The sequence below is a fragment of the Oncorhynchus keta genome, unplaced genomic scaffold, assembly GCF_023373465.1.
Source record: "Oncorhynchus keta strain PuntledgeMale-10-30-2019 unplaced genomic scaffold, Oket_V2 Un_contig_26212_pilon_pilon, whole genome shotgun sequence".
Lineage (NCBI taxonomy): Eukaryota > Metazoa > Chordata > Actinopteri > Salmoniformes > Salmonidae > Oncorhynchus > Oncorhynchus keta.
The window spans coordinates 97953-155000 of record NW_026284845.1 but is presented as its reverse complement, the minus strand read 5'-3'; the positions used below and the strand labels follow the sequence as shown (position 1 = coordinate 155000).

The 57048-nt window shown below is 43.5% G+C and overlaps 2 protein-coding genes and 1 pseudogene across 2 annotated transcripts; all 3 read left to right on the top strand.

The window, feature by feature from the left end:
* The first annotated feature begins 17737 nt into the window (after positions 1-17737).
* Positions 17738-18885, top strand: LOC127922548 (ferredoxin-2, mitochondrial-like). Its single transcript, XM_052506393.1, has 3 exons — positions 17738-17950; positions 18402-18454; positions 18716-18885. The coding sequence occupies exons 1-3, from the start codon at positions 17773-17775 to the stop codon at positions 18830-18832; spliced, it is 348 nt and encodes a 115-aa protein (XP_052362353.1). The 5' UTR covers positions 17738-17772; the 3' UTR covers positions 18833-18885.
* A 5893-nt stretch (positions 18886-24778) lies between these two features.
* On the top strand, positions 24779-27900 carry LOC127922556 (GATA-type zinc finger protein 1-like). The gene is made up of 4 exons (XM_052506400.1): positions 24779-25579; positions 25759-25868; positions 26402-26495; positions 27762-27900. Exons 1-4 carry the CDS (start codon positions 25056-25058, stop codon positions 27895-27897), a joined length of 864 nt encoding a protein of 287 aa, XP_052362360.1. The 5' UTR covers positions 24779-25055; the 3' UTR covers positions 27898-27900.
* Positions 27901-29927: 2027 nt separating this feature from the next.
* Positions 29928-31097, top strand: LOC127922552 (forkhead box protein D1-like; annotated as a pseudogene).
* The last annotated feature ends 25951 nt before the right edge of the window (positions 31098-57048 follow it).

Below are 57048 nucleotides of genomic sequence, written 5' to 3'. Positions count from 1 at the left end.
TAATGTTTTGTACACTCAGTGTAGTTGAACTGAGACTGTGACTGACCAGACAATAAAGTGTCTTCTAATTCTATTCAACATATTACGAATCATTTTTATTTATCTATCTCGTCCTTATTTGATCAGTTGGATTTTAAAATAGCTCATTTGCATGAGATTAGTTTTCAGGACAATTTGGCCCTGATGGGACCACACACACGCACACACACACACACACACACACACACACACACACACACACACACACACACACACACACACACACACACACACACACACACACACACACACACACACACACACACACACACACACACACACACACACACACAAACACTACCGAGACCTTATCCCGAGATCTCAGTACGGGTGGAAAAGTTCCCAAAACCACAGAATCAATGCTTTGTTTAAATTGTTGGTCCTTTCCCTAAATCAAGATAGCTCTTCACAGTGTGTGAAGACAAATGTCTCTCTCCAGGTTTTATGCTGAAGTAAAGCCTGCTGTATATGGGGTCAGAGTGGTAGATCAAATCTGATGAATAGAGGAGTAACATCCCTGCTAGAGAACAGTGGGCTCTTTCAGTGGACCCATGCCGTAATCTGTCTTGGAATCAATTCATGGTTTAGGAAATCATTTCATCTAACTGCCTTTGGAATCATTCACTTTTAGTGAATAATTTCAGTAATATACCAAACAGTTCAATTACTTTTAGGGAATCATGCAACTTATTCACCCAGGAATCTTTTAACTTTTAGGGAATAATTTCACCTACAGTACCAGTCAAAAGTTTGGACACACCTCCTCATTCAAGGGTTTTCCTTCTTTACTTTTTTCTACACTGTAGAATAATAGTGAAGACATCAAAACTATGAAATAACACATATGGAATCATGTAGTAACAACAAATGTAGCAATAAACAAATCAAATTATATTTTATATTTGAGATTCTGTAAAGAAGCCACCCTTTCCCTTGATGACAGCTTTACACACTCTTGGCGTTCTCTCAACCAGCTTCACCTGGAATGCTTTTCCAACAGTCTTGCAGGAGTTTCCACATATGCTGAGCACTTGTTGGTGGCTTTTCCTTTGCTCTGCGGGCCAACTTATCCCAAACCATCTCAATTGGATTGAGGTCGGGTGGTTGTTGAGGCCTGGTCATCTGATGCAGCACTCCATCACTCTCCATGGTCAAATAGCCCTTACACAGCCTGGAGGTGTGTTGGATCATTCTCCTGTTGAAAAACAAATGATAGTCCCACTAAGTGCAAACCAGACGGGATGGCGTATCGCTGCAGAATGTTGTGGTAGCCATGCTGGTTAAGTGTGCCTTCAATTCTAAATAAATCACAGACAGTGTCACCAGCAAAACACCCCCACACCATCACACCTCCTCCTCCATGCTTCACTGTGGAACCACACATGCAGAGATCTTCCGTTCACCTACTCTGCGTCTCAAAAGACACAGAGGTTGGAACCCAAAATTTGGACTCATCAGACCAAAGGACAGATTTCCACCGGTCTAATGTCCATTGCTCGTGTTTCTTGGCCCAAGCAAGTCTCTTCTTCTTATTCGTGTCCTTTAGTAGTGGTTTCTTTTCAGGAAATCGACCATGACCTGATACACACAGTCTCCTCTGAACAGTTGACGTTGAAATGATTCTGTTACTTGAACTCTTTGAACCATTTATTTGGGCTGCAATCTGAGGTGCAGTTAACTCTAATGAACTTGTCCCCTGCAGTAGAGGTAACTCTGGGTCTTCCTTTCCTGTGGCAGTCCTCATGAGAGCCTGTTTCATCATAGGGCTTGATGGTTTTTGCGACTGCACTGAAGTGTTCTGTGTTGACTGACCTTCATGTGTTGTAGTAATGATGGACTGTCGTTTCTCTTTGCTTATTTGTGCTGTTCTTGCCATTCTTGCCTTGCAGTCATGAGTGAACAGACAGTACAGGACGGGACTGAGCACACACCCCTTGAGGGGCCCCCCATGTAGAGGTTCAGCATGACGAATGTGTTGTTACCTACCCTCACCACCTGGGGCGGCCCGTCAGGAAGTCCAGGATCCAGTTGCAGAGGGAGGTGTTTAGTCCCAGGGTCTTTAGCTTAGTGATGAGCTTTGAGGGCACTATGCTGTTGAACGCTGAGCTGTAGTCAATGAATAGCATTCTCACATAGGTGTTCCTTTTGTCCAGGTGTGAAAGGGCAGTGTGGAGTGCAATAGAGATTGCATCATCTGTGGATCTGATGGGACGTAAATGCAAATTGGAGTGGGTCTAGGGTTTCTGGGATAATAGTGTTGATGTGAGCCATGACTCGCCTTTCAAGCGTTTCATGGCTACAGACGTGTGTGCTACGGGTCTGTAGTCATTTAGGCAGGTTACCCCAGTGTTCTTGGGCACAGAGACTATGGTGGTCTGCTTGGAACATGTTGGGATTACAGACTTGGACAGGGAGAGGTTGAAAATGTCAGTGAAGACCCTTGCCAGTTGGTCAGCGCATGCTCGGAGTACACATCCTGGTAATCCATCTGGCCCTGCGGCCTTGTGAATGTTGACCTGTTTAAAGGTCTTACGCAAATTGGCTGTGGAGAGCGTGATCACGCAGTCGCTCGGAACAGGTGATGCTCTCATGCAAGTTTCAGTGTTACTTGCCTCGAAGCGAGCATAGAAGCTATTTAGCTCGTCTGGTAGGCTTGTGTCACTGGACAGCTCTCGGCTCTGCTTCCCTTTGTAGTCTGTAATAGTTTACAAGCCCTGCCACATCCGACGAGCGTCAGAGCCGGTGTTGTACGATTTGATCTTAGTCCTGTTTGATGGTTCGTCGGAGGGCATAGCGGGATTCCCTATAAGTTTCCGGGTTGCTTTGAAGAATCTCAAATATAAAATATATTTTGATTTGTTTACACTTTTTGGTTACTACATGATTCCATGTGTGTTATTTCATAGTTTTGATATCTTCACTATTATTCTACAATGTAGAAAAAAATAAAGAAAACCCTGGAATGAGTAGGTGTGTCCAAACTTCTGACTGGTACTGTATATCTGCCTAGGAATCAACGGTAAGCCTTTAGATTGGGATCTAAGGGCACAAAGGCACTGTTGCGGTAAACCATGGACTCTGTCTCTATCTATAATCCAAATGCAGCCTGGACCCTGCCTGCTGTAGACAGACACATCACAGGCAGGCAGGAAGGCATGCCAAAGATCCTCTCTCTCTTATCATCTCTGTCTGTGTGGTGATAAGACCCTGAGGCTCAGACAATAACTCTGCTGCTCAGGTACGGATGTTACACTCCACACGTTCCACTCCCAGGGAGTCAGAGACAACAGGAGTAGCATTATGGATAGACCTAGGTTCCAATAGTATTGGTTTTCTTTCAAGAATACTTGAAATAGCTGTGTTGAGCTTGCCTGCTGCGATGGATCCGATCAAGCAGGCACCAACTAAATCAAAAGCAGTGCTTGTAGTATTGTTTTGCCTGAAGTTTCTCTGTCCATTTTCTCCGAAATGTGGTAGCATCAGAGCCCAGTCGGCAAAGCTGTATCTCTCCAATTGATTCAAGTTTGTTCTTTGATTCATTTGGGGTTGGATGAGAAGTGAGTGAGTGGGAGTGAAAGAGACACAAAAGGAGAGATGGAGAAGTGAATGATAGGGAGTCTTCTGCCAGTATAAGCACTAGTGATATATTGACTTGGACTCTGTCAACAACTGACCTCAGTTCCAGGCCCGTTGAGACGCTCCTCTTACCCCTTGTTCTGGTCAAAGATGTTAGAAACAGAGATAAGTACAAGAGGCTTCACATTAGAAAGTCATGATGACCGAAGAGCTTTAAAGAAAACAACCACATTGCTACCATAAATGGAGTTTCTTGGTATTTGTTAGATCTTTGTAGCAAAGTTTTCCTCCAATTTAACATAATGGACAATATATGTTCAAGTCACTTATTGGCCAGGACTTCCTGGTTAAATAAATATTTAATAGATAGAAGTGAAATGGTGGACAATGCATAAAGTGAAGAAGTAGCAGTGAAATGCTCCTTTCATTGTTGTGCCTTAAAGCTCCACATCTATGACTGTCAGGAAAACAGAAGACCCAATTGAAAGGTAGGAAGTGAATGTGCTTTTCTTTAGCCTGTCAGTGTCCAGCCTTTACCAATAGTTTCCCTACTGCTGGTTCCTACCATTGAAATAGTATTATTCTTTGTTCCTCTGTCTAGCATGACTGCCCGTTGTTGGAGACGGCAGTAAGGAACATAGCTGTGGTTTGGAGAGGAAGAAACCATAGATCTCTACCAAATGGCACCCTATTCCTACATAGTGCACTTATTTTGACCAGAGCCCCATTAAAAGTAGTGCACTATATATGGAATAGGGCGCCATTTGGGATGAAACCCATAATCCATAATGAGTTGGGCACGCAGATAAAACAATGTCAGAAAAAAAGAGCAAAGAGAGACAGACAGAGCGGACCGCACACGCACTAACGTAACACCAAGGAGCGAGAGAGTCTGTTGTTATGTGAACATGGGAGACTATTGCCAAGTGGGCGAGTGTGCTCAAGCAACCGGGTCCAGTCCAGGCAGTGTGTGTTGGTTTAGCTGTGTGTGTCAATGTTGGATATCCTCCCCTCTCTCTCTTCTGAATGCAATATGTGGTCTGGTGGTTAGGAAAATGTTGGTGGTCAGCTGAAAAATCACACTCTAGTTGGGAGGAATTGTTCTAGTTCGCACTTGCTGGGGCGAACACTTCATTGGGTCAACCAGTTTACAGAAATGAGAGACGATTTACAGCCTGTTTTTCTCCTTTCATTACTCCCCCTCATCAATGTGTGCCAACTTATAAATCAGTTACCTACGCAGCTTTTTAGAGGTTGCTTAAAAACTGGAGTCTTAAAACATTCAATGGTATTACAGGAACCCATACTACCATTATGAACCCATACCACCATTATGAACCCATACTACCATTATGAACCCATACCACCATTATGAACCCATATACTCGTAGAGTACAGCCACATGTGAAGTAAAACAGGACCCAGGTCATCATGGGGTTAACACGTTGTAATCCCTATGGAACTTTCTATCCAATGTCTCACAGGCCTCCAGTCTGAACCTTGACTAGTCAGACTAGGTTAACTGGGGTCACCAAACGTCCCTGCAAACAGATCAAGACATAACCCCCTCACTCCCCATAACTCCCCCAAACTCACCACCTCAACTAGGGGTCACGGAAAGTCCCTGAGACAGATCAAAATATAACCCCCCTTCCTCCCCACCTTAAACTCACCAGCTCACCTGGGGTTACCAAACGTCCCTGAAACAGATCGAGACCAGACCCCCACTCCCTATACACCCCCAAAACCCCAACTCATCACCCCTCCAACTCCACTAAGTTATCATCCCCCCCACCTATCAACATTACAAAGATATCCGGTCCCCAAGCCGCTCCTCTTCACTCCCCAGAGAGACCATCAATCATCCTGCTGTCATGACAACAGGGGAGGGCCCTGGGCTGGCTGATACTCCCAGGGTGTATCTGTGTTCTGTGTGTCAGACTGGGTAAAGTGATTGACAGGTCAGTCTACCATGGCAACTTGGAATGCTGTGATTGGCATGTTGGAATATATTGTAGTAGGATTGTTCAATGGATGCATTTATTGATATAGGTATGTTAATTAGGGTTCATTTAAAGTTCTGTTTAATGATTACACCCGTCTCAGGGAAAGTTATAAGTACTTCAATTGAATCCAACAACATGAAACAAAAAGGTTCATCAATTTGATATTGATTAATATGTTTTTAAATGTGTTTCTCCAAAGATTATAGAAAACAAACACCATCAGGACAGAGCGATGGCTTCCTTGATGTGTTGTGGTCTTTGAAATGATTTGTTATACAACCCTGTCACCCCTCTGTTTCTCTATCTCAGGTTGAAAGGTCAAAAGTTAAGTGTTTCAAAAGGTCAACAGTCATACTGTCAATACTGTCTATTACTTGGCCAGACACTGGTAGCACACCAACGACTCACAAACAACAAACAAACCACAGACAAACCAAGCATAACCCTGACTACTGAAGTCGTGGGTTAGCAGAGCTGTGGTCCATGTGCCTCAGTTGGTAAGAATGTTGCTATAAACTAAATGTAGTTTACATTTATTTATTTATTTGTCATTTGCAGATGCTGTTATCCAGAGTGACTTACAGGAGATATTAGGGTTAAGTGCCTTGCTCAAGGGAACATCAACAGCGGCTCACAGATGTGAGATGTTTCACCTCGGCTCTGGGATTCGAACCAGCAACCTTTTGGTTACTGGCCCGATGTTCTTAACCGATAGGCTACTCACCAAAATCCTCTGTTCCATAATTTTCCGTTTAATTTCACAGGCTTTCAGGGCATAGGGGCACATAGTAACCTGTTCTTTATTACTTACGTAGCTTGGACCGGTTGAGGTTTGTGTGTCATCTGAACGACCTGAAAGAGAAAGGAGTCCCGATACTGCTTGTCTTGCACAAGTCTACATTCACTCAGGCAGACACAGAGCAGCTGCAAACATGAGATAACGATGAGATGAGACGACATGAAATATGGTGTTCAGAAGACGTGTTCTGACCTGCCCTTTAGCCAACACACTCTTGTAGAGGCCATCAAATATCCCAGGATGACAGGATGATGCAAAGTGGTGTGGATGACCATAATATCATTAGAAGATATTTGAATATTCAAATTCTTCGAAAACACATGCACAAACACACACACACACACACAGGCGCGCACGTGCACGCACGCACACACACACCAACCATGATCGAGTGTATAGAGTATCACGTTTCAAGTTGTATTGGTCACGTGTAGAGAAACCCATAGGAAGAGTCACCTAACATATAACTCTGTCCCCGACGGCCTGTCCTGGGTGGAAAGACCTGGGAATATCAGAGTATCAGAACACAGCCATAGGCAGAACTGGAGACTTCTCAGAGGGGAGTTCCAGAGGAGCATGACGACTCCACTAACCTAACATGCCCAGGCCACCGCTGAGGAGGAAAGGTAAACCCAGGCCTGCCTCTGGGGAGAGAGAGGAGGAGAATGTCCACTGGTGTGTGAGCGTGTGTGCGAGTTTGTCTGTGTGTGAGCGTGTGTGCGAGTTTGTCTGTGTGTGAGCGTGTGTGTGTGAGCTTGAAGTAAGACAAGCATGGCTTTCCCATCGGAGGATATTCAACCCAATGCTTAGAAACCAAGGGTAGAGCTGAGATAATATTGACACACTTATGCGCTCACACACACACACACACACACACACACACACACACACACACACACACACACACACACACACACACACACACACACACACACACACACACACACACACACACACACTCAAGTCACCACAAGAATGGCAGAGGGGACAGGCTCGCAGCTAGAGACCATTTCATCTGCAGGTCATGTGTGTAACAGTTTAACAGTCCTCCACCCACCACACCCTTACAGAGCCGCAGCTGACGACCTGAGGGCTCAAGGATGCACCGGGATGGGACACTTCCTGGTCCCTAATGGAATCCACAGGCACACAGGTGAAGACTCCATGGATCCTAACATTAACTGAGAGACAGTTAATGTTCATCCCCCCTCATTTTTACGGTTTACTATTCTTGTAAGGACTTTTGGCACTCACTCAAACACACACACACACAAACACACACAAACTTCAGGACACAGAAACACAGTATTTCACACACACACACACAGCTGCACACACACACACACACACACACACACACACACTAAGTACACACACACACACACACACACACACCCACACACACACACACACAAACACACAAGCCCAACAACACACTTCAGGATCAGACCTGGGTGTATATATAACAATGGGTATATATAGTATTTCAAATATTTCAAATACTTCAGCTGCACATGATTGAGGCTATACAGCAGGTAGGCTTGTGGTCATCTTGTCTGTTTGTCCTTGATCATCTGTGTATGAACATAATGGAAAGTGAGTGTAAATATCTGTGTGTGTTTTTGAGTTTGTCAGCAGAGTCCCATGTCGGCAGTTTGCCACCAGGGGGCCTTACCATGAAATGCTTACTGACAAGCCCTTAACCAACAATGCAGTTCAAGAAATAGACTTTACTAAAGTAAAAATCAAATAAAAAGGAACCATGGTCACAAGAAAATGACATAACAATAACGAGGTTATATACAGGGAGTACCAGTACCGAGTCAAAGTGAGGGGATACAGGTTAGTCGAGGGGGGTTCAATGTAAATAGTCCGGATGGCCATTTGATTCATTGTTCAGCAGTCTTATGCGCTTGGGGGTGGAAGCTGTTAAGGAGCCTTTGGTCCATGACTTGGCAGTCCTCCAGTAAGAGCAGTTGCCGTGCGGGTTCAGCAGAGGTGGTGATCCGTCTATTACTTGGGTGACTGGAGTCTTTGACCATTTCATCAGAAGGGGGAAAGGAGAAGATCTACTTTTGGGCCTGCATAGCAATGATAGTGGTTGAAGGATGAATGAACAGGAAGAGGAACCAAGCTAGCCATCAGAGCTGAAGTCGCCCACCTGGTAGGAGCGCCCCGGCGCACCTTGACTGACTGGAAGGAGACCCTTCCTTAAGACTCATAGAAGGCGAAGAACTAGCTCTATGATATTTTATAGTGACCCGACATTTGGATCACTCACAGTAGAGGAACTCTATACAGCCATATTGGGGCTGTTAAGGAGCCTACTGTATATTACCAGAGGTTTAATACTGACTTGAGGTCTGTACTGTATATTACTCTTGGTTTAAAGGATGAATGACTTGAAGGGCCTGTAATGTATACTTAGGCCCCGTTGAGTTTAAGACTGACTTGGGGTCTGAAGACTGTAAGAACTACTCTTGGTTTAAGACTGACTTGGGGCCTGTAATGTATATTACTCTTGGTTTAATACAGACATTGAGGCCTGTGCTGTATATTACTCTATGTTTAAGACTGACTTGGGGTCTGTGCTGTATATTACTCTAGGTTTAAGACTGACTTGGGGCCTGTGCTGTATATTACTCTAGGTTTAAGACTGACTTGGGGTCTGTGCTGTATATTACTTTTACGTTAAGACTGACTTGGGGCCTGTAATGTATATTACGTGAGGTTTAAGACTGACTTGGGGTCTGTACTGTATATTACTCTTACGTTTAAGACTGACTTGGGGTCTGTAATGTATAATACTCGTGACGTTTAAGACTGACTTGGGGCCTGTAATGTATATTACTCTAGGTTTAAGACTGACTTGGGGCCTGTACTGTATATTACTCTACGTTTAAGACTGACTTGGGGCCTGTAATGTATATTACTCTAGATTTAAGACTGACTTGGGGCCTGTAATGTATATTACTCTACGTTTAAGACTGACTTGGGGCCTGTAATGTATATTACTCTTGGTTTAAGACTGACTTGGGGCCTGTAAAGTATATTACTCTAGGTTTAAGACTGTCTTGGGGCCTGTAATGTATATTACTCTAGGTTTAAGACTGACTTGGGGCCTGTAATGTATATTACTCTAGGTTTAAGACTGACTTGGGGCCTGTAATGTATATTACGTGAGGTTTAAGACTGACTTGGGGCCTGTAATGTATATTACTCTAGGTTTAAGACTGACTTGGGGACTGTAATGTATATTACTCTAGGTTTAAGGCCGTCTTGAGGCCTATGGACAGATCATGATAAAGCACCAGACTTCTTACACTAGAGGAATGACTCGTTTTATGGGGATGTATATCACATCTCACATGTCAACAAGAACGCCCCACTGTGGAGTTTTTACTGCCGTGAAAGCTTTCGTATTTTTTGTTAGTCATGTCTCGAATGGACATTTCAAGGCTGAAGATGTTTACCCCTGAGACTGTTGAATTGACCAGGGGGCAGTAGAGGAGTGAGTGTGTGTGTGTGTGTGTGTGTGTGTGTGTGTGTGTGTGTGTGTGTGTGTGTGTGTGTGTGTGTGTGTGTGTGTGTGTGTGTGTGTGTGTGTGTGTGTGTGTGTGTGTGTGTGTGTGTGTGTGCATTGCGTCCCAGTGTGCAGAAGGAGAGTTTAGGACCCCACCTCTAGACTCCAGTCAAAACATAATCTTTGTCTCTTCATCGTCCAGTGACCTCAGTCAAACACAGTCCCCTCACTGCCTGCCTGGATCAGATAGGCCCTTGCCAGAAATATTAGAGAACGTAGGGAGATAGAAATCCCATTGGGAAATGAATGGAGAGACGTACAACGCCCCACCCAGCAGACTGTCGACCAATCACGTTCACGTTATCATGCTGCGTCACGTGGTTGGTATGCACACATGACTGTAAGTCATCAGCTAAATGGCATATATTATTATTATTATTATTAGTTGGTAAGCTTTCAATCAATGCAATTCCTTCCTCAAAGTCAGGTATGAGTCTATTTTCCTTGAAAGTACATAATATCATGATTCCAAAGCTATACGATATTTCATAGAACAAGTTAATTATCTCACATCTTCTTGTTCACAAAATTCATGCTAATGTTGTTTTTATGAGCTCGCGCCCAATTGACTCCCAGTCACTTTTCTTCTTATTTTTGTATCATGGGTTTGCACATTTTGTTTGTGCATGCCGCCACCTACCGTGGGGTAGTGTGTGGTCGATCACATAGCCTACATTTTGTGATACAAAATTCAAAAAATGCAACACCAACTAACATCTACAGTGGCAAGAAAAAGTATGTGAACCCTTTGGAATTACCTGGACTTCTGCATAAACTGGTCAAAAAATGTGATCTGATCTTCATCTAAGTCACAACAATAGACAAACACAGTCTGCTTAAACTAATAACCCACAAACAATTTGACATTTTCATGTCTTTATTGTACACACCGTGTAAACATTCACAGTGCAGGGTGGGAAAAGTATGTGAACCCTTGGATTTAATAACTGGTTGACCCTCCATGGCAATAATATCCTCAACCAAAACGTTTTCTGTAGTTGCGGATCAGACCTGCACAACGGTCAGGAGGAATTTTGGACCATTCCTCTTTACAAAACTGTTTCAGTTCAGCAATATTCTTGGGATGTCTGGTGTGAAGCGCTCTCTTGATGTCATGCCACAGCATCTCAATCGGGTTGAGGTCAGGACTCTGACTGGGCCACTCCAGAAGGCTTATGTTCTTCTGTTGAAGCCATTCTGTTGTTGATTTACTTCTTTGTTTTGGGTCGTTGTCCTGTTGCATCACCCAGCTTCTGTTGAGTTTCAATTGGAAGACAGATCCACACATTCTCCTGCAAAATGTCTTGATAAACTTGGGAATTCATTTTTCCATTGATGATAGCAAGGTGTCAGGCCCTGAGGCAGCAAAGCAGCCCCAAACCATGATGCTCCCTTCACTATACTTTACAGTTGGGATGAGGTTTGATGTTGGTGTGCTGTACCTTTTTTTCTCCACACATAGTGTTGTGTGTTCCTTCCCTCCAAACAACTCAACTTTAGTTTCATCTGTCCACAAAATATTTTACCAGTAACATTGTGGAACATCCAGATGCTCTTTTGCAAACTTCAGATGTGCAGCAATGTTTTTTTTTTGGAGAGTAGTGGTGTTTTCCGTGGTGTCCTCCCATGAACACCATTCTTGTTTATTGTTAAACGTATCTTAGACTCGTCAACAGAGATGTTACCATGTCCCATTCTTCTTAACCTCAATGAGCATTCTGCTCTGTGCTCTTGCAGTCATCTTCGCAGGACGCCACTCCTAGGGAAGTAGCAACAGTGCTGAACTTTCTCCATTTATAGACAATTTGTCTTATGGTGGACTGATCAAGGCTTTTAGCGATACTTTGTAACCTGTTCCAGCTTTATGCATGTCAACATTTCTTAATCTTGGGTCTTCTGAGATCTCTTTTGTTCAAGGCATGGTTCACATCAGGCAATGTTTCTTGTGAATATCAAGCTCATATTTTGTTAGTGTTTTTAAAGGGCAGGGCAGCTCCAACCAACATCTCCAATCTCGTTGTTTGGACTCCACATTAACTGACTCCTGATTCCAATTAGGTTTCGGAGAAGTCATTAGCCTAGGGGTTCGCATACTTTTCCCAACCTACACTGTGAATGTTTAAACGATGTATTCAATATAGACAAGAAAAATACAGTACTTTGTGTGTTATTAGTGTAGGCACACTGTGTTTGTGATTTAGATGAAGATCAGATCTAATTTTGTAGTAACGCAGTTACTGCGATGCAGTGTCTTAGAATGCTGCGCCACTCGGGAGGATTCATCAACAAAGTTTTAATGCTTATCAATTGCCTTGCACAAAGTATCAAAATTCTAAAATACTACTTAAACAGGACTCTTAAAGAATTGTATTTAAATGTTAATAATTTTTGGATCACAGAAACAATAACAAAATATGGAAAAATAAATAAAGAGAGAGTAGCCCCAATCTGCCGGAGCCCCAAGTAATACATTTGGGCCAGATAACTCTCGCCGGATTCGGCACAAGCCCCAAGTAATACATTTGGGCCAGATAACTCACACCAGAATCGGCCCGAGATCAATTCCCGCAACCTAGCCATAAGTATTACTGTCGAAGGCGGCCCAGACGTCGGCCGAGTCTGACTCTCAGCCGAAATCGTCCCAGATCCACTGTGCTAGCTGGGAAATCATCAGGTTCCATTTCTGAGCCATCAGAGCTATCACAGACAGCAGAATAGGGTTTGTACTTGGTGCCATTCTTCCTCAACACACATCTTCCCACTACACTCGGCTCTTCTCCTTCTTCCTCTCTGTCAAATCTGTTCACCACGCTCATGCCGCTCCTTCATCTGCTGTACTGCTTGCAGAAAGAACACCCACTGATGGCCTTATTCTTCTGTTCCATCTCTGGCCTCGCCATGCTCCCAAAACGTGCCACAGTCGTCAGCCAGGTCTCCTCCTCGTCATCCATTTTAGCAAACAATCCAACTTCACCACCGAGTTTCAGTCACCGGTTGACAGCCTCCTACTCACTGCTTGAAGGAGAGGTCTCCAAACTTCCAGTGCCGATAGAGATGGCCACCTCGCTTCGCGTTCCTAGGAAACGATGCAGTATTTTGTTTTTTTTATGTGTTATTTCTTACATTGTTACCCCAGGAAATCTTAGGTTTTATTACATACAGTCTGGAGGAACTATTGGATATAAGAGAAAAGTCAACTCACCAACATTACGACCAGAAATACGACTTTCCCGAAGCGGATCCTCTGTTTGGCCCACCACCCAGGACAATGGATCAGATCCCAGCCGGCAACCCAAAACAACGGCGCCGTAGAATGGGCAGACGGGGCGGTCTTCTGGTCAGGCTCCGTATACGGGCACATCGCGCACCGCTCCCGAGCATACTACTCGCCAATGTCCAGTCTCTTGACAACAAGGTAGATGAAATCCGGGCAAGAGTTGCCTTCCAGAGAGAAATCAGAGACTGTAACATTCTTTGTTTCACGGCAACAGGGCTCACTCGAGACACGCTATCGGAATCGGTACAGCCAGCTGGTTTCTTCACGCATCTTGCCGACAGAAACAAGCATTTCTTTGGTAAGAAGAAGGGCGGGGGTGTATGCCTTATGATGTGGTGTGATCATAACAACATACAGGAACTCAAGTTCTTTTGTTCACCTGACATTGAATTCCTCACAAATCAAATGCCGACCGCATTATCTACCAAGAGAATTCTCTTCAATCATAATCAAAGTCGCGTATATTCCGCCCCAAGCAGACACATCGACGGCCCTGAAAGAACTTCATTCGACTATGTAAACTGGAAACCATATATCCTGAGGTCGCATTTATTGTAGCTGGGGATTTTAACAGGGCTAATCTGAAAACAAGGCTTCCTAAATTCTAGCAGCATATCAATTGCACAACCCGGGCTGGCAAAACCCTGGATCATTGTTGTTCTAAATTCCACAACGCATATAAGGCCCTCCCCCGCCCTCCTTTCGGAAAAGCTGACCACGACTCCATTTTGTTGCCCCCTGCCTATAGACCGAAACTAAAACAGGAAGCACCCGAGCTCAGGTCAGTTCAACGCTGGTCCGACTAACCACGCTTCCAAGATTGCTTCGATCACGTGGACTGGGATATGTTCCTCATAATGTCGAACAACAACATTGATGAATACGCTGATTCGGTGAGCGAGTTTATTAGCAAGTGCATCGGTGATGTTTTACCCACAGCATCTATTAAAACATTCCCCAACCAGAAACCGTGATTGATGGCAGCATTCGAGCAAATCTGAAAGTGTGAACCACTGCTTTAACCAGGGCAAGGTGACCGGAAACATGACCAAATACAAACAGTGTAGCTATTCCTCCGCAAGGCAATCAAACAAGCTAAGCGTCAGTATAGAGACAAAGTAGAGTTGCAATTCAGCAGGTCAGACACGAGAGGTATGTGGCAGGGTCTACAGTCAATCACGGACTACAAAAAGAAAACCAGCTCAGTCGCGGACCACGATGTCTTGCTCCCAGACAGACTAAACAACTTCTTTGCCCGCTTTGAGGACAATACAGTGCCACTGACACAGCCCGCTACCAAAACCTGTGGGCTCTCTCCTTCACTGCAGCCAACGTGAGTAAAACATTAAAACGTGTTAGCCCTCGCAAGGCTGCAGACCCAGACGGCATCCCCAGCCGCGTCCTCAGAGCATGCGCATACCAGCTGGCTGTTGTGTTTACGGACATATTCAATCAATCCCTATCCCAGTCTGCTATTTCCACATGCTTCAAGAGGGCCACCATTGTTCCTATTCCCAAGAAATCTAAGGTAACTGAGCAAAATGACTACCGCCCGTAGCACTCACTTCCGTCATCATGCAGTGCTTTGAGAGACTAGTCAAGGACCATATCACCTCCACCCTACCTGACACCCAATTTGTTTACTGACCCAATAGGTCCACAGATGACGCAATCGCAATCACACTGCACACTGCCCTAACCCATCTGGACAAGAGGAATACCTATGTAAGAATGCTGTTCATCGACTACAGCTCAGCATTTAACACCATAGTCCCCTCCAAACTCGTCATTAAGCTCGAGACCCTGGGTCTCAACCCCGCCCTGTGCAACTGGGTCCTGGACTTCCTGACGGGCCGCACCCAGGTGGTGATCTCCACCCCGCTGACCCTCAACACTGGGGCCCCACAAGGGTGCGTTCTCAGCCCTCTCCTGTACTCCCTGTTCACCCACGACTGCGTGGCCATGCATGCCTCCAACTCAATCATCAAGTTTGCAGACGACACTACAGTGATGGGCTTGATTACCAACAACGACGAGGCGGCTACAGGGAGGAGGTGAGGGCCCTCGAGTGTGGTGTCAGGAAAATAACCTCACACTCAATGTCAACAAAACAAAGGAGATGATCGTAGACTTCAGGAAACAGCAGAGGGAGCAGCCCCTATCCACATCGACGGGACAGTAGTGGAAAGTTTTAAATTCCTCGGCGTACATCACGGACAAACTGAAATGGTCCACCCACACAGACAACGTGGTGAAGAAGGTGCAGCAGCGCCTCTTCAATCTCAGGAGGCTGAAGAAATGTGGCTTGTCACCAAAAACACTCACAAACTTTTTTACAGATGCACAATCGAGAGCATCCTGTCGACCCCATTTCGTTGCCCCCTGTCTATAGACAGAAACTAAAACAGGAAGCACCCGAGCTCAGGTCTGTTCAACGCTGGTCCGACCAATCGGATTCCACGCTTCCAAGATTGCTTCGATCACTGGTACGATCACTGTATCACCGCCTGGTACGGAAACTGCTCCGCCCATAACCGTAAGGCTCTCCAGAGGTTAGTGAGGTCTACACAACGCATCACCGGGGGCAAACTACCTGCCCTCCAGGACACCTACACCACCCGATATCACATGAAGGCCAAAAAGATCATCAAGGACAACAACCACCCGAGCCACTGCCTGTTCACCCTGCTATCATCCAGAAGGCGAGGTCAGTACAGGTGCATCAAAGCGGGGACCGGGAGACTGAAAACAGCTTCTATCTCAAGACCATCAGACTGTTAAACATCCATCACTAACAATGAGTGGCTGCTGCCAACATACTGACTCAACCTAGCCACTTTAATAATGGAAATATTGATGTAATAACAGTATCACTAGCCACTTTTTTCAATAGTTTTAACCTTTATTTAACTAGGCAAGTCAGTTAAAAACAAATTCTTATTTTCAATGACAGCCTAGGAACAGTGGGTTAACTGCCTGTTCAGGGGCAGAATGACAGATTTGTACCTTGTCAGCTTAGGGATTTGAACTTGCAATCTTCCAGTTACTAGCCCAACACTCTAACCACTAGGCTACCCTGCCACCCCAATGCCACTTTATATAATGTTTACATACCCTACATTACTCATCTCATATGTATATACTGTACTCTATACCATCTACTGCATCTTGCCTATGCCGTTCGGCCATCACTCATTCATATATTTTTATGTACATATTCTTATTGATTCCTTTACACTTGTGTGTATAAGGTAGTTGTTGTGAAATTGTTAGGTTAGATTACTTGTTAGATATTACTGCATGGCCGGAACTAGAAGCACAAGCATTTCGCTACACTCGCATTAACATCTGCTAACCATGTGTGACAAATAAAATTTGATTTGGTTTGATTTCCCTGTCCTAGAATCACCCAGGCAGCCCATTGACGATGTATGGGCACTGTACACAATGGTCGTTAATACGATTCCAATTGAGTTTCCCATCTCCTTAAAAGTGTCAATTCAATTCAAGGGCTTCATTGGCATGGGAAGAATATGTTAACATTGCCAGAGCAAGTGAAATATATAATAAACAAAAGTGAAATAAACAATACAAATGTACAGTTAACATTACACTCACAGAAGTTCCAAAAGAATAAAGACATTTCAAATGTCATATTATCTGTGTATACAGTGTTGTAACGATGTGCAAAATAGTTCAAGAACAAAAGGGAAAATAAATGAACATACACCTGGGTTGTATTTACAATGGTGTTTGTTCTTCACTGGTAGCCCTTTTCTTGTGGTAACAGGTCACAAATATTGCTGCTGTGATGGCACTGTGGTGTTTCCCTGGTAGATATGGGAGTTTATCAAAATGGGGTTTGTTTTCAAATTCTTTGTGGATCTGTGTAATCTGAGGGAAATATGTGTCTCTAATATGTGTCTGTGACCACCCCTACACACGCATGGCTAGGCCTAACTCAACGTATGTTTCATTAAAAAATAAATAATAATATCAAGCTGAACTGAAAAGGACAATGTTGTTTGTACCCATAAAACCCCAACTACATAAAACAATAGAGCTCGAATTTGAGGCTTGCAAGTATTTCATATTTCATTCGTTAACATTAATGAAGGTATCAGTATGTGCACTCCTTGGGGGTACATCCACATAGGATAAAGTAACCTAGTTGTTCTTTGATATTTTTAAAATGTATTTAAAATTATATACAGACATGACAGATATACAGACATTACAGATATACAGACATTGCATACGAGAATTGTTGGTACACAAAGACTGAGATAAAAATATATATATATTTTTTTTTTTTATGTATAGAATTTGTAATAAAGGCATTTTAGACAAGTCAGACTAAAATGGTTTTGTTCGATAAATGTGTGTTGCAACAGCGCGCTCTGCCGCTCAAATAACCGAAGACAGTCCAAACATGCGTATGTCATTGCAACTTTTTATTGGCTGCTTTCGTTCACGTGATCAAAACATAATCATGGCGGTCACCGCTGGAGTTCGGTCGAGCGTGGGGCTGACTTTGAGACTTTCTAGAGTTATACCAGATTGTAGCACATGTCCTTTCAACAGGTTGAATAGTTATTTGAATGGTATAGCTCGTTCGTCGAATGTTGATCGTTTTCGGACGTTGAACCGACACTTGCAGACATCCAAAGGTGAGTTGATCGGTTGCTAACTATCGCAGCTACACTTGGATTGCTATCTAACGTTAGCTAATTGTTCAGCTTCCATGAAACCAAATCATTTATATCAATTTAGTGCTGGACAGCTGCTAACAAGTTAGTTATGTCTACGAACATCGTAACTAGGTACTATTAGTAAGGATCCAGAGTGGCGCAGTGGTCTAGGGCACTGCATTTCGATGCTTGAGGTGTCACTACAGACACCCTGGTTCGATTCCAGGCTGTATCACAACCGGCCGTGACTGGGGATTGGGAGTCCCAAAGGCATCTGTTGCTAAGAATGTTTTGATAAGTTGTGTAACTAACCTCGAAGCTGCAAATTCCCTGTAACTAAGTTGGTCTCAAAGTCGTACTGTAAGTCAGACAACCCGTAAGAGGATATGGAACTGAATGTCAACGATGTCTTTATTTTTTCTTTGTGAAGGTCTGTACCAAAGTGAGGCGGGTGCAAGTGCAGAAGACCCCCAAGAAGAGGTGTAAGTAACTACTTTGCCAGTGCATCATTTAGCTAGCTAATTGATTGTTAGCTATTTATGTATTTGCAATTTTCACTCCATTACAGTACATACATGGTCAGGTTAGTAACCCTAACCCTTATGCAGACAAACTCAAGGGGATATACACATACTTTGGTACTGATTTTCCTTAATGTCATTTGAGTGCATCATGCATTTATCACTTGCATTGTCATTTGTGAACTATGAGTTTTAATATTGTTGTTTTTGGCCTGCCTCTTAGGTGAATGTGGTGTACATAGATAGATCAGGACAGAGGATTCCAGTGAAGGCCAAAGTGGGAGACAATGCAATGTACCTGGCCCATAGGCACAACATTGAACTGGAAGGTGAGTGCTAATAGGGTTTGTGATGACGTCCTGAGAGAATTCAGGTCAAAAGTTGGTGACTGATTTCTCCATTATTGTATTCATGAAAACTATTTTTATTTTATTTAACTAGGCAAGTCAAATTCTTATTTTAGAATGATGGCCTACACCTCGGCAAACCCGGACGGCGCTGGGCCAATTTTTCCAGTACCGCTCTATGGGATTCCCAATCACAGCCGGTTGTGATACAGCCTGATTCAAACCAGGGTGTCTGTGTGACGCTTCTATCACTGAGACGCACTGCATTAGACCGCTGCGCCTGGGAGCCACTTACATCTTTGTTTCTTTCTTCCTGTCCATGTGTGATTTTAAGGAGCTTAGAGGCATCACTAGCTTGCTCAACGTGCCACGTATGTGAACAGAGACCATGTCGACAAGCTGCGCCAGAGCCTGACGAAAGGTATGAGATTGTTTTTATAAGATATGCCATAGTCCATGAGAGCTCATGTCATTGCACGTCTTATGGTTGTACATTGCCCCTGTCAAACATACTATAAAAAACAAAACTTTTAATTGTCAACAAGACTCTTATAATGCAATGCAAATCAATGGCTTCAATTTGATTCTTCTCATCCCCAGAGAGGATGACATGCTGGACATGGCCCCAGCGCTACAGGAGAACTCCAGACTTGGCTGTCAGATCATCCTCACCCAGGAGCTGGAGGGCATCGAGCTTACCCTGCCTAAGGTCACCAGGAACTTCTACGTGGACGGCCATGTTCCCAAACCACACTGAGGATACTACACACTAGCACCCTACTTAGTGTGAAGCAATGTATTGGGCATGGATGCTAAAGTAGTATGGATGTTTACACTCTACACTAGCACCCTACTTAGTGTGAAGCAACGTATTGGGCATGCATTCTAAGTAGTATGCTAGTATGGATGTTGGAAACACGGCCCCTCAGGACTGAGTCGTAAGAGAGAGTCGCTGAAGGTTCCCTCCCAAGTCAAGAATGCTCTTACATATCCACATGACTGTGACCCTGAAGACAACAGCTATATACGAGTCACTGGCTGCATTTAGACAGCGCCCCTGATGGGATTGGTCAAAAGACCAATTAGTGGAAAAAAAATATCAGAATTGGGCTGCCTGTGTAAACGCAGCCTCTGAAGTGTGTTGTATATGGCTCACACTGAAAGTAATGCTGATTGTGGAAGAGTTAGATGGTTTTCAGCATTTATGTATAAATATGTCATGTGTATAGAAGAGTTCTCAGGCCAAGATTGAGATGTCTATCAAAAACCGTACAATGTCACAGACAGTTCTGTTTCATAGTAACCGGAGTCAGCATTTCAGAAAGGCCTGTTGTCATTGCTACGCAAATAACTTTGTGTCCTTGAATAGAACATTCCATGTTACAACTCATTTACAAAGGTCAACATACATCTCAGGTGGAGCTTCCAAATAGTCTTGTCTCTACAATAACAGCACTCGCATACAGCTAATGAACAGGATGTTGTGTGTACGTATACATGGCTTTCACCATTATATCTACTTTGGGACAGTTTCTAGGAATTTTACTGTTGTGGGTGTGTGGTGACTAGTCAAGCCCATCCATAACACTGAAAGCCCTTTCCCTACATCAAGCCTGTCAGGAATCATTAATCATCTCTGATGTAGCACTTTTGCAGTGTGTTTTGTAAGCAGAGGGCAGCTTGAGATCGATTGGAATGGAAAGGGTTGAATCTGTTAGATAACTAATGATGCCAAGGAGATACTTGGACTGCGTTCACACAGGCAGCCTCATTTTGATATTTTTTTCCAATCACAGATCTTTGCACATCAAAGCTGATCTGATTGGTCAAAATGCAGCCTAAACCATTTTAAACTGACAGATTCATTTTGTCCAATTCCAAAGTCATTTCTGTTTCTGTCCATCCATACCCAGTAATGATTTGCCTTGTCAATTCACCGTTAGTCTCATAACTGTCCATCAAAAACACCTGTATCCAGTATTAGTTGGCTCCTTTACGAACCTGGAATGCTTTCACTTGTACTGTAATTAATGTGTCTGTCATACGCACAAGACGTGTAGGTGTATTATGTATATATGGTATATCTCAAATTTGCAAGTATTTTAGATTTGTGCAATAAAAATACCAAAAGTTTGTACTAGTCTGTCTTAAGCCCTATGCTTTTTAAAAACCACACTGAAGGCAATTGAACACCACAAGTGCAGTATTCAACACCAGTCCTTGAGAGCAGTTTAAATCCTCAAAACCCAGGAAATGCAATTGCATAATCGACCAATTAGCAATATCATACAAGGGTCAAGAAAACCACCTCTGGCCCTTTGAGGACTGACTTTGAATACCACTGCTAAAATGGCTGCGTTTAGGCAGCCCAATTCATATCATTGGTCTTTTGACCCATCACCGATCTTTTCCCGAGCTGATCTGATGGGTCAAAACAACAATTAGCGAAAAATGATCAGAATTGAGCTGCCTTTCTAAACAGACAATGTGTCACTGCTAAATACTGATACATTGTATTTGTTTTTATTGTGGAGATCATTTTAAATGGTTCAAAATAAAGCATCGCTAGTCAAACTCAACAGTAGACCTACAATTTATACCAAGAACCTCACTTCGTGTTTTTTAATGGATGACTATTCGTACAAAGCATTACTAGCCTATTTACCTGTATGTAAAAACGTTTTATATATATATACAGAAGAAACCGAGGCGCCACAAGGCCGACAATTCGGGAAACTCCAGAACGCAAATCACTCAACCCACACTTTTATGTGTTTATGCAGGTCAATCAACTTCAATCACAGACATCTGTGGCATCCTGTAGGCCCAACAACAAATGCATTGCGGTAACGTGACTATCAATTTCCTGAAGCTAGTGATCAAATTGAGGGAAATAACTTGTCATCTCTCTCAAGACGGATTCAGTGAGAAAACCAAGGGTCTGCATGTTGGCCCTGGTCGCCTTGGTAAGAGACAACCGGGATCACCAACGTGATCAGGACATTACATAATCAAACGATTGAACTCGATAGTTTCAATAACTATTTAATCCGATCGATCACAGGGATCTCATAATTCGATTTTTTAAATTTAAATACTTGACATTTTCTAAGGTAGGATGTGGAGATATTGTGTGGCAGAAAAGTTCGTATTCAAACGCACGGCCTCAGTGTGCCCTCAGACTGAGCAGTGAGCTCGAGCAAGATGTGTCATCCTCATTCAGGACGTTAATCAAATAGTAGAATGCAGATGATTACGTTTTGAGGAGAAATTCATACAATTTGACAAAGTAAGTGTGCATCAGGCTATATCGTGTTAGATAATGTCATTGTAGGCTTACTCATTATTTGCTAAAGGTTTGTTGGGCAATTAATTCTAGCTCTGCTCACGAAGCTAATTTGATTTTGACAGCTAATTCAGACTGTTCTCGAAGTAAGAGTAGTAGGGTACTAATAGGCTACTTTACAATCTTTTTAGTTTGAATTATTATAGTATAATGAAATCAACTATCATGTGTAATCATTTATTGTAATTTGTAAGTATTTGTTTTTATTTAGTGTGTGTGTGTTTGCACTAAAAAGTTTTAAACACCTAGTCATTCAAGTGTTTATTTTTTACTATTTTCTACATTGTAGAATAAAGTGAAGACATCAAAACTATGAAATGACACTGAATCATGTAGTAACACAAAAGTCTTAAACAAATCAAAATATATTTGAAATTCTTCAAATAGCCACCCTTTGCCTTGATGACAGCTTTGCTCTTGGCATTCTTTCAACCAGAGAGAATGCTTCATGAGGAATGCTTTTCCAACAGTCTTGAAGGAGTTCCCACATATGTTGAGCACTTGTTGGCTGCTTTTCCTTCACTCTGCGGTCCGACTCATCCCAAAACATCTCAATTTGTGGAACTCCATCACTCTACTTCTTGGTCAAATAGCCCTTAAACACCCTGGAGGTGGGTGTCGTTGTCCTGTGGAAAAACAAACAATAGACCCCCTAAGTGCAAACCAGATGGGATGGTGTATCACTGCAGAATGCTGTGGTAGCCATGCTGGTTAAGTGTGCTGTGAATTCTAAATAAATCACAGACAGTGTCACCAGCATAGCACCTATTCCTCCATGCTTCACGTTGGGAACCACACAAGCGGAGATCATCCTTTTAACCTAGTCTATGTCTCAAAGACACGGCAGTTGGAACCAAACAACTCAAATTTGGACTCCTCAGCCCTAAGAACAGATTTCCACCGGTCTAATGTCCATTGCTCGTGTTTCTTGGCCCAAGCAAGTCTTCTTATTATTGGTGGCCTTTAGTAGTGGTTTCTTGGCAGCACACTGACCATGAAAATCTGATTCACGCAGTCTCCTCTGAACAGTTGATGTTGAGATGAGTCTGTGACTTGAATGCTGTGAACCATTTATTTGGTCTGCAATCTGAGGTGCAGTTAACTCTAATGAGCTTATTCTCTGCAGCAGAGGTAACTCTGGGTCTTTCATGTGGCGGTCCTCATGAGAGCCAGTTTCATTATGATGCTTGATGGTTTTGTGACTGCACTTGAAGAAACTTTCAAAGTTCTTGAACATTTCCATATTGGCCTTCATGTCTTCAAGTAATGATGGACTGTCGTTTCTCTTTGCTTATTTTAGCTGTTTTTCTGTAATATGGACTTGGTCTTTTTCCAAATAGGGCAAGCTTCTGTATACCAACCCTACCTTGTCACAACACAACTGATTAGCTCAAAAGCATTAAGAACAAAATAAATTCGAAATTAACTTTTAAGGCACACCTGTTAATTGAAATGCATTCCAGGTGACTACATTGTGAGGCTGGTTGAGAGACTGCCAATAGTGTGCAAAGCTGTCATCAAGGCAAAGGGTGGCTATTTGATGACTCTCAAATATAAAATATATTTTGATATGTTTAACCCTTTGGTTACTACATTATTCCATAGGTGTTATTTCATAGTTTTGATGTTTTCACTATTATTCTACGATGTAGAAAATATTAAAAATCAAGAAAATCCTTGAATGAGTAGGTGTGTCCAAACTTTTGACTGGTACTGTATTCAGCTGATAACTTTAATTATACTTTAACAATAAAACATATTGTATTTACATTCAAACCTGTATTGTCACTTAATAGTATAGGAAACACTTTCCAATTGATTCCTTTCCACAATATGGGCACATCAACATGAACACAGGAGCCATTTACAGACCAGGCAGCCAAGGGACCATGGAAGATCCGGACACCCAGGAGGGCCTGCAGGTGTGTGTGCTGTGCTTGAGGTGGGTCAATATTATCTCAGGGTGTGGTTGAGTCTTCTTTCTTTTATTTTTATTCAGGTGACCCAGTCCACTATCCTCTACCTCATCCAAGAAGCCTCCAAGCTAGCAACTCCCACCCTGTCCACAACCGCTCCATAGACTCAAAGCCTAAGACTTTACCTGTATCAAATGAAAGGTCTAAAAAGAATCAAGTGTCTGATCATAGACCTTCTCCTCCTCAGCACAATTCCTCCTCATGAGCCTTCATAACCAGCCAAAAGATGACTTAGAACAATGTAGGAGACATACAACTCAGTCCTGCCCAGCTGTCATAGTAGCAGCAGTCCGTGGGAGTTGATGAGCCTGATCAACATGCAGTGTGAGAGACTCCTCCAGTCAGATGACCAAGAGGGAACCTCCGCTAGGGCTCAGTTGGTTCCTATAGACTCTGACGATCATCCTCCTGAAGGTGTGGGGTACAGTAGGAACACTGTCCCTGTCTGCCCCACTCTAATCAGTACCAGAGGGGGATTCTCCCATCCGCATGTCGTGTCCAGGGGAGAGATGGGGAGTTGGGTGGAGGTGGTTATTGCTCACCCACAAGTCCAGGTACCAGTTCTCAGACATCACCGGATGTCAATGGCAGCTACAAAACTAAACCTGGTGTGGAGCTTCAGACTCTGAGGTTGTAACGAACAAAGAAACAGGAGCCACATTTTGTCTTAACGGTGATGGATTGTCTGTGAGTGAAGAAAGCAGAAAGGTCCCCTGTGCCTTAGTCCAAGACGACAACACAGTGAAGGAGGTCCGTCCTGAGGCAAAAAGACGGGCTGTCAGTTAAACATCCGTCTGTGTCATATATAAACCTGTTTGGGCAAACGCTTGTCCACAAAGTAGCTACAATTAAGGATGCAGCAAGTCTGTCGTCTCCCTCCGTAGACACCATGACATGCTTACATCCAGGCCCAGAAGAGCTGAACCTAACATGACCCTGGACTTCAACTCAAACATATGTTTTACCTTTGACCCCAAGGAAGACATGCCACCAGCCCCAAACTCCTCTTATAATATGTTGCTCATATTGAACAGTGAAGCAGGGTCTGTGAATGTGAACGAAAAGTCAGTACAAGATGGCAGTATTGCAGGCGTCAAAGCAGAGCTCAACGAAAGCTCCATGGAAGAGGACACAGACACAGTACAAGATACCAGTATTATTACAGACTCTCCGTTGGACCTCACCCAAAGGTGCAAGGACTTGGAGGACGACATGGACACTATCCCCGCAGCCCCCAGTCTCCCTCTCCGTCTATCCCCATGTGGAGGTCCACCAAGGCCCCCAGGAAGCAGCTCCGTCCCCAGCCGGAGTGTGGATGTTGGAGACCCAGACTTCCAGGGAGTGACGTTCCGGATGCAGACGGAGCTGGACGACAGCAGGGAGCAGTGTCGCCTTCTCATCACCTCCAAGAAGTACAGGTATGGTTGATGTCAGAGTACTTTGCACTTTGCTCTTTCTCCCAGAACTCAAAAACATGTATTATATTATTTAGCGCTGCCGTAATAGAACGTATTATATGAATGTCACAAATTTCCCTATGCGGTATATTGTTGTAAAATATCTCACAATGTTCTCTACAAACTTGTGTGTGTCCTAGTGAAGAGCTCTCTAGTGGTCCGACCAGGAGGTCACTGAGAGCAGGCAGGTCCCGTTCATCCCAGAGTTCCATGAGGACCAGCAGCTCTGAAGAGAGTGACCCCTCCTCCAGTGAATTACCAATCTCTATCACTCTTCACCAGGAGGGGCGCCACTACTGCACAAAACAATACCAGCACCGTATAAATAGGCAGAACATTACACTCTTAGAAAAAAGGGTTCATGAGAGGTTAATTGCAGGGACTGTATGTTTTGTGTAGAACTATTTCTACTCCAGTAATCCAGGAGGGGGTACCATTACAACACAAATCCAAACACTTTAACTAGAACCATAGACAGGTGGAATACATTTGATGAGGGGGAGTTTTAATGGAGGTATTTTGGGAAACGGCTGTGTAAACATCCTAAGACTTTAATGAGTAACGTAGTGTACAGTGTTTGAGGGCAGGGTTGCGAGATCAGGTTGTGCTTTGGCACTCCCACTCACCGTGCACCTCGAAAGAAAACCGAATGAGAGAGAAGCCGCATACTGGGAGTCATGGAAACATGTCATTTCATTATTGTACAACATATATTTAGGGGAGGATTAGGGCACAAGGCCTGTTTGTTTGTACTGATAGCCACTCCTTTCTCCTCCCCATCAGAGAATAAGATCTGTGCCTCTTGCTGCACCATGAAGACTCCTCTGTGGCGAGATGCTGAGGATGGTACCCCGCTGTGTAACGCCTGTGGAATAAGGTGAGTCACGTTAAATACAGTGCATTATCAAGCATATCGTCACGGCCCAGAGTTTCTCCTGATCAGGTCGCGTGGCCATGAACTCTGACCCTGTGGTTATAGTAAATGGTGACAGTGACGTAGATGGTTTGATGACCACGTTATTGCATAACCCTGTATGTGAGCAGAATTAGAACTTGAAGGACACGTAAGGCCATCAATCACTGTGACCTACAGTTGAAGTCGGAAGTTTACATACACTTAGGTTGAAGTCATTAAAACTCGTTTTTCAACCACTCCAAAAATTTCTTGTTAACAAACCAAAGTTTTGGCAAGTCTGTTAGGACATCTACTTTGTGCATGACACAAGTCATTTTTTCCAACAATTGTTTACAGACAGATTATTTCACTGTATCACAATTCCAGTGGGTCAGAAGTTGACATACTAAGTTGACTGTGCCTTTTAAACAGATTGGAAAATTCCATAAAATGATGTGATGGCTTTAGAAGCTTCTGATGGGTTAATTGGCATAATTTGAGTCAATTGGAGGTGTACCTGTGGATGTATTTCAAGGCCTACCTTCCAACTCAGTGCCTCTGCTTGACATCAAAGAAATCAGCCAAGAACTCAGATTTTTTTGTAGACCTACACAAGTCTGGTTCATCCTTGGGAGCAATTTCCAAATGCCTGAAGGTACCACGTTCATCTGTACAAACAATAGTACGCAAATCTAAACATCATGGGACCACGCAGCCGTCATACTGATCAGGAAGGAGACGCGTTCTGTCTCCTAGAGATTAATGTACTTTGGTGTGAAAAGTGCAAATCAATCCCAGAACAACGGCAAAGGACTTTGTGAAGATGCTGGAGGAAACAGGTACAAAAGTATCTATATCCACAGTAAAACAAGTCCTATATTGGCATAACCTGAAAGGCCGCTCAGAAAGGAAGAAGCCACTGCTCCAAAACCGCCATTAAAAAAGCCAAACTACAGTTTGCAACTGCACATGGGGACAAAGATTGTACTTTTTGGAGAAATGTCCTCTGGTCTGATGAAACAAAAATGGGACTGTTTGGCCATAATGACCATCGTTATGTTTGGAGGAAAAAGGGGAGGTTTGCAAGCCGAAGATCCTAACTGACCTAAGACAGGGAATTTTTACTAGGATTAAATGTCAGGAATTGTGAAAAACTGAGTTAAAATTTATTTGGCTAAGGTGTATGTAAACTTCCGACCTCCATTGAATATCCCCTGTTATTCTCCTCCATGTCTACTTACTCCTCAGGTATAAGAAGTACAAGGTACGCTGTCTGCAGTGTTGGCACATCCCTAGGAAGGAGGGCAACTCCAACTCGCGCTGCTTCAAATGTGGAAACTTATCACGGCTGGCTACGTCCCACCGCAAGCACTCTGCCTTGTAGGGAAGGGAACACACTTAGGCCTTGGCATGAGGTCCTAGACACTGATACCACAGACAGTCCCCTCCAGGTACATGGTAATTGGCCACACTCCTGACTTTGAGACTCTTGGAGTTATTTGATAATTTATTACATCACATACTGTCATAGTGTGTCACGGTGTTGGCTGAGCCATGGTGAGTCAGTCTGACGGGTCTGGCTGCTTTTAGCACTGTAGCGTGCGCTTGTCACTTTAGGAAGAAAGAGTTCAAATGAAGAACAGTCTCCTGCTTGGAGGCTGTGTCTGACAATAGACTGTCTGTCTGAAATGACCCTGACAAAAGTAGTGCACTATACAGGAATTGGGAGTCTCTGGCCAAAGGTAGTGCACTTTTGGGACTAAGGACCCATGGCTCTGGCCAAAGACGGTGCCCTGCTTTACTGGGAATAGGTAGCCAATTTGGACTGTTTACTCTCCTTGTTTACTAGGCTTGACATTGGTGCTATCCAGTTTGTATGTTACATTAAGTTCAATTAATTTGAGTGATATATTATCTGTTCTGGTTTATTATTATTATTATTATTATTGTTTCTATTTGGTTGTTTCTGGACTGCCCTTAGCATTAACTGGCTGGATTAGAGATTAAGCAATTCCTTATCTTGACTGTTTCCTGTAAACAAATAAAAAATAAACGTTTGTGTTAGTGTACTACACTTTTTGGGTTTGGTGTGCATAAAATTCGTGTTAACATATCTTATTCGATTTGTTTTCATTTCATCTCTCAACCCTCTGAATGTGTGTGCCTACGACTTGGTCTAGAGGGAGGAATATGAATTGATGCGGAACCATATTCAAACTGATTTGTGAGAATTGCTTAAGGGATGTTTCTATGCTTAAATTAAATGCAATTAGTGGGACTTCAAAATGTATCAAAATAAGAAAGATGCAAGTTTAATATCAGACACTGCTGCAGCAGAATTGAATACATGACCTGGACGGTGCATTATTTTGTGCCTGTAGTGAAACGGCCCTTTTTTTCTTTTGCCGATGGCTTTTTCAAATCAGAAAAGTGCATAATCCATTCTGAAAGAATAACTATACAGTATTAGCCATGTGATTGGCCACCCACTTGCGTTATCTGCGGGAAATATTGGAATTCTCATGAAGTATTTAGTATAGAGCAGTTTTAAATTAAAATCCGTCTACTGCTAACTTGTCTTTCATGTATAGATAAGTGGCCTAACCTAATCATAACATTTAGTTAACTCATATATTACTCGTTATAGCTGGCCATAAACAAAATGGAAAGAATGGCTAATGCATGATTTTTAATTGATTACACAATATAGAGCTAGCTAGTGTCTTTAACACCCGTATAATGTTTATGCATTACTGCAAAGAGACCACACGTAAAAAGCGCAGCTCTGGCACCGAAGTCATTTTGTAGCTCTCTAGTTCAGTGCTTCTTCATTCATTTCTCAAGTGAAATAAAAGCCATCATAAAAGGATGCTCCGGACCGAGCTGGGTAGGATTGGCATTTGTTGTGCGAGACCGATTCTATTCAAATAAAAGGCTGTAGGTATTCAGTAATGGTTTAACTAATGGGAGAACGGGATGTATTCTTGAGTCCTGTTATGTTAAAACGTGTCGAAGAAAACTGACAATAGTTCACCCATCAAATGATTACAATCAGGCTTCTGATTTGAGTACAAAGTGCATTTGTATTGAGTGTATGACAACACGCCCCGAAGACTGTGTCCTAATGTGCCATTGTGTGTTGGACATAAAGTTGTCTAATGGCTTTATTCCATACGTTAGTTCTCCCCAAGATCAAAAACACGTTTGTAGGCCCAATGATTGTTGTGACTGCTTGTGATGGATGTTTACGTTCGTAAGTCTTTGTCGTAATTATTTTCAGGACTGAAGAGGAAGAGCAGCAGGAGGAGGGGGGTGAAAAGTATTTTCGTGCAGCTGGGTTTTCTTTTTTTTTGTTAATGAAAAGCGAAAAGGCAGGAGGTAGGAGGCAGGAGGCAGGCCTGTCGCGTGTCGGCTCTGGCTGGTGTCCGACCCGAGGCTCATCATCTCGCCTGTTGGCGCATGCAGGTGGCACCGGACCCGCGAGAGGATTATGACCCTGGAAGGAGAGCTCGAACTCATGGAGAGGGCAGATGCCGAAGTGGATGGAAAAGGGAACAAAGCTACACGGAACGAGGGGTATGTATCTTTAACCAAAGAAGACGGGGCCGATTTGGAGCAGCAAGGCGCTGCGTCCTCGTCTCCAAAACAGCCAGCGAAGGATACGGAGGATGAGGGTGACTTTACGCCGAACTGTACAGAGAGAATCGCTGCCTCGGTGAAACCTCCGTACTCCTACATCGCTCTTATCACCATGGCAATCCTCCAGAGCCCGAAGAAAAGACTGACTCTCTCGGAGATATGTGACTTCATCAGCCAGCGCTTCACGTATTACGGGAGAGGTTCCCGGCGTGGCAGAACTCCATCCGTCACAACTTGTCCCTCAACGACTGCTTCGTCAAAATGCCCCGCGAGCCCGGTAACCCCGGGAAGGGGAACTACTGGACGTTAGACCCTATGTCGTCTCATATGTTCGAGAACGGGAGCTTCCTACGGCGGAGGAAACGTTTCAAACGGCAGAATTACCGATTTGGAATGATGGACACCCGGTGCCCGCTCGAGCGCAGCAGCGTGCTCCCAGGATTTTCCTTCTACGGGACGAACGGAATAGGGCCGTGTCATTTTCAGGTACCCGGTTTTGGAATTGTACCGTCACTTGGGCATCGAACATCATTCTGTTTCTAACCAAAGCATCCCACCAGTGAGCAGCATCTTGCCCGCGCTCTCCTCACTTTTATCAAGGAATTCGAACGTTGTCCAAAAGACATTTCTTCCACATCCGTCTCTTAGCTTTGAGAATTTCGAAACGACGCGCCGCTCAGCCTCCACGGTGGCCCAAGCTTTGGTCCCCGGATCTTCATTTCTGTCCCCGGCCTCGCTCCATTCAATGGGCGCTCCGCATCTCTGGAGCTTTCATCCCGAGTACCACAAACTACGCGCTCTCCCCAACTCCAGCCGTATAGCAAATGAACTCTTGCAGCAACTTGGTGACAAATAGCTTAATCAATAGTGTTTTCTGTATTGACGAGGATTCATCAGGGAAAACCACCTTTAATAGATTTGTATCTATTCAATTAAACAAATGCTTCAAATGAAAAAAAAATGTTTTGAAGATGTGTTAATTGAGTCAACATTTTTAACGATGTTAGTGGCCAACCCAAAAATGTTTTGCAATATAAATGTTTGAGGCCTATATTTTGTGTAAATAAGCACTTTATAATTCAATGTTTTCATTTGACATTTGGCAACATCATTAATTGTAATGCTGAAAACAACACTACATTTAAAAAAAATCAAATTGAACATGTCAGATTTATTATACAACTTCTCTTGATTCACTAACGCAGAACCTCTCCGAATTAGCCTAATCTCCCAAATGTGCCAATCTTGCCAGTGGCAAATGTAATCTCTATACTTTGACAATGTTATATTTTGCCTTATTTATCTTTAAGAGGAAGTGTGTTTTCCTACACTGTGGAATCAAAACACACAAAATATTTGGAGCGCAAACAACGTGGAGCCCTGAAACATAAAACCACAAGTTTTCAATAGCCTTTTTATTTTCAAAGGTGCCTGGTCTTATTTTTGTTAAAGTTGACAATATTTGGTTTGATTGACTGGCGTTATAATTTTACAAATTATCATTTGAAAATGTTTCATTCAGTAGCTTAATTTCTGCTACATTCGGCCATGCCTGCGTGGCAGAAAATATGAGCTTCACCTGCTTGGGCAAGCGAGTGGAAACCGTTTAAATGTGACGACATCATTGAGTTTATTTTATTTTACTCTTCGTGTCAACGTGATTGATTTCACATATATATATATATATATATATTTTTTTAAATGTGTAATGTATATGCAAGATCTCACAGTGCACACACATCGCCCATTCTTCATCTCTCGCTCGGAGTTTCTCTGTATGCGCGTGTGTGTGTGAATCGGTGCGTGTCCTGCACCCCCTACATGTGTTAGAAGGCATTCCACAGTCAAAACGAACGCCTTCGTATTATAAAGACCTACAGTTCCAAATCCGGCACAGCTAAATAAGTTGAACATCTGCTTGTTCTGTAATGTTGCTACACGATTAACCAGACGCATCTAGAGAGATCCAGCCTACATTAAACATCACATTGTTATATTGAGTGTAATGTGCAGTTGTTACTTCAATGCAGCCTATATTTGTCTGTGTCTATAGATTCTGTGTGCTGTCTTGGACTTGGGCTATAGTGTTTACCATATGCCTGCCTCTCCGTTTCAGAAAGACCCATGTCAGCATTACTACACAGCTTTTAACACACTCATATTACTCACTTTAGTTGAAACCATCAGTACATACAGCATAGGGATACTATTAATACATACATTTGTGGATGGGAGTCATTGAGTTTTGGGGATGGATAGACATGTGTTTTGGAGCATTTGATCTCCTGCTATAAATCCTAGTGTTATTGGATTGCTGAGCATCGGAACACACACAACCTCTCCACTTTCCACCATTGGTCATCTCTTTGAGCAGTTTGTTTTCCCTGGCACACACCATCATATTGGGCTTTTAATCAATTATACCTTTTTCTCCTTCCCCGTTCCCTTGCCTCTGCTGAACTGTTCTGTGTGTGTGTGTGTGTGTGTGTGTGTGTGTGTGTGTGTGTGTGTGTGTGTGTGTGTGTGTGTGTGTGTGTGTGTGTGTGTGTGTGTGTGTGTGTGTGCACGGAACCCATGCGCCCATTAAAACTCAACTCTGCATGGTGTTTTAAAGGCCCCTGTGCGCGCATGGCGGGGATATGAAGGAGTGTGTATTTGGAAAAGGGGACCCCCTTGTGGCAGCAGATGACAGTGACATATAGCAGGAGTGCCACCCAGAAGGCCTATGAGCTCACACTTCAGCCATGCATCCACAGAGAATGAGAGAGATGAAGGGAGCAAGGGATAGATGGAGAGAGAGAGAGAGAGAAAGTGTGTGCACGTGCACAAGTGTTTGTGGAGCTTCTGAGTTTCAGGAGAACAAGAATACAGATGATGGTGCCAGAAAGGAGTTTAGTAGAGGACAGGGAATCAATTGAAGGAGAAAGAGATGTGTTAGAAAAGGAAAATCTGAAGAGTAACAGAGAGAAAGAGTTTAACAATGGTGATGGTGGTGACAAAGAGTGGCTTTGATTTTACAGTCAGGTATTTACCCGGTTACTGAGAAATTACATCATAATTACCTATAATTACATTTGGATCTTTGTGTTTTACTGAATCAACCACTCCTATGTGCCGTTAAGTACCAGGTCGTTTAGAACTCTTTGAAGTAAGTGCAAAAATTCCATTCTTACCACAGAAGTGTAAATAGGGTCTGTCAAGTAAAATCCTTCCATCCTATTCTGTTGAAATAACTTTGACCTGCAATTTACTTACCCCAGGACCTGTATTCAAAAAGCATCTCAGAATAGAAGTGCTGATCTAGGATCAGGGTCCCCTTTGTTCATATAATCTTATTCATTATGATATAAAAGGCGTGTTGCAACGGCAAAACTGATCCTACATCAGCACTCAGAGACATTTTACGAATATGGTCCCAGATTATTTTCTATTACTATTAGAGATGTGATGCACCGAATGTTTCCAATTATCTCATAGCTAGAAATAGGACCACAACAAAAGCAGGAAAAAATAAAAGTCCAAATAGCCCTATTTTCTCTGCTATGTTTAGTAAGCTACGTGATGTCAGAGAAGACAGCCAGATGTCATGACTTCACCCTCACTCACCCCTTAACCGATCCAACACATATCAATCTGTGTGTGTGTGTGTGTGTGTGTGTGTGTGTGTGTGCGCGCGCACATACGCATCTCTACCACACATCAGTCACAAACCCCAGGTTTCCAGGTCAACAAACAGCACCAGCCATTTACTTACTTTAGAGGAAAGACAGATTGACAGAACTGCTAGGAAAGAAAAATGTAGGAAAAAACCCAGATACTACCTAGGTCTAGTGTGATTTGTAGATGGAGGGGTATTTAGTTAGGGATTAGCCTCTGATAGAAAAAACTGTTGACTTGGTGGTAGAAACACACACACAACTATGCTGCTCTCCCTTGTGCCACCTTGGTGCATGAGGCAGGTGGACTGGTGTGTGTGTTGTGTATCTGCTTCTCTTTCCTACTGCTCCTCACTTCCTTCTTCTCTCTTCTCTCCTTGTCTCCTGCTTATCTTTCTATCCAAACTCTGCCTTCTTGTCTTTGCTCAGCTTTCTCTTTCTCTTTCCTTCTTTACTTCTTTCCTTCCTTCCTTCTTTCTCTCTCTCTCTCTCTCTCTCTCTCTCTCTCTCTCTCTCTCCCTCTCTCTCCTCTGCCAGTCTGCCCTCCTGTTGTAGTTCATATCTGTATTCTAGGTCTATGCCACCCAGCCATCTGTGTAGTGAATATGCTGTTCCTCCTGCCCAGTGCTAGGTAGCTCACTGTGTTGGTGGTCCCTGGTAAGCTGCATCCTCCTCCTCTCCTGTTCCTTTTTTTATATAGCAAACACAAAATGGTTCCAATTCTCTGCTGCTGAAGGGTTGTTATTTGTGGCTTTTGGCTGGGGCAGCAGAGCCAGGCTTTTAATTAGAACAAGCTGCTGGATCTCCAGTTGTCTTTTTCTTCCTTCATGGCCTGAAGGACTCTCGCTCCAGATCTGGAATAGTACAGAACAATTCATTAGGTTCTCAGACACTTAGGTGGTTGTGATCCGCCTGGGTGGAACCTGTTGATGTATGAGACCGAGTCCACACTTTATTTGGATCATCCAGATAGTCCCTCTGTCGATGCTCTAGAGGCTGTCTTACTATCAACAAACTGTCCGTTGATAAGCAACTGCTTGCTAAGGTTAGGTTTAGAATACGGGTAAGGGTAAGGGTTAAGTTTAGGGTTAGGATAAGGGTAAGGGTTAGGTTTAGAATAAGGATTAGGCAGGGTTAGAGTTTAGGGTTAGGATAAGGGTAAGGGTTAGGTTTAGAATAAGGATTAAGGTAAGGGTTAGGTTTAGAATAAGGATTAGGGTAAGGGTTAGGTTTAGGGTTAGGATAAGGGTAAGGGTTAGGTTTAGAATAAGGATTAAGGTAAGGGTTAGGTTTAGAATAAGGGTAAGGGTAAGGGGTTAGGTTTAGAATAAGGATTAAGGTATGGGTTAGGTTTAGAATAGAGGGTAAGGGTAAGGTTAGGTTTAGGGAATAAGGATTTTAGGTAAGGGTTAGGTTTAGAACAAGGATTAGGGTAAGGGTTAGGTTTAGAATAAGGATTAGGGTAAGGGTTAGTTTAGAATAAGGATTAGGGTAAGGGTTAGGTTTAGGGTTAGGATAAGGGTAAGGGTTAGGTTTAGAATAAGGATTAAGGTATGGGTTAGGTTTAGAATAAGGGTAAGGGTAAGGGTTAGGTTTAGAATAAGGATTAGGGTAAGGGTTAGGTTTAGAATAAGGATTAGGGTAAGGGTTAGGTTTAGAATAAGGATTGGGGTAAGGGTTAGGTTTAGAATAAGGGGGTAAGGGTTAGGTTTAGAATAAGGATTAGGTAAGGGTTAGGTTTAGAATAAGGATTAGGGTAAGAGGTTAGGTTTAGAATAAGGATTAGGGTAAGGGTTAAGTTTAGGTTAGGATTGGGTAAGGGTTAGGTTAGAATAAGGATTAGGGTAAGGGTTAGGGTTTAGAATAGGATAGGGTAAGGGTTAGGTTTTAGAATAAGGATTAGGTAAGGGTTAGGTTTAGAATAAGGATTAGGGTAAGGGTTAGGTTTAGAATAAGGGTTAGGTAAGGGTTAAGTTTAGGGTTAGGATAAGGTAAGGGTTAGGTTTAGAATAAGGATTAGGGTAAAGGTTAGGTTTAGAATAAGGATTAGGTAAGGGTTAAGTTTAGAGGTTAGGATAAGGGTAAGGGTTAGGTTTAGAATAAGGATTAAGGTAAGGGTTAGGTTAAGAATAAGGATTAGGGTAGGGTTAGGTTTAGAATAAGGATTAGGTAAGGGGTTAGGTTTAGAATAAGGATTAGGGTAAGGGTTAAGTTTAGGGTTAGGATAAGGAGTAAGGGTTAGGTTTAGAATAAGGATTAGGGTAAGGGTTAGGTTTAGAATAAGGATTAGGCAAGGGTTAAGTTTAGGGTTAGGATAAGGGTAAGGGTTAGGTTTAGAATAAGAGTTAAGGTAAGGGTTAGGTTAAGAATAAGGAATAGGGGTAAGGGTTAGGTTTAGAATAAGGATTAGGGTAAGGTTAAGTTTAGGGTTAGGATAAGTGTTAAGGTTAGAGGCTAGGCTTAGGGTTAGTAGATAGATAGTCTACAGACTATCAGTTACATTTCAACTATCCAAATAAAGTGTTACCGAGATTGAAGCAGGCTAGTGGTGGTCTCCTGTGCCTAGGGTTATGGGTTAGAAACGAGGGAGGAAGGAGGGAGAGAGAGAGGGGGGAGGATGAAAATCGAAATAAAGAGTTTCTCACAGTATGTTCCGGGGAGCGTTTGGGGGCTGATAGACTGCGCTGTGCTGTGTGCCGTCCTACAGCCCATAAATTCATAAATATACCCTGCCATCCCTACCTCTCTCTTTCTCCTCTCCCTGCTCTGTGTCCAGCTCTGCCTCTAGTGCTCATAAAACCAGGGCTGACAGGTGCTGGAGACCCAAAGCAGGACTGAGAGAGAGAGAGAGAAAAGGAGTGCTTTTACAGTGTTTTAATTGTAGACGCTACAGTGGAGGGTGCGTTCAGACAGGGCAACACAGTGCTACAGATCTAGGATCAGTCACTCCCAAGTCCTAACCTGACCTAAGACTAGACTGACCTAAGACTAGCATTTACAGCACAGGGCAACTTAGACCTATTCCTTGAAGCCAACATGCCTCAATACCTGAACCACATTTCCTCCACCCTGAGAGGGAGAGGTAGGGCGCGAAAGGGCGAGTCAGCCAGACCAGTGGGAGGGAACGACAGTGTCAATGGTAGCTTTGTTATTTTAGAGGAGGACTCGTACTCCACCCTCTCCCCTCCTTCCCCCTTCCCAGCCTTGTGGGTCCAGCCAGTTACACAGATGGGAGCGGGGGGGATTGCTAGGATGTTTTCCAAGGGTCGTATTGACGATCCCACATACCGCACTGCCAGACCACCCTGGTGGAATTATTATTTGGTCTAGTAAACGTGCATGAAGATTCTCTCTCTCTCTCCTTTCAATGTTCATGTTATATTCATTGATAGTTCGCCTGGTTTCACAGCTGTCACACCACTCATTTAGCTACAGTTGGCCTAGCATCGCTAGCTACAGTGGGCCAGCATCATTAGCTACAGTAGGCCTAGCATCATTAGCTACAGTAGGCCTAGCATCATTAGCTACAGTAGGCCTAGCATCAGGCCTAGCATCATTAGCGACAGTAGGCCTAGCATCATTAGCTGCAGTAGGCCTGCATCATTAGCTGGCAGGCCTAGCATCATTAGCTACAGTAGGCCTAGCATCATTAGCTACAGTAGGCCCTAGCATCGTGGCTACAGTAGGCCTAATTAGTGGCATCATTTTGGAATACAGAATGCATTGCTGGTATTTGTATTTGTGTAATGACCCGATGCTGGAGATGAGAAGCAGGTACGGGAGTCGTTACATTTATTCAGGAACAGACAGGTAACAAACAGGAAACAGCGTCAGCACAGGGTAAACAACAACAATTAATGCTGAAGTAGGAACAGAGCGGGTAACCAGACAGTATTAGGGGAGGTAATGATAGAGGTGATTGAGTCCAGGTGAGTCCAATAATCGCTGATGCGCGTGACGGGGGGAAGGCAGGTGTGGGTGATGATGGTGGCAGGAGTGTGTAATACTGGGGAGCCTGGCACCTTCGAGCGCCAGGGAGGGAGAGCGGGGGCAGGCGTGACAGTACTCCCCCGGGTGAGCCTGACGGGCCGCCCAAGGCACGGGCGCTGGACTGGGAGCCTGGCGAGCCGGCTGAGGCATAAGAGCCCGACAATCCGGCTAGGGCGTGAAAGACGGTCGATCCCACTGAGGCGTGGGAGCCCAATGCTCCGACGGAGGCATAGCAGCCTGGCAAGCCAACTGGGCGTAAAAACCTGATGATCCGGCTGAGGCCCGACGTGGGATGGGCACCTTCTGAGCCAACCCGGGACAAGAACCTCTCGAACCAGCTAGGGTAGCCTGAAGAGCTGTCTTAGGCATCCCCGGTTCCATCGGTGGCGGGCCCCGGACCCGACGTCACCACCAACCGGAACGCCAACACTCCCCGATGCTTTGTATGATGGCTTCAGCATTCTGTAACTACCAACGCTGGAGATGAGAAGCAGGTACGGGGAGTCAACATTTACTCAGGTACAGACAGGTAACAAAACAGGAACAGCGTCAGCACACGGGTAAACAACGACAAACGACAATTCATGTTGAAGTAGGGAACAGAGCGGGGAACCAGACAGATACAGTATATGGGAGGTAATGACAGAGGTGATTGAGTCCAGGTGAGTCCAATAATCACTGATGCGCGTGATGTGTGGAAGGCAAGTGTGCGTAATGATGGTGACAGGAATGCGTAATGCTGGGGAGCCTGGCACCTTCGAGTGCCAGGGAGGGGGAGCGGGGGCAGGCATAACAATTTGTATTTATTATGGATTACTCTTCCTGGGGTCCAGCAAAATTAAGGCAGTTTATACAATTTTAAAAACATTACAATACATTCACAGATTTCACAACACACTGTGTTCTCTAAGGCCCCTGTTCCACCACTACCACATATCTACAGTACTAAATCCATGTGTATGTGTGTGTATAGTTTGTCTGTTATCATGTGTCTGTGCCTGTGCCTATGTTTCTGTTGCTTCACAGTCCCTTCACAGTGGTAATATAATGGACCTGTATGTACAGCGTGGTAATAAACTGGACCTGTATGTACAGCGTGGTAATACACTGGACCTGTATGTATAGCGTGGTAATATAATGGACCTGTATGTACAGCGTAGTAATATAATGGACCTGTATGTACAGCGTGGTAATATAATGGACCAGTATGTACAGCGTGGTAATACACTGGACCTGTATGTATAGCGTGGTAATACACTGGACCTGTATGTACAGCGTGGTAATAAACTGGACCTGTATGTACAGCGTAGTAATATAATGGACCTGTATGTATAGTGTAGTAATATAATGGACCTGTATGTACAGCGTAGTAATATAATGGACCTGTATGTACAGCGTGGTAATATAATGGACCAGTATGTACAGCGTGGTAATACACTGGACCTGTATGTATAGCGTGGTAATATAATGGACCTGTATGTACAGCGTGGTAATATAATGGACCAGTATGTACAGCGTGGTAATAAACTGGACCTGTATGTACAGCGTAGTAATATAATGGACCTGTATGTATAGTGTAGTAATATAATGGACCTGTATGTACAGCGTAGTAATATAATGGACCTGTATGTACAGCGTGGTAATATAATGGACCAGTATGTACAGCGTGGTAATACACTGGACCTGTATGTATAGTGTAGTAATATAATGGACCTGTATGTACAGCGTAGTAATATAATGGACCTGTATGTACAGCGTAGTAATATAATGGACCTGTATGTACAGCGTAGTAATATAATGGACCTGTATGTATAGCGTGGTAATAAACTGGACCTGTATGTACAGCGTAGTAATATACTGGACCTGTATGTATAGCGTGGTAATATAATGGACCTGTATGTACAGCGTAGTAATATAATGGACCTGTATGTACAGCGTAGTAATATAATGGACCTGTATGTACAGCGTAGTAATATAATGGACCTGTATGTACAGCGTAGTAATATAATTGACCTGTATGTATAGCGTGGTAATATAATGGACCTGTATGTACAGCGTAGTAATATAATGGACCTGTATGTATAGCGTGGTAATATAATGGACCGGTATGTACAGCATAGTAATATAATGGAGCTGTATGTACAGCGTAGTAACATACTGGACCTGTATGTATAGCGTGGTAATAAACTGGACCTGTATGTACAGTGTGGTAATAAACTGGATCTGTATGTATAGCGTGGTAATATACTGGACCGGTATGTACAACGTGGTAATATACTGGACCTGTATGTACAGTGTGGTAATAAACTAGACCTGTATGTACAATGTGGTAATAAACTGGACCTGTATGTACAGCACGGTAATATACTGGACCTGTATGTACAGCGAGGTAATAAACTGGACCTGTGTGTACAGCGTGGTAATAAACTGGATCTGTATGTATAGCGTGGATAAAACTGGGCCTGTATGTACAGCTTGGTAATATACTGGACCTGTATGTACAGCGTGGTAATAAACTGGACCTGTGTGTACAGCGTGGTAATAAACTGGATCTGTATGTATAGCGTGGATAAAACTGGGCCTGTATGTACAGCTTGGTAATATACTGGACCTGTATGTACAGCGTGGTAATATACTGGACCTGTATGTACAGCGTGGTAATATACTGGACCTGGATGTACAGCGTGGTAATATACTGGAACTGTATGTACAGCGTGGTAATATAATGGACCAGTATGTACAGTGTGGTAATATACTGGACCTGTATGTATAGCGTAGTAATAAACTGGACCTGTATGTACAGCGTGGTGATATAATGGACCAGTATGTACAGCGTAGTAATATAATGGACCAGCATGTACAGCGTGGTAATATAATGGACCAGTATGTACAGCGTGGTAATATACTGGACCTGTATGTACAGCGTGGAGAAAATGGACCAGTATGTACAGCGTGGTAATATACTGGACCTGTATGTATAGCGTGATAATATACTGGACCTGTATGTATAGCGTAGTAATAAACTGGACCTGTATGTACAGTGTGGTGATATAATGGACCTGTATGTACAGCGTGGTAATATAATGGACCTGTATGTATAGCGTAGTAATATAATGGACCTGTATGTACAGCGTGGTAATATAATGGACCAGTATGTACAGCGTGGTAATATACTGGACCTGTATGTACAGCGTGGTAATACACTGGACCTGTATGTATAGCGTAATAATATAATGGACCTGTATGTATAGCATGGTAATATAATGGACCTGTATGTATAGCGTGGTAATATAATGGACCTGTATGTATAGCGTGGTAATATAATGGACCGGTATGCACAACATGGTAATATACTGGATTGTATGTACAGTGTGGTAATAAACTAGACCTGTATGTACAATGTGGTAATAAACTGGACCTGTATGTACAGCACGGTAATAAACTGGACCTGTGTGTACAGCGAGGTAATAAACTGGACCTGTGTGTACAGCGTGGTAATAAACTGGACCTGTGTGTACAGCGAGGTAATAAACTGGACCTGTGTGTACAGCGAGGTAATAAACTGGACCTGTATGTACAGCGTGGTAATAAACTGGACCTGTATGTACAGCGAGGTAATAAACTGGACCTGTGTGTACAGCGAGGTAATAAACTGGACCTGGGTGTACAGCGTGGTAATAAACTGGACCTGTATGTACAGCGAGGTAATAAACTGGACCTGTGTGTACAGCGAGGTAATAAACTGGACCTGTGTGTACAGCGTGGTAATAAACTGGACCTGTATGTACAGCTTGGTAATAAACTGGAGCTGTATGTACAGCGTGGATAAAACTGGGCCTGTATGTACAGCTTGGTAATATACTGGACCTGTATGTACAGCGTGGTATTAAACTGGACCTGTATGTACAGCGTGGTAATATACTGGACCTGGATGTACAGCGTGGTAATATACTGGAACTGTATGTACAGCGTGGTAATATAATGGACCAGTATGTACAGCGTGGTAATATACTGGACCTGTATGTATAGCGTGGTAATATACTGGACCTGTATGTATAGCGTAGTAATAAACTGGACCTGTATGTATAGCGTGGTGATATAATGGACCTGTATGTATAGCGTAGTAATATAATGGACCAGTATGTACAGCGTGGTAATATAATGGACCAGTATGTACAGCGTGGTAATATACTGGACCTGTATGTACAGCGTGGTAATATAATGGACCTGTATGTATAGCGTGGTAATATACTGGACCTGTATGTACAGCGTGGTAATATACTGGACCTGTATGTACAGCGTGGTAATATACTGGACCTGTATGTGTAGCGTGGTAATATACTGGACCTGTATGTACAGCGTGGTAATATAATGGACCTGTATGTATAGCGTGGTAATATAATGGACCTGTATGTACAGCGTGGTAATATAATGGACCTGTATGTATAGTGTAGTAATATAATGGACCTGTATGTATAGCGTGGTAATATACTGGACCTGTATGTACAGCGTGGTAATATACTGGACCTGTATGTACAGCGTGGTAATATAATGGACCTGTATGTATAGCGTGGTAATATACTGGACCTGTATGTACAGCGTAGTAATATACTGGACCTGTATGTACAGCGTGGTAATATAATGGACCTGTATGTATAGCGTGGTAATATACTGGACCTGTATGTACAGCGTGGTAATATACTGGACCTGTATGTACAGCGTGGTAATATACTGGACCTGTATGTACAGCATGTGTGTAACTTCGACCATAAAGCAACTTTGCAGCACATTTCAACAAACACAAAGTTGTCATAAAGGGCAGATATTTAAAACCCGCTATAGAGTTGACAGTTGGGCCTCAGATTATAAGAAAAGTTGCTACATTATAAGAAGTGTTGCTACATTACAAGAAGTGTTGCTACATCATAAAAAGTGTTGCTACATTATAAGAAGAGTTGCTACATTCTAAGAAGAGTTGCTACATTCTAAGAAGAGTTGCTACATTCTAAGTCACGCAGAACTCCCCCGCACCGCCAATCCATCTGTCAATCAAAAGTCATGACTAGGAATCTCACTCACACACACACACACACACACACACACACACACACACACACACACACACACACACACACACACACACACACACACACACACACACACACACACACACACACACACACACACACACACACACACACACACAACACACAACCCTGAAATGAAACCACGTGCACACATTGTAATTTGACTCATGTGATTATAACCCTGCTACAAGTCTGGTCTCCATATGGTCATTCAATACAGATCCATTCAGGCTCTTATGTCTTTCAACTCGGCTCATGTGTTGTGTTTTGTGAAAGAGTCAGGCTTTTCTCTCTCTCTCTCTGGTTTCCCCCTTTTCTTGTATTTCCTAGTGTGTGAAGTGCATCCCAGCTCTGTCTGGTTGCTGACTGACAGTGGTCTACTTAGCTGAGTGTTTGCTGTGCTTGAGTAAAGCAGGGCAGGACTAAGGCTCAGAGGCCTGTATTGAGCCTGTACAGATGACTCAAGACTCATTTTCAATCGTTTATGAAGTGGGCTGTCATTTATATAATGTATCACAGACTCCATACGTTTTATTTACATCATATTTACATTTACATTTACATCAGCAGATGTCACAAAGTGCTATACAGAAACCCAGCCTAAAACCCCGATCAGCAAGCAATGCAGATGTAGAAGCACGGTGGCTATGAAATAGTCTGAAGTTTTTCCTAGCCACCATTCATCTAACGCTTTCAACTTTGCTTTGTGGAGGTCTGTTCTCTTCCCTGGTTAGTCACTCAAAAAGGGGATGGAAAGGTGTTGTTTTACAGCCCTTTTATACAGCCTGAGCAGAAACAACACCCCATTACGAGGCCAACGTGAATAAAACTAATAGCACCCTATAACCAAGAACGTTACCACATATAACCTTTAATAGTTACAGGTAACACACACCTTCCTGGCTGTGTGTGTGTGTGTGTGTGTGTGTGTGTGTGTGTGTGTGTGTGTGTGTGTGTGTGTGTGTGTGTGTGTGTGTGTGTGTGTGTGTGTGTGTGTGTGTGTGTGTGTGTGTGTGTGTGTGTGTGTGGGTGTGACGTGTGTGTATGTGTACGTGTAGAGAGATATGAATAGGGATAGTGTATGGGGTTAGAGGGTAATCCATTATGTTTTATTTTCTCTGCATACCGGTTGAACTAAATCTCATTATGAGTACAAGTTATTTATTGGGTTGTTTCAGCCAACTATGAGAAACATGTGGAATCTAAAAATGTTTTATAAATAAAGTTATTAACCTTTGTCTCAATGCATGCCAGAGCCTTGTATGGGCCGCTGCCCTGCACACACACACACACACACACACACACACACACACACACACACACACACACACACACACACACACACACACACACACACACACACACACACACACACACACTGACCGTTTTGTTTTATAAATTGCACGATAGCCAGGACCACCAAAACAGAGATTGTTTTTTATCATTGAAAAGTGCAATTACAATCTAATGCTGTTACAGGCCACTTCTTTTTCCTGTTAGGCTTTATTTGATTAATTTGGCTGCAGCTTTCATCCTGGGTTTACAAGGCTAAGAGCCCTGAACCACCCATGTAGAGCATGTTAAACACAGGGTTCACCCACTGTAAGATACATCAACAGCTAGACAGCAGAATGCAGACACATGGGTATGTGTGGTGACTGGGCAGGACAGAGTGACAATTGTGGTCATCCTTGATGATTACAGTATCGATAGTCCTGTTCTTCTAAAGTGTATCACGTCTATCCCCATTGTACATACATTCCCCCTCTTCATCACCATCACATCTATCCCCATCCCCCCTCTGGCACATACTATCCCCATTCCCCACTTTCATCACCATCACATCTATCCCCATTGCACATACATTCCCCCTCTTCATCACCATCACATCTATCCCCATGGTACACATCACCATCACATCTATCCCCATTGTACATACATTCCCCCTCTTCATCATCACCATCACATCTATCCCCATCTATCCCCATGGCACACATTCATTCCCCTCTTCATCACCATCACATCTATCCCCATGGTACATACTGTACATTCTCCTCTTCATCACCATCATGTCTATCCCCATGGTACATACTGTACATTCTCCCTCTTCATCACCATCACATCTATCCCAATGGTACATACTGTACATTCTCCCTCTTCATCACCATCACGTCTATCCCCATTGTACACATTCTCCCTCTTCATCACCATCACATCTATCCCCATGGTACATACTGTACATTCTCCTCTTCATCACCATCACGTCTATCCCCATGGTACATACATTCTCCCTCTTCATCACCATCACATCTATCCCCATGGTACATACATTACATTCTCTCTTCATCACCATCACATCTATCCCCATGGTACATACTGTACATTCTCCTCTTCATCACCATCACATCTATCCCCATGGTACATACTGTACATTCTCCTCTTCATCACCATCACATCTATCCCCTTGTACATACATTCCCCTCTTCATCACCATCACATCTCCCCATGGTACATACTGTACATTCTCCCTCTTCATCACCATCACATCTATCCCCATGGTACATACTGTACATTCTCCCTCTTCATCACCATCACATCTATCCCAATGGTACATACTGTACATTCTCCCTCTTCATCACCATCACATCTATCCCCATGGTACATACTGTACATTCTCCTCTTCATCACCATCACATCTATCCCCATGGTACATACTGTACATTCTCCCTCTTCATCACCATCACATCTATCCCATGGTACATACTGTACATTCTCCTCTTCATCACCATCACGTCTATCCCCATGGTACATACTGTACATTCTCCCTCTTCATCACCATCACATCTATCCCCATGGTACATACTGTACATTCTCCTCTTCATCACCATCACGTCTATCCCCATGGTACTGTACATTCTCCTCTTCATCACCATCACATCTATCCCCATGGTACATACTGTACATTCTCCTCTTCATCACCATCACATCTATCCCATGGTACATACTGTACATTCTCCTCTTCATCACCATCACATCTATCCCCATGGTACATACTGTACATTCTCCCTCTTCATCACCATCACATCTATCCCCATGGTACATACTGTACATTCTCCTCTTCATCACCATCACATCTATCCCCATGGTACATACTGTACATTCTCCTCTTCATCACCATCACATCTATCCCCATGTTTTTATACTGTACATTCTCCTCTTCATCACCATCACATCTATCCCCATGGTACATACTGTACATTCTCCCTCTTCATCACCATCACATCTATCCCAATGGTACATACTGTACATTCTCCCTCTTCATCACCATCACATCTATCCCCATGGTACATACTGTACATTCTCACTCTTCATCACCATCACATCTATCCCCTGCTGGTACATACTGTACATTCTCCCTCTTCATCACCATCACATCTATCCCCATGGTACATACTGTACATTCTCCCTCTTCATCACCATCACATCTATCCCCATGGTACATACTGTACATTCTCCCTCTTCATCACCATCACATCTATCCCATGGTACATACTGTACATTCTCCCTCTTCATCACCATCCGTCTATCCCCATGGTACATACTGTACATTCTCCCTCTTCATCACCATCACATCTATCCCCATGGTACATACTGTACATTCTCCCTCTTCATCACCATCATCTATCCCCATGGTACATACTGTACATTCTCCCTCTTCATCACCATCACATCTATCCCCATGGTACATACTGTACATTCTCCCTCTTCATCACCATCACGTCTATCCCCATGGTACATACTGTACATTCTCCCTCTTCATCACCATCACATCTCTATCCCCATGGTACATACTGTACATTCTCCCTCTTCATCACCATCACATCTATCCCCATGGTACATACTATGCATTCTCCTTGTCATCACCATCTCCCTGTTTAGACAGGTGGTCTTCCTTATTCATCACATTCAAGTAGATCTATGAACCCTTGGGAGGTGGGTGGAAGAAGGAAAGAGAGAAAGACTGAACTCCAGTTCTTCAACCCCCCTCTCTCTCCATCCTTTTTACTTTTCATTTAATTCCATGAAGTTCACATCTGGATGGCAGATGTCTATCTCAGGCAGAACATATTAGTTCTTTCTCCCTCCTTCTTTCCTCCCTCTGTCTCTCTCTCTCTCTCTCTCTCTCTCTCTCTCTCTCTCTCTCTCTCTCTCTCTCTCTCTCTCTCTCTCTCTCTCTCTCTCTCTCTCTCTCTCTCTCTCTCTCTCTCTCTCTCAGTTCATTCTCTTTTACCTCCCTCCCTCTCTTTTTGTGAGTGCAGGCAGGCATGGTGATAATCCTCCTCTCTTCCACCTGGCCTGGACCACCCACTCTCTCACAGCACTATAGACCTAAGCCAGCAGCCCACCAGCAGAGAGCCAGAGCAGAGGCTGGGGGAATACCAGAACAGCACCACCATGTGGTGAACTTGGAGAACTGCACCGGGAATTACCAGAAGGACTTCAACTGTAGTGGTGCCAGCTTTGTCTGTAGGCTACCACAGGCCTATGTCTCCACCTAGAGGGACGTGTGCAGAGACTGAACACGAGTTGAGTCGTGTAGGTTAGCCATCACATGAGAACAAGTTATTTGGGAAAATAGTGTGAGTGAGTGAAAGTGGAAAAGTGATGTCGCGGTATTTCCTATTTTGCAGAGCTTTCGACCAACATGGCTCACCGCCCGCGGCTTAATTGTCGGTCACGCTGAATGAACCCGGAACGCCGGAACCCATTTAGAGTGGAATTTGGACGGTGCCCGTGCTGTTGATGGGGAATATGAGTGGAGAGAGGAAGAAGATACTGTGTTGTGGTACACAGTGTCATCGTGACCCTGGGGGATTACACACTCAAACGGATACATACACACACACACATGTACGCGCACACACACTGACGTGCCGCTACACACACAGACGTGCTTGCACACACACTAACACACGTGCACGCAGACGGAAAACTTGCTCGCAAGAATACAGACACACACACACACACATTCACACACTGACAAGCACGGACGCATGTATGCACACACACACACACACACACACACACACACACACACACACACACACACACACACAGACCCCTAACCCACTCAGCCATTGTAGTTTCTCCTTTTGGAAGTATCTGGTGGCTTTGCCAAAAGGGGAAGTGGGATGAGCACGTGATAGAATGAGGATGAGGACTTGCCGGGGGTCAAGGGTCATATAGGGAAGTTGATTGTAGCAGAGACCGTGGCTGTGAGGATAGGTCCTATGTACCACTTACCAATTGGTGGGTTGAAATTGCAGTTAATGCTTTAACTGTGGGGACAGATTTTGCTTTGTGGCTGTGAACTTGAACTTTGTGTTAACCGTGGTATCTGCTGTTAAAGGAAACGATCCTCTTGTGTCATTCCAACAGCCATTCTCCCTCTCTTTCCCAGCGGGTCAAGCCTCTGTCCATAACTGAGTTGCTATAGTACTTCACCCTCTCTAACTCTCCCCCCTCCCCCACTGCCCTCCCCAGCCAGTCAGAAACATGGGGCTCTCAGTGCAGTGAGATTCCGCTGCATGCGTGGTGTGTGTGAGTGATGGGCGTTGGTGGTCCGCTGCTTTCACACCTGTGGCTGTGGCAGATATATCCTGTTTGGAAAGGACCGAAGGCCTCACCAACGCCCTTACGACCCCCACCCTACACCACACACACACACACACACACACACACACACACACACACACACACACACACACACACACACACACACACACACACACACACACACACACACACACACACACACACCATCTCACCTCCTCTGCTGCCAGGAAGTATGCACAGGAAACAGCTGTCCCCTGCGTCCGTTCGACCCCCTTCCGGCCAGGTGCATCCTGGGAAAGAAGTGATGTGTGACTGTCGACTGACGTTCAGCTCTTCTATGGCGTCGTTATAACCCAGCCAAATCACTATTATGACTGAGTGTAGACATAATTGTGTAGATTGATATATTTCCCTGTACTGCAATTCTATTGATAATGCTACCCAACATTTAGTAAGTGCAATGTTCTTTTAGATTCTCCCTGACGATTACAGAGACCTGATAGAAATACAATGATAAATACTACAGTCTACCTGTATGAGTAATTGTTCTGGGCTCCATCTCCTATGAACGTCCTATCTAATCAAAATCATAGCATTTGGCACATTCACACAGCTCTCAGATTGCCTTATTCTTTCTATATATTGACCTATATTCCAGTGCTAAATGGACGCTCACCTAATGGGAGTTCACCCCGTCACAACTAATGCATTTTGTTCTGTTTGAAGAAGAAAAGACTCCAAGACAACCAGGAAAAATAACACCCAAATACATCTGTGGTTATGAGCTTAGACGTGTCTGGAGTCTGTCCCACTGGCCGTCACACACACACACACACACACACACACACACACACACACAATATAATAATAATAATAATAATATATAACACACACACACACACACACACACACACACACACACACACACACACACACACACACACACAATATAATAATAATAATAATAATATATAACACACACACACACACACACACACACACACACACACACACACACACACACACACACACACACATACACACACACACACACACACACACACACACACACACACACACACACACACACATAATAATAATAATAATAATATATAACACACACACACACACACACACACACACACACACACACACACACACACACACACACACACACACACACACACACACACTGTACTGTATTGTTTGTCACTTTCTCCATCTATAGCACTGTGAGTATTGCCTCAAACAATTAGGCCGTACTGATTCCTATCACCAGACACACAATAGTGTTTACATGAGGCTGAGGAAACGTGGCCATGGAGCCCATCTGTGTGTGCGCTTGACCGCTTATGTATGTGTCTTGGTGTGCGTGATTGCGTGAATGTATGTGTGTGTGCTCATGTACGTGATTAAGTGAATGTGTGTGTTTGCGTGTGTGTGTGTGTATGTTATGAAGCATGTAGTCATTTGTTAGTTTGTTAAATGATGTGGACTTAATGGAGTTAAGATGTACAGACATAGATGAATATTTGTATATCATGAGTACTCACATTGGTATATGGTGGTCCTGTACAGTGATTACTTTGGTGGTCCTGTACAGTGATTACTTTGGTGGTCCTGTACAGTGATTACTTTGGTGGTCCTGTACAGTGATTACTTTGGTGATCCTGTACAGTGATTACTTTGGTGGTCCTGTACAGTGATTACTTTGGTGGTCCTGTACAGTGATTACTTTGGTGGTCCTGTACAGTGATTACTTTGGTGGTCCTGTACAGTGATTACTTTGGTGATCCTGTACAGTGATTACTTTGGTGGTCCTGTACAGTGATTACTTTGGTGATCCTGTACAGTGATTACTTTGGTGATCCTGTACAGTGATTACTTTGGTGGTCCTGTACAGTGATTACTTTGGTGGTCCTGTACAGTGATTACTTTGGTGGTCCTGTACAGTGATTACTTTGGTGGTCCTGTACAGTGATTACTTTGGTGATCCTGTACAGTGATTACATTGGTGGTCCTGTACAGTGATTACCATGGTGAGTGATCCTGTACAGTGATTACGTTGGTGATCCTGTACAGTGATTACTTTGGTGATCCTGTACAGTGATTACTTTGGTGATCCTGTACAGTGATTACTTTGGTGAACCTGTACAGTGATGACGTTGGTGGTCCTGTACAGTGATTACTTTGGTGATCATGTACAGTGATTACTTTGGTGATCCTGTACAGTGATTACTTTGGTGGTCCTGTACAGTGATGACTTTGGTGGTCCTGTACAGTGATGACTTTGGTGGTCGTGTACAGTGATTACTTTGGTGGTCCTGTACAGTGATTACCGTGGTGAGTGATCCTGTACAGTGATTACTTTGGTGGTCCTGTACAGTGATTACTTTGGTGGTCCTGTACAGTGATTACCGTGGTGAGTGATCCTGTACAGTGATGACTTTGGTGGTCCTGTACAGTGATGACTTTGGTGGTCCTGTACAGTGATTACTTTGGTGGTCCTGTACAGTGATGACTTTGGTGGTCCTGTACAGTGATGACTTTGGTGGTCCTGTACAGTGATTACTTTGGTGGTCCTGTACAGTGATTACTTTGGTGGTCCTGTACAGTGATGACTTTGGTGGTCCTGTACAGTGATGACTTTGGTGGTCCTGTACAGTGATGACTTTGGTGGTCCTGTACAGTGATTACTTTGGTGGTCCTGTACAGTGATGACTTTGGTGGTCCTGTACAGTGATGACTTTGGTGGTCCTGTACAGTGATTACTTTGGTGGTCCTGTACAGTGATTACTTTGGTGGTCCTGTACAGTGATGACTTTGGTGATCCTGTACAGTGATTACTTTGGTGATCCTGTGCAGTGATTACTTTGGTGGTCCTGTACAGTGATTACTTTGGTGGTCCTGTACAGTGATTACTTTGGTGATCCTGTACAGTGATTACTTTGGTGATCCTGTACAGTGATGACTTTGGTGGTCCTGTACAGTGATTACTTTGGTGGTCCTGTACAGTGATGACTTTGGTGGTCCTGTACAGTGATGACTTTGGTGGTCCTATACAGTGATGACTTTGGTGGTCCTGTACAGTGATTACCGTGGTGAGTGATCCTGTACAGTGATTACTTTGGTGGTCCTGTACAGTGATTACTTTGGTGGTCCTGTACAGTGATTACCGTGGTGAGTGATCCTGTACAGTGATTACTTTGGTGGTCCTGTACAGTGATGACTTTGGTGGTCCTGTACAGTGATTACTTTGGTGATCCTGTACAGTGATGACTTTGGTGGTCCTGTACAGTGATGACTTTGGTGGTCCTGTACAGTGATTACTTTGGTGGTCCTGTACAGTGATTACTTTGGTGGTCCTGTACAGTGATGACTTTGGTGGTCCTGTACAGTGATGACTTTGGTGGTCCTGTACAGTGATGACTTTGGTGGTCCTGTACAGTGATTACTTTGGTGGTCCTGTACAGTGATGACTTTGGTGGTCCTGTACAGTGATGACTTTGGTGGTCCTGTACAGTGATTACTTTGGTGGTCCTGTACAGTGATTACTTTGGTGGTCCTGTACAGTGATGACTTTGGTGATCCTGTACAGTGATTACTTTGGTGATCCTGTACAGTGATTACTTTGGTGGTCCTGTACAGTGATTACTTTGGTGATCCTGTACAGTGATGACTTTGGTGATCATGTACAGTGATTACTTTGGTGATCCTGTACAGTGATTACCATGGTGAGTGATCCTGTACAGTGATGACTTTGGTGAGCCTGTACAGTGATTACTTTGGTGATCCTGTGCAGTGATTACTTTGGTGGTCCTGTACAGTGATTACTTTGGTGATCCTGTACAGTGATGACTTTGGTGATCCTGTACAGTGATGACTTTGGTGATCCTGTACAGTGATGACTTTGGTGGTCCTGTACAGTGATGACTTTGGTGATCCTGTACAGTGATTACTTTGGTGATCCTGTACAGTGATGACTTTGGTGGTCCTGTACAGTGATGACTTTGGTGGTCTGTACAGTGATTACTTTGGTGATCCTGTACAGTGATTACTTTGGTCGTCCTGTACAGTGATTACTTTGGTGGTCTGTACAGTGATGACTTTGGTGGTCCTGTACAGTGATTACTTTGGTGAACCTGTACAGTGATTACTTTGGTGGTCCTGTACAGTGATTACTTCGGTGATCCTGTACAGTGATGACTTTGGTGGTCTGTACAGTGATGACTTTGGTGGTCCTGTACAGTGATTACTTTGGTGGTCCTGTATAGTGATGACTTTGGTGGTCTGTACAGTGATTACTTTGGTGAACCTGTGCAGTGATTACTTTGGTGGTCCTGTACAGTGATTACTTTGGTGGTCCTGTACAGTGATTACTTTGGTGATCCTGTACAGTGATTACTTTGGTGATCCTGTACAGTGATTACTTTGGTAGCCCTGTACAGTGATTACTTTGGTGATCCTGTACAGTGATTACTTTGGTGATCCTGTACAGTGATTACTTTGGTGATCCTGTACAGTGATTACTTTGGTGGTCCTGTACAGTGATTACTTTGGTAGTCCTGTACAGTGATGACCTTGGTGGTCCTGTACAGTGATTACTTTGGTGGTCCTGTACAGTGATTACCATGGTGAGTGATCCTGTACAGTGATTACTTTGGTGATCATGTGCAGTGATTACTTTGGTGATCCTGTGCAGTGATTACTTTGGTGGTCCTGTACAGTGATTACTTTGGTGATCCTGTACAGTGATTACTTTGGTGATCCTGTGCAGTGATTACTTTGGTGGTCCTGTACAGTGATTACTTTGGTGGTCCTGTACAGTGATTACTTTGGTGATCCTGTACAGTGATTACTTTGGTGATCCTGTACAGTGATTACTTTGGTGGTCCTGTACAGTGATTACTTTGGTGGTCCTGTACAGTGATTACTTTGGTGATCCTGTACAGTGATTACTTTGGTGGTCCTGTACAGTGATTACTTTGGTGATCCTGTACAGTGATTACTTTGGTGATCCTGTACAGTGATTACTTTGGTGATCCTGTACAGTGATTACTTTGGTGGTCCTGTACAGTGATTACTTTGGTGAACCTGTACAGTGATTACTTTGGTGGTCCTGTACAGTGATTACCTTGGTGATCCTGTACGAGTGATTACATTGGTGGTCCTGTACGAGTGATTACATTGGTGATCCTGTACAGTGATTACCATGGTGAGTGATCCTGTACAGTGATTACTTTAGTGATCTGTACAGTGATTACTTGGTGATCTGGCCACATTGGGCACTTCATTGGTCTCTTTGGTGATGACTTTGATGTCTACATTTGATTGCTGGTGATACCTTTTTGGTGTTATTTGGTGATCTGTACGGTGAAATTACTTTTGGTGATCCTATTTGATAATTCTTTAGTGAGTGCCTTTGATAATTACGTGGTGAAATGATCATGCAGTGTGGCTTTGATGGTCTACCACGGTGATGCTTTGGTGGTCCTGTACAGTGATTACCGTGGTGAGTGATCCTGTACAGTGATTACTTTGGTGGTCTGTACAGTGATTACTTTGGTGGTCCTGTACAGTGATTACCGTGGTGAGTGATCCTGTACAGTGATTACTTTGGTGGTCCTGTACAGTGATTACTTTGGTGGTCCTGTACAGTGATTACTTTGGTGATCCTGTACAGTGATTACTTTGGTGGTCCTGTACAGTGATTACTTTGGTGGTCCTGTACAGTGATTACTTTGGTGGTCCTGTACAGTGATTACTTTGGTGGTCCTGTACAGTGATTACTTGGTGGTCCTGTACAGTGATGACTTTGGTGGTCCTGTACAGTGATTACTTTGGTGGTCCTGTACAGTGATTACTTTGGTGGTCCTGTACAGTGATGACTTTGGTGAGCCTGTACAGTGGTGATCCTGTGCAGTGATTACTTTGGTGGTCCTGTACAGTGATTACTTTGGTGGTCCTGTACAGTGATGACTTTGGTGGTCAACAGTGATTACTTTGGTGATCCTGTACAGTGAAGATGATCCTGTACAGTGATGACTTTGGTCCTGTACAGTGATTACTTTTGGTGATCCTGTGCAGTGATTACTTTGGTGGTCCTGTACAGTGATGACTTTGGTGATCCTGTACAGTGATGACTTTGGTGGTCCTGTACAGTGATGACTTTGGTGGTCCTGTACAGTGATTACTTTGGTGATCCTGTACAGTGATTACTTGGTGGTCCTGTACAGTGATTACTTTGGTGGTCCTGTACAGTGATGACTTTGGTGGTCTGTACAGTGATTACTTTGGTGAACCTGTACAGTGATTACTTTGGTCGTCCTGTACAGTGATTACTACAGTGGTCTGTACAGTGATGACTTTGGTGGTCCTGTACAGTGATTAGCATTGGTGAACCTGTACAGTGATTACTTTGGACTGGTCCTGTACAGTGATTTTCGGTGATCTGTACAGTGATGACTTTGGTGGTCCTGTATAGATGACTTTGGTGGTCTGTACAGTGATTACTTTGGTAGTCCTGTACAGTGATGACTTTGGTGGTCCTGTACAGTGATTACTTTGGTGGTCTGTACAGTGATTACTTTGGTGGTCCTGTGCAGTGATTACTTTGGTGGTCCTGTACAGTGATTACTTGATCCTGGTGGTCCTGTACAGTGATTACTTTGGTGGGTCCTGTATAGTGATGACTTTGGTGATTACTTTGTGAACCTGTACAGTGATTACTTTGGTGGTCCTGTACAGTGGTCCTGCATGACTTTGGTGGTCCTGGCACAGTGATCCTGTACAGTGATTATTTCTTACAGTGATTACTTTTGGTGGTCCTGTACAGTGATTACTTTGATGAACCTGGGACAGTGATCCTGTAATCACTGTATAGTGATTACTTTTGTGGTCCTGTACAGTGATTACTTTGGTGAACCTGTACAGTGATTACTTTGGTGGTCCTGTACAGTGATTACTTTGGTAGTCCTGTACAGTGATGACCTTGGTGATCCTGTACAGTGATTACTTTGGTGGTCCTGTACAGTGATTACTTTTGGTAGTCCTGTACAGTGATGACCTTTGGTGGTCCTGTACAGTGATTACTTTGGTGGTCCTGTACAGTGATTACCATGGTGAGTGATCCTGTACAGTGATTACTTTGGTGATCATGTCACTGGTGGTCCTGTACAGTGATGACCTTGGTGGTCCTGTACAGTGATTACTTTGGTGGTCCTGTACAGTGGATTACTTTGGTGATCAGTGATTACTTTGGTGGTCCTGTGATTACTTTGGTGGTCCTGTACAGTGATTACTTTGGTGATCCTGTACAGTGATTACTTTGGTGATCCTGTACAGTGATTACTTTGGTGGTCCTGTACAGTGATTACTTTGGTGAGTCCTGTACAGTGATTACTTTGGTGATCCTGTACAGTGATTACTTTGGTGGTCCTGTACAGTGATTACTTTGGTGGTCCTGTACAGTGATGACTTTGGTGGTCCTGTACAGTGATTACTTTGGTGGTCCTGCACAGTGATGACTTTTTCCATTTCACCATGCTCTTCACTCATCGTTAGGACATGTTGTACAAACCAGCTGTGATCAATATTGTTACAGTGACACACACACACACACACACACACACACACACACACACACACACACACACACACACACACACACACACACACACACACACACACACACACACAGTGGTAGAGAAAGTATCAAATTGTCATACTTTAGTAAAAGTAAAGACACCTTAATAGAAAATGAAACTTACCCAGTAAAATGCTATTTGTATTAAAAGTAAATGGAATTGCTCAAATATACTTACATATCAAAAGTAAAAGTACAAATCATTTTTAAATCCTTAAATTAAGAAAACCAGATGGCACAATGTTCTTGTTTGTTTAATTTCTGCATAGCCAGGAAGACAGGCCAACACAGGCCAACAAAACTAAGCATTTGTGTTTAGTGAGTCTGCCAGATCAGAAGCAGTAGGAATGATCAGACTTTTTTTTAAACTCAAGTACTTTACACCACTGCACACGCACAAACAAACACACGCATCCACACACTGATGCACACACACACACACACCAATTACCTGCACACCCTCCCTATTGACCGAAGCTGTAATTACACTATACAGGCTCCTGACAATGTCTCAGGACATTTTTATTAAGAAGAACGCTGAGAGAACGTGAGAGAACGTTGTCGCTCTGACATGAAAACATTAAAACCGAGCCGAAACAACTCTGATTTCTTCCTCGGGACATTTATATTGAGCTGATTGTTTAGTGTTTTGCATGAGAAAACGTTGTCGGCCTGACATTAAAACAAATCCTCACTGCTTTCTACTTCGGTCAGGGGTGAAGCGGAAGTAGTCTGTTAGGGTTTTGTTGCTATTATTATTCCTGATCTACAGTTTGGGTTTCACAGTACCGCAGGAGCCCAAATGAAAATGTCAACAATTTGTCTCGTTTCTTCTCTCATTTTGTCACGGGTGAGAGAGCATAAAAGAGTTGATTGTCTGTAAACTCTGAGGTCAGTTAGGC

Bases quoted from the DNA above. Each gene is read 5' to 3' on its own strand.
- LOC127922548 (XM_052506393.1), top strand. From the start codon at position 17,773: ATGGCGGTCACCGCTGGAGTTCGGTCGAGCGTGGGGCTGACTTTGAGA. The intron at 17,951-18,401 runs GTGAGTTGATCG...TTCTTTGTGAAG, and splicing joins ACACTTGCAGACATCCAAAG to GTCTGTACCAAAGTGAGGCG. The intron at 18,455-18,715 runs TAAGTAACTACT...CCTGCCTCTTAG, and splicing joins AAGACCCCCAAGAAGAGGTG to GTGAATGTGGTGTACATAGA.
- LOC127922556 (XM_052506400.1), top strand. From the start codon at position 25,056: ATGCTTACATCCAGGCCCAGAAGAGCTGAACCTAACATGACCCTGGAC. The intron at 25,580-25,758 runs GTATGGTTGATG...TGTGTGTCCTAG, and splicing joins ATCACCTCCAAGAAGTACAG to TGAAGAGCTCTCTAGTGGTC. The intron at 25,869-26,401 runs GTGAATTACCAA...CCTCCCCATCAG, and splicing joins AGAGAGTGACCCCTCCTCCA to AGAATAAGATCTGTGCCTCT.